Raw genomic sequence first — 71,405 nt, forward strand, 5'->3', positions numbered from 1 at the left:
ACTGTGAGTCTGCTCTGTAATGCACAAAATGTATTGATTTTCATTTGTTTTCTTCTTAGTTAAAACCCAAATATAGCATTCAGTATAAATTTAAGTACTTTACATATGAAACTGATTTACATAATATTTGAAACTTTACAAAATAGTACTAAAGTTAGTCAATAAAAAGATCAGGTTTAAAACATTTACATTTTATACATCATTTCCCCCTACTTACAATTATTAAATAATCTTCTGTGGTTTCCTTAATTTTAGGGAAAAGCTTTTAATAACTACAAACTAATTCATTACTTTCAAATGGCTTTTTACTTAAACAGAACTTTAGCAAAATCGCATTTCCAATGTGAAACATTATCCCGATGTTTTCAGTAGCAGTTATCTCTCTCTCTCTCTCTCTCTCTCCCTCCCTCCCCCCCCATGTTTCATAGCTGTTTTATAATGCAATCCTGTTTTCTATAATAAACAGTGGAGATCTAAATAAGAAAATGGCACATTATGGATGGAAACATTATATTCCCAGCTCTTACATGCCTTTATATCATTTGGCTTCTAGAATATCCAGTTTCTTGATAATTTATGTTATTCTTCCAGTACTTTCAAGGAATCACAGATTCAATACTTATTTAGATTTTTGTGTCATCATCTTTTGAAAAGTTATTTCCTGAAGATACTTCACAGAGACTATCACCATCCATGCTGAAATCATCATCTTCATCATCATCAGAATCAGCCAACACTTTACTTGGTGACTTCTTCAGTCTACTAAAACAAAAATACACGTCTTTGCTATTAAAACTGCACATGCAGAACAGTTAGGCAAAGCTTAAAACACTGACAGATAGGATTTACATTTTTAAAGGATGTCAAAGAAACTTGTGCTCCAACAGGGGTAGTTTATCGTAGACTACATCTTACATGAAAGAAACATGCGAGAGAATGAAGACCAATCAATCATATTTTCAAGCAACTCTAACTAAAGTCAGAGAGAGGGGAAACTGTATTTGCACACTGAGATGTTCAAAGACGGCTGAGGAAAACTAACACAGAATAGCTGTACCTCTCGGTCATTAGCAGGAAATTTTTATTACTAGAAATGATAAGAGTGTTGAGCCCCACCAACTTTTTCCGTTTTTTATTCCCTGCCTCAATGACTTTATTCAGCAGGCAGATATTGGAAAGAAGGTTTGGCCACCTAGAGCACCCTGGAAAGAGCTGGAGAACATTTGTAGAGAAAGGAAATGCAGAAGAGTTGCACAGGTCTGTCTCTTAAACTCTGTCTGCTTATGACAAACTTGAAGTTTGTTAGAGGAAGCCCTCAGTTTATGGACTAAAGGGGCAAGAGATCGATCTTGTGAGTGGTGGTGTGATATGTAATTGTAAGGTCTGACAAATCATCCTACCTTAATTCCTTCTTTGCAGCGTTAAGCTGTGTTTGCAATTGTTCATTCACGTCTAGTTGTTCTTCCAGTTCTCTCTGGAGTTTCTTTTTAGAACTTTCCAGTCTGTCTATTTCTTCTTCAGCTTCTTCAACTTGACGTTTCATTGCTTTTAAACGCAAACTCAACTGAAATATTTACATGTCAGCTGATTAGAAGACTATTTTAATAAAGGAATTTTATTCTTCCAGCATCTATGAGAGGGAGAATAAAGACACAACTTTGCCAGTGTAGTGACACTGTAATCCTATGGTTTAGAAATATTCGAAAGTCAGCATTAGACTTTGAGAAAAGTGATGGGATACAATTTTTTAAGAAGAAACAGCAACAAGCAAACATAGCTTTGGGAGAGTAACACAGTATGATGTGATAGCAAGAGCTGGTTATCAGTAAGGGAAGAAGAGCTATTAGCGTGTCTAAGCTGGGCAACTTTACCACACAGATACTATAAAATATGTTTTAAAACCCCAGAGGATTTTAAAAGATTGTTCCCTTAACAGACACCTGCAATTTGAAAGATACTGTTCATTCTCTAGGCAGAATATTAACTATTTGACTCACGTACTGAAACAAACCATGTTTTAAGCAAGGAGTCAACAAAGACCACAGGAATGGTAGAGCACATTGCTATTAGAATATCAACATATGCTTAATACTTACAGCCTATATTTAACAATAAATAGCTGCTTTCTTTAAACAAAATTTTATGGTGGCAAAATAGAATATATTATTTGTTGGTGTATGTATTTATAGGATCATATGTTGGTGTATATATTTATAGGATCATATATTGTCTGTTATTGGCTTTATTTCTTAAAATAATTATAGCATTGCTTCTCTAAGTGCTTCCTTTTCATAATTTTAGAAATTAATAACAATTTAGTACTAGACAAAAGAACGTGATGACAATGGGAACTGTGAATCTCACTAAATAGGAGTTCATTAACAAGAGGGTAATCAGTATCTACCTATATTCTTCTCCTATCTTTTATATATGATGATTTATGCTAGTAGGAATAATATCAGATATTTGCATATTAATCTTTCCCTCTACCTGGTCCTTTTGATCAGTCAATGAGAGATGTTCATCATCTACTTGCAACATTAACTCCTTCACTTTTCTCTCAAGTCTGCGGTTACTTAGTTGGAAATTCGCTCTATCCCTAGAAAAAACAAAACAAACAAAAGACAGACTTGTAAAAAAAGGAACTGAAATACTTCCAAACCCGCTGAGATAATTCCTTAGCAATCTTCTAAGAATTAAATAAATACTAACAGCCCCTGCTTTCATTTACTGATTCCATACAACATATTAAGAAATTTGTTCAAAAGCACGAACCACTCACTAAGGGGAATTTCTTCTGTCTCCACAGCAACATTAAAAAAAACCCAAAACATTCCTCCAAGATTAAACATGAAGTGAACATGAAAATGGAAGTGTTAAACTACAGTTAATATTTCTAAGCCAGTTACTGATATTAGACATTAATAAAATAACGAGGTATGGAACCATGTTAGCACTGTGCCCAGGTTTAAATTTATAAGGCAACTTCTAGTGTGCTTTCAGTCAAAAAGAAAATTTGCAATACTTGTATAAAACAGTAACCATTTTAATTTGGTACTTGTGAGGAAAAAAAAAAAATCAAGTTAATTGTATTAAGGACTTAACATTAGCAAGAGGCCATATTAACAAACATAAACATGCACGTTTTCATCTTAACATAACTAGTTTCACCTCTCTTCATTTTCAAGTCGTTCTTCTAGCTCTGTGATCCTCGCTTCCATTTGAGCAACAAGTCCCTCTTTACTGGATCGGTAAGAACCCTCCAGGTGAAGGATTCGGCTCTTCAAGTCTTTGTTCTATAGTTGGAACATACTCATATTAACAAATATCACCTTAACACAAAACAAATTTCTCCAGGCAAACATAAGGTCATCAGTATATTTTTAATTTAGCAAATATGGAAAAAGTGAGTCAGTGAGATTTTACTGTTTACTACAAACAAATCTTCTATTATTGTGCTTTATTAAAAAGAATTGTGTTAAGCTTGAGTTAAAGTTTTAGGCTTAAATGGACCCTTGAACTTCAGATGGTTGCAAGCCCCTTCCAGCAGCATTTTTTAATATGCCAAAATTTTTCAAATAGCATTGGATCTGTCTTAGTCTCCACACAATTCTTTTGTCAAATTCTGTATTCTTCCCCTGTAACTCACTGATGCACAGCTAAAACAAGTAGGCAAAGAAATTACTTGCATCCAATATTGCTTTGTCAAAGCTGTTACTGTGGGATTTTTTCCTCCCTTTCTTAACTATCCAATGCCACTCCTACTACATAAATAGTTTGAAAAATTTTCCAAGCTGCATGATTTGTAAAAGCAGACTTTTTGCTCAGATTTACACTTTAATTTTTATGAGGCTAGGTAATCTAGATTTTCAGTGGGGACCTAATGATAAAGTTGCCAGGAAAAAAAGAATTACATGAGGAACAGAAAATAAAGCTCTTTGTTACAGAACTTCAAACCATGATCTCAGATCTCAAACACTAAAAAAGCTATGATAGAAAATTCGGAACTGAAGTATAAGGATGTACATAGGATATACCAGTAGGTGGACTTCTTTTTCCTCAAACAATTAAGATGGGATTAACGTCACATAATTTAAGGCACTAAATTAGGTGTCCGGTATAAACATGTTCTGTAAATTCCCATTACAATCTGGTTTATGTTCTTGAGACTGTCAATAATACTATGACTTGCTAAGATAGCTTTCCTCTGGATCTCAGCTAGGGAATATGATAGTAATCTTGTTTTCAAAGACCACTGAGCTGCAGAATAAAATGTTGCAAAAAGCTAGAAAGTATTTTTAATGTACTTTCCATCACAGATATTGAAACATGAGTCATATTCCTTTCTAGACAACAGAGAGTAGCAGTTCTTTATTAAATCTGTATCTTTTCTTTCAGACATGTCATTTTTTCACTTGTTTGCTCCTACAGAAGAAAATACTCAACTAAAATCACAATTGCTTGAAATGATGATCTACCTTCAACAATGTTCCTGAAGTACTGTTAAGACTTCGAAGAACAGCTCCTCCAAAAGTGGTTAAAGGATTTACAGCTAAACTGGATAACAGCGTCTTTGATATTCTATAGTCTTTTCTGTATATGTCCTTTTTAAAAATTTCTATATCGGTATCTCAGTTTCATTCTAAAACAAGTGTACCACATCAACTGTCACTTTTCTTTTTTTAAATGTCTTTGATCCTCAAATGTATAGACAGAATTTGTGTGGTAGAGAGATGCCTGCACTCACTACAACAAAAATGTCTTATTGTATTATATAAACAGATGTATGCATAGTATGAGTGTTTAGTATATGAAAGATATGAACTGTGACAAACCTCAAGCTAAAACAGGGGTACAAAAAGAAAAAAATACTAAGAGAAGCCTTAATTCAAGATTATAATATTTCCTTTTGAGTATCAGTATTAAGAAACTCATGGGTTTTAATCTATTCTTACTAGCACGTACTTCCAGCAGCACACTATGGTGGGATAGTGCCAGCTACCAAATACTGTATTCCTTAAACGCTTATTTGAATTTCCTTATGAAGGCAGATACCCAGCCTGTTATCTTGCTAGTGTGATGATATGCCAGCCATAATTACCTGTCTTTCCAATGAAATTTTGTCACACTCCAAATCTTGCTTTATAGCTCTTTCCTGAAGTAGCTCTGTCCTCATTTGTTCAATCTATTATAGAAAGAAAAGACAGAAATTTTAATAAAATATTTAATTTACATTTATCTATATCATACTGTGTGTATGTATACACACACACATACATAAAGTACATATACCTACGCAGTGAGAAAAAAATTGCTTTCTTAGAACTCAAGACATATGCGTGCTTTTTTCAGATGAAGTTTACAATTACAATCTTGAATAAAATTTTCTGCTTCAGGAAGCTCATGTTATTCCCAGTCCTTATTAGATGCATTTGTCAGCCACATTGGCTATTGTTGATGTTCAGCATATATATTCTGTAGCAGGGAACTGAACTCTAAAATGTTGTGTGACAGACCTATTCTGGAACATCACATCAGTCTTCAAACACCTTCTACAGTTGTTTTCTTCATACTTAAGTCTGAAGCTCTGAAATTGCTCCTTACCCTTAAGCTGCTGACTAGTCTACTTTAAAGTTTCACTTTATTAAACACAAACTGGTAACTGCAGAGAAGCGCCTAGAACTCAGCGAGACACTCTACAGACAATTACAGTTTTCTATGTCCGTGAGAATAGTAAAAGCTCTTTTTCAACAGACTCTGATGCATACTAGATATGAACATTGCTCCCCTCCTCCAGTCAATTTTATGTCTGTCATACCAGGAGAGCACCAACTTCTGGATTTAGGGAGGGGCTGTTTTTTTGTTTGTTAAAACACAACTTTTGCTACAGTTTCTGTAAATATTTCAGTTGTATATTCAATAACCAAAAGGAAAGTATATTCTCCATATGTAAGATGTTAAAAACCTACCTGATCAATACAGAATCAAGACAAGAATACAGGATTAGTTTGTTTTATCTTACTATTGGACTTGACTGGAAAAAGAAAAAAATTCTGAGGATCAAAGAGAAACTCTAAACTGCCTAACACCTGCTACTGAAACTTTGGAGCTAGCGGAAAAAGTTTGCAGTGCCCAAATACTTTCCTTGCCTCTCATTCTTGCTGAGACTGCCCTCAAGTCTTTACAAACGCCTTTGCAGGCACAGCTAATGTTACCACAGCATTTGTGCCATTGCCTGCACAACGTTTACTATGGTGAATATCACCTGGGGAACATAGCGAACATCTATGCCAATTCCTGTACCTTGCAAAAAGACTGACAAAGGTTTCAGTGGCCACAGCAATTCCTCCCTGCTTTACAACAGCTACATATGAACTTGCATAAACACACCATCACAGTTAAGCAGCTGAGTTACAGATTTATCTCACTAAAGGTCTTTCAAAAGCCATTGGGAACTCTTGCATAAAAAAATCCAAAAGCAATGCTAGGAATGTGAAGGTTAAACAAGTACGCACATGAAATTTCACCTCAGGCCTTTTTTTTTTTTAACCACATGATAATATTAAAATATATATTTTTAGTTAATCATATGTTTAAAAGAAGTCATTTACACTGTTTCTGTAGCTTTGAAACGAATATATGAATACAAACAATGGTAGCAACGTATGCCGTTGCATATGTTATGTCACAGTATGGTATCAGAACAGTAGAAGGCATTCCTGAAAATGAAGGTCGTAACAGTTATTGGACTACAAATGTTAGCACATGGCTGTGTTCTCAACAGCTGGGTAATTTCCTAAAAGCTCTCACTGTTGCACAGAAGCCTAATAATAATATTTTGTACATTATATAGTAAAATATTATTTTATATATTAAAATATTACTTTGTGTACAAAAATTAGAATCACTCATGTATATAAGAGCTGCATTCATTCATGAAATACATAAAGAAAGTTATAGTGTGATGGATTACACAGAATTTATTCCGCTGTAATTGCTTTAGCTATGAAGACAGACACAGAAAAAATAAAGCAAAATTTGTAGTAAGATGAATGACTAATTAAAAACACAACTGTTAACTGAAGAAAGGGTTTTTGTTTTATGTAGGAACTTTCTTAATAGACCACTCTCAAGCTCTACTGTGCTCTTACTGTGCTCAAAGGCTGTGACAAATTTGTGCAACCTTCCCAAGATCTCAAATTAAGGAACTATTTACAGGACAATTACTGTATTTCCAAGATGACTGCCACTGTTGTTGGACACCTCATGGTAAAAGCAACCTCATAGAAAAACAGTGGGAGAGAGAAAAAGTACTACATCTGATTAGGATCAGAAAGCTACGTGCAAATATATACAAGTGCTTGTAAAAAGAGAAGGGCAGCAGGACGCAATTCTTGCTGGGGGAGGTGGAAACTGTTTTCACTTATCTCCTTGCACTTTTCATTAGTAAACACATAATTAACATGCACAGAGGAAAAAAGCAGTTGTCTGCCAAAATGTGCTCAAACTTTTCACTTATTTCTCAGCAGCTAAGGTTCTGGGTATGTATCATGCAGAGCTTTGTGCTTCACATTCTACCTTTCCTGTATCTAATACATTCTAATTATGTTACAAGAATAAACTATTTCTGCAGCTTAAGGCAACAGTTATCACAGCTGGATCTGAAGAATGCTAACAACAAAGAATTGAGAAAAGCAATAGTATCAGATTTTACAAAGCTTTATTAGACATAAAAGCATTTTGTGCCAGCTTTAGTATTAGAAGCAGCTGTTGAGTTCATTATTAGTGAAAGCAATTTGATTTCTAATAATATTTTAGATGCTATCACCATTGTTTACCATCTCGCACTAGGTTCACAGCCTATCTTTCTTGTTAATACCTCAGTAGGGAAAAGTAATATATATATGTGTGTGTGCGCGTGCACACCTATATATATTGACCTACATATGCAATTCTCAAGTATGTGATCAAAAAACCAATGTTTAACAAACAAACAAGTTAAAGTCAAACAAACCCCTTTGATCCTTCATAATTGAAAAGCAACCTTCAAGTCCACATTTTCATTTGTTTGCTTCCCACACCTGGGGCCAGCTAAAGAGCAGGTATACAGCTATCCACTGGGAACGCTTTACCAAAGGGAAGTGAATGATGCAGTCAATGCAATTTTATCCTTCTGTATTTATTCTAAAATTGTCACGGAAACTAACTAGTCCATTTTTCACACTTACTGGAAACAACTCTGAAGTCAACAGACTCATGTTTGCATTTTCACAGAATACAAGAATTGATGAGGGTATCTTAAGTATTTTTCAACGATGTTTGCAAAACCAAAATGGCAAGAGGTATTTCATTTCACTTGTTTGTAGGAAAACAATCATGTACTAAAATGTTCCCTGTCCCTCCTCACTTTAGACTCAAAGGGCAGCTGAACACTCTTGCTTTCTATGTGTGCGTGTTTGCTGACCATTTCCAGAGTTGCTAATACCTTATAATTTAAAAGCTAATAGGATATGATCCACCTTTCCCCCAACTTTTTTATTGTTTCCACTTTGTTGTGGCACCTCTCAAGAACAAAGTAGGGAAGATGACAACAGTGTCTCATGCAGCCATTCCCAGATTCAAAAGGTGTTTAAATTAAAAAAGGGTAACATTTCATGGTAAATGAAATACGAACTATCAGCTTTGCCAATGTTTATTCAAACATTTAGCTTTATGCAAAATTGAACCAGTTGTTTCAATTTGTTTTTACTAGAAATTTGAGTATTATAGTTCATTATCAGTATATTGAAATAACACATTTGTAATAAAAAAATCTTACAGAAATACAGATATTACCAAAACAAATCCATTATAATTTCTCATGTCATTATAAATGCTTAGCAGACCCTGAAATACTCTTTAGTAATTTGACTACTTAGTCATTCTGGCATAAAATCAAAACAAAGCAACCTTTGTAACTCATGTGTGAAATGAGAAACTCCAGACCTCAAAATAAACACGTCTTTTACCCATTATGTAACATTTTGGTTAGCTATCTGTACTTTAGGTTTCCATTCAGTTAGCAAATTAACTTACTATAGTACCCACTAGTGCAGCTATGACTAAGGTTCTTTTGTCCCAGACCTAAAAGACAGGCATAGACTCTAGTATTAAAGGCTTCCTAATTTAACAATAGCATGACCCCACATTATTATGGGTCCTTTACATTCTAGTTCACCCACTGACTCAGAGTCTGTACAATATCAATGGAATAACAGCAAAAAGACTATATTGCAATCAAATAGCATCTCAGTAACCTGAGTCCCAACAAAGTAGTAATGGTGCCTTGGTGTTTCAAGGATGCATGAAAGAAAGCTGAGCTCTAACTCACTTTAGCACTCTCCAGCTGTCTCAGTGGAATATACAATTTCATTGAAAAGACATAGAAACTAAGATTTTGCTTCCTGTTCTCCCTCTGAAATTAAAGCTATCCAAAAGAATGTCAGCAATTCTTTTTTTCTAGAGAAAGAAAGAGAAATGAAAACAGAACAGACTATTGTGGGTGGTACCTCAATGCAAATTGTCTCCTAGACTTCTAGGAAATTACTAAGGAGGTATAGTACTTAATGTAAAGCTACAGTCGTAGAGATGCTGTAATGAGTTATGCATCAATTTCACATCTTTCAGAATGTAAAACTAAGGCAAAGAACATTGTCTAGGCCGTGATATTCCAAGACAGCCACATCACCATATTCCTTTCTGTGGACTAATCGAAAACTTGCATAATACTGACTACTCGACCATGGATGCTCTGGTTACTTTTTCAGTCATCAGGCCATATTCTCTGCTTTTCCGGTTTATTATAAATCTTTGTTACAGGACCTATAATTTCATATGTCAGTTCTTTCAGACATCTTGAATAATATTATTAAGGCCTCTTTCTTCAGAACAATGAAATCCTAATTCTCTTAGACTTGGTGATTTCCAGCTCAGTGGTCTCATTTCCATGAGCCCACTCCACTTCCCCCCACCTGCACATTCACTGGCCTTACTGAAGACAGAGGCAAAATACTCATTGATTTGAGGAGGTATACTTTTTATCTTGATCGATACCTCATCCGACAGTTTCCACAACTTCTTTCTTCTACTTATACAGTCAAGAATCTTTTTGTTACTTGTTTGAATGACTATGATAGGTCTCACTTAGCTTGGCAAATCTCACTTTATCTTTACATTTTCTGCCCCATGAGACACAACCTTGTTAATAAATCCTTCTTCCCCTCTTTCTGGGCTATCTACTCATATAACACTTCTGGAACTAATGACTGATGTTTTTATGTGGAAAACGCTTTCCAACTGCCTTATCTTTGATACACTTTCATCAGTTTTTACACTTGTAATGAAAATAAAGCTTCCTTTCTGTTGAAACTGGCCAGCATCTTCAGTTCCGCTGACTTCACTAATTAATTCCACAATTTCCTAAGCTCCTCCTTCTTTGAAATCAAGAGTCCATTATGCTGGCCTGCTTTTCAGTAAGGTTAAAAAATTGTGATCTTTCAATCTAAGATATGTTCTACAACCAGGCCTTCTCTGATAGCCTCACCACCTACAACTAAGCCTAAGACAGCATCATCTATGCATGCATCACTGACTACTTGATGAAGCTCGCTGCATCAAGAATATCAGAGGATGATGCTGGTCTTCAGTCTTTATATGCAATCTGTGTCAGTTTTCCAGTTAGGAAAACAGGAAAAAATTGGTCTGTGATGACATGGAGGAGCATATTTAATCATGTTTGTGAACCTTGTTTTTTTGGATTTACATACTCTGCTTTAGTGTATAAACCCTACTGCTAATCATTATTTAGTTAATCAGTACTGTTTGTGATCCTAATAGCACTTTTTCCTCATCATTATACAACAGTTGGAAAAGTTGTTCAAGTACCTGTTCTCTGCATCTACTGATCCTCTCAGACAACAAATCCGAATTAGTCTTTTCTTCATCAAGCTCCAGTTCCAGGTGAGATAACTTGTCCTAAGTGGAACAAAGAAAAGTAATTTCAACATACTTTCCCATCCTCTTCAGATTACTACCAGGGCATTCTTCCTTAAACTTCAAGGACTCAAACTGTCTGAAAGACTAGGCTTGAAAAGCGAAATGCCTCTGAAAACACGTACAGAATCTAGAAAAAGATGGCAGGTACATAAACCTTTAAAGTGAATTTGTTTGTCTGACAGAAGTAAAATAGAAGTTTCATTTCCTTTTTTAATCACTCCCACCAATTTCAAGAAAATAAGAGAAATTCTGTAATGTTTCTAGAGACTGTTTTTAGAATGTCTAAGTTACATTATACATTTGGAAGACAAATTTCTTTTTGTATGAGTACAATGGTATAAAAGCGTTTGTTTATGGAAGTCAAATGACAGCTTGGTTGAACTGAACAGTTATGAAGCTAAGCCTGTAACAACATAGTCAGAATAACAATGTTATTTAGGCTCCTGAAATGAACTGATATTAGATGCTAAATAGACCTTACACTTCTAAATACTTTTGAAGTTCTGAGTGATGGGTCTACGAATGAAAATAAAACAATTTTGCCTGATAAACTCTAGAGAAATTAATTAAAAAGAAAGTTAATTAAAATGGTGAAAGAACAATTGCAATTTAGAACACATCATGCTACAATAGATATGCTAACAGATCACCTTTAGAATATACCAGAATAATTACTGCAGTAGTACTACATGGATTTTCAACAACATCAAGTTATTTTGTTTCTTCCCAGGCAGAATCCATGTGAAATGCTAAAATTATTTTAATCAGTTCTAATAAGACACCAACCCTTAAAAATGTCTTTTACCTCCATTAGTTTGATTTGTCTTGCCCGATCGTCTTTTAAGTGGTTTTTGGCTTCCAGTTCATACTCCAAGCCTTTCACAGTCTGTTCTAACAGCTGAGTTTTTGTTATTGCCTCATCCTGAGCTCTTTGGTGGTCCCTCAAGTTTTCTTCCATAAGACGCATCTGAAACAGTAAGATTATGGTAATACACTTTATACTGTACTTTCTACAAATAAGTGATGTCAGTAAAGGGGACTGACTACAAACATGACAGACCCGGAAGCGTGACAGGGATTGCATTGTGTTATATGCTTTTCACAGTAATTATTGTTTTATCCACAAGATGGCACCAAGAAAATAAACTTGGATTAAATATCAGGTCTAAAGAGATGCTTCACACTACAGGTTTTACATTGACAATTATACTTAGTGGGTTTTTTTACATTTATTTCTTTTTACCCAGTTACAGCAAGCCAAAATTTTTACAATTTTCTAAATGTTTATGTCTTTGGAACTTTTGCAATATTATTCCTTTCCTTTTCAGACTACCAATACTTTAGCTTTTAAATAATTATGTAGTTTATACGTCTGAGGCACATCGATGACAGCATTTTACCAATGACATAATTGCTAACATATATATATATATATATATGTATGTATATGTATTAGTATAACTTTTAGATATAGTAGGATTATCTGCTGAGGACAAAAGTTTCCTATTCTAACAACAGCGTGTACTCAATAAAATAATCTAAAACCTTCACAGTACTTTAAAATAAGTAGTGAGAGGGGTTTTAGGTGAGACTGTGGTCATTCCTTATACTTGTAACTTAACTTGTGACATGTATATAATACATGATGAGAGGTTTTCTTCCTTCACCATACAGTCTTCCATATTCTTCCTGTTTAGTCAAGTGCTTATTTTAGTGATGAAGCTAAAATAATGTATTAGTGGCTGTTTACAGAATTTGCTACCTATTGCTAAGTCCTGACAACAAAACATCGGACATCTGCACGACTTGGTGAACAGCTAGCTAAGTGCAGAGATTTGTGTATTAATAGCATTTCATATGCATTTAACGTTTCAGAATGACATTGGATTGACGGCTTTCGAGATTGGTATCTTTTATGTATCCACAAAGAACTTAACAAGAGACACAGCAATGAAGAACTACCACACTGCCTTGCAAGACTGTTTCATAATTTTTCTGGTAGAACAAGGAGATGATACTCGTGTTGCCATGATCATTACAATCCTTGGCTTTTGATGAGATTCTCAAAAAGAATATTTTGTGCACTATGACACCTACCCAGGAGGATTTTCACAGACAACACTCTTTCACGCTGAATGGAAGGACTATCTATTTGTACTTCTTGTTAGACACAAAGGTGGAGCAGATAATAGACTTTGAATTGTCCTGAATATTTAGCCTCTCTAGAAAGTCTGCTGATTAACCTGCCTATCCTATATTTTCAGATTTTGTTTCCTGTTTTGCAGCTAGTTGCCACACTACATTTTTAAAGCCCTGGGATTTTAAATATTGCCTCATGGAGATGCAGAATTCCAAAACCAGTAATATTTTGTCCTTTATATAGTGTTTGGATTATCTTTTTATCAAATAATGAAGGTTTCTTTTGTCCTGAAATTTTTCTTTGTATTTGTTTTGTAGTAATAGATAACACTAGAAGTATTTTTCATAACTATAAACACAGTGTGTATACATATTTACATACCACACACATATACATATCTTTATTTAAGTTGTCTATTCTCATTTATTCAACTTAAGAGCCACGTTCTCAATATCCCAGTTTTATCTTTCACATTTCATTACGAGTCTTCATCCCTTTACAAAGGCTCTCCATTCCTGAATGGAATAAACATAGAAGGAAGACAGAATAATATATAGGAACTATACTTTCTTCTATTGCTGTTCTTTTAAATTGAATTTAAAACGAGTTTGTTAAGGGGAGAGGGCAACATAAGAGAAGTTCTGAACTGGAAAAATCAAACTATTAAAATATTCTACATACAGAAAACATCTGTGACCGGTGTATTCTCATAACTCTTCCAATTACAGAACAAGAATATGCAGATCTTTAAAAGACTGGATTGCCTTTATAGCAAAATTTATATGCTAAGAGGCAGACACTTCAAGATTGTGGTTGATTCTTGGTTGCACAGACACCTTTGTCATTTAAATCTACAACTTGACTCATAAGAAGGAAGAGGAGAATGTATATCAACTCCTTTAGAGACAGAATTTGGTTTTGTGTTTGGTTTTGGTTTTGTTTTTTTTTTTCTAAATAACTGCTGTTTTGCTTTTTTTTCCCTAATTCAAGAATATTTCCATATTCTCAGTTCCTTCAGTAGCAGGCATTAAAAGAGCAGCAGATCATCAATGTAATCCTTGTCATATCACTTAAGATACATTCATTCATCAAACACCACATTTATCTGTCATAAACAGGAAACCCTATTTCCCTGGCAGAAGTAACATGCTGATCATCACCACGAAGAATGAAACTCAAAAGCACGCTGATTGAGATCAGTCTCTCATGATGAAGTACATAAAAGCGTGATAGCAAACATTCATTGTCTTGAAAACTATCTGAGCTGAATTCTAGGTCAAAGGTTAGAATTTGTCACTGAACTTATAAGTCATTACCTCATCTTGCATTCTCATGGTTGTCAGGCGTGATTTTTCTACCTCCAGGTTTTTCTCTTTTAATTGTCTCTGCACATCTGCAAGTTCCCTGCGATTTTTCTCCTTGTATTCATCAAGCTGGTTCTGCAGCTCCAGAGTTGATGTTCTTGAGACCTCCACCATTTCAGACATCTGGGAAAAAAGTACATATAATTTTTTTCCTAAAGTAGTGCTACAAAAGGTTTTATCACGCTTAATATACCAAAAGGCTTTTTTCCTCCAGCTTCAATATTCAGCTCAGTATTTTCAGATGGAAAATGTATCAAACATGTTCCCAAACAAATGTATTTCTATGCAGAAGTATGAAAACACAAAACAGTAAGGTTATTTTCTAATAGTACGTGTGGCAATTCTCTTTTTGTCTGTCAGCAGTTCTCCAGCTGACTGACGTAATGAGCTGCACAGTCACACTTCAGTATATCAATTAAGTTGTATGGTTTACACAGTGATGGCAAAGTAATTCTAATGGAGTAGCGTTTTGAGAATCAGCTGTAAAACACTGAAATATTGCTGTAGCATTCATTACAACTGAACACAAATCTGGGATCTTGTTTAAACAAAACAGAACTGTTTTACAACAGTATTTTGAGATAGCAGTGTTCCAACCACTGTTCCAGGCCTGAAAGCTTTTATTGATACCCTCTAGGTTAAAGAGACTAACAGTAAAGTTTGCATTTCACTTTCTTTTACACATTTAAAAAAAAAATTCTTTACAATTTGGCAGCTCATTTGCTTCTGTCTGTTAGATATTCAGATTCCTGCAGCCTCTTTGGAGTGAACTCATACCTCCTCCTGTAACTTTTCAACAGTCTTGTTCAGTTGCCATCGTTCATTCTCCATTTCATTCTTTATCTGCTTTAACTGTTCCTTCTGGTGAGTTTCATCTTTTAACTGCTGAGTTAACTGTTGCCGTTCCTGCGAAATACAACGGATGTTCTCCTGTAGTAGATGAAAAAATATATATAATGAAATGTAGACCCTCTTTTCTAATGCCTTAAAGGAATGTTATGTAACACTCTCCGTGCAGCAATAATACCACCAGCTGTTGTAACATTAAGATAGACTTAAATAAATAAAAAAAAAAAGTTTATGGAGTTAGCCAGTATAGGACAAACATTATTTTAGCAATGCAGCGCTTTGTCCTTCCTATAAATTCCTAAAACACTTGCACCATTTGTAGGACCAAATGTAGGCCCTTTTCATGATTCTGTTATGTGCAAAGCATACATTCCTCTGCAGTTGCACACGTCAGCAAATCCTACCTCCTCCACAAGGTTCAATATCCACTTCAGGATTCACATTTTCCTATACGCTCCCTTTAATGCTCCCTTAACAGTTTTCTCAACAACAACCTTTTTTCCTAGGTAAAAAAAAATAAAATAAAATACAAATCTGTTGCTACGATGAGTGAGAAATAACTAGCTGTGACTTTTTTTCCCCTGTTGGTATGCTTCTATAGCATGATGTCTCATTGTGACAGATGCTGTGCAAACAGAACTTTGCAGCTCCTAGCACAGAAATCTCCTTCCTGAAAGAACTTTTTCCATTCATGTTCAAACCAGCCCTTCATTATTTGAATTAAATTTGGAATGAACTGCAGATCTATGCTGTATGCTCATCTACCAGGAGCTCCAAATGTGTCTGCTATTACATTCAGGAAGTTTAAGAACTTACCACCCTCCAACTTCTAAATAGTGTCCATCAGCAGAATAACTGACTGTCCCTAGTCCATTCCAATACAAGAAAAGCAGGTTATCTTCCATCTGCATGTTGGGACTTTCACCTCTTTCTTCTCCCTCCATAATAAAATACCTTAATGGCCCTACTCTAAATAAACACTACAAGACTAGAAAAAGCGTTTGTTTTTAGGAAGTCTGAGAGGCATCAAGAAATTGATTAAAACCAGATTACGGACAGTTTAAATTGTTCCAACCGAAAAATGTAAATAATTAAAATCACCACAAATTGTAGAAAGCATTCCAAAACATTGTTTTACATTTTAATATTGGAAATATAAAGTTTTGTTGAGTATCTAATACCTATGATGCTTACTTCATTACACTTCAAAAAACTTTAAATGTGAAAACACAGTAGTATTTCTGTAGGCAATATAGATCAAAATATCAAGAAGTAATTGTTCTGTTATAAAAGAAAATAAAGAATATAATCAAATGTTAGAAGTTAGAGATTTCTTTAGATTCATTGTCTGTCTTATGTTCCTGTATAACCTGTCAACAAAAGACATCTCTGATACTAACAGGAGTTATGGTGGATGCCTAAGAAGTGTATACATAACCCTAAAACATGCTGGGGGCTAATAGAAGTTGCTGCTGAAGTCTTGGGACCCTGCTAATGTGCCATATTTGAACAGGTTATAAAAACCTCATGTGCGCCCCCCTCCTCCATCAGCCTTTCACAGATCATTTAACTTTACTGTTTGTTTACACATTCTTGAGAAATAAACTGGCAGACAGGGATCAGTGAAATACATTGTAGCAGATTAAGGGTACCAGCAGGATGCTGTTCTGCATTTCCAGTGTGCTGAAAAGGGAAGTAAACATCAGAGCAAATCTGGTCACTCTCTTTACTTCAGAGTTATCATCAACAACAACAAAAAACAACCAACCAAACAAAAAAAGCAATCACTAATACCAGAAGAAATTTCAGCTACTAACTAGGGCAATTGCCAAAATAGTAATAGGTATCAATAATTACAGTATTTAAGGAAAATAATACATAGGGGGCTTGATGCAAGCAGTGGATCACCTCAGCTTTCATCAGGTCATGCTAACTTTTGCCTGATTTTCAGATATGTAGCAGACTGAGACACCCAAGATTGAAATGTAGCTTTTCTTCCTTTGAGTTATATTCCGGCATCCTGAAAAGAAAAACCTATACTTTCCTGCATTGCATCTCCCCATTTTCATCAAGCTATTTTCACTCTTTATTATTAAGAAGGATGATAAAACAAATACTAAGTACATTACTAAAAATTAGAAAGTGTTGTGAAGTTGTAATAATTATTTCAATAGAAAATGCAATCTTAGATAACTGACCTGTTCCAAGGACAAATTTCGGTTTTGCTGAGTTTGTTTTTAGTTTGTTCAATAATAAACTGACAGGGGCAATGCTGCTTCAGGGTATCATGGGAACTGAAGTTCAGGTGCATCATGCTCTCATTCCCCCACATCTATTAACATCTCTCCTGCCCGTGTCCCTCTTGTGATGCATCAGTATCTGTTGAGCCATCTGATGTGCCATAAGAATCACAGGACTAAGCATTTCCTGGACCCAGTAAAGATCCTATCACTTTCCAGCCTCCCTTCCTGGTATATCACACTTATTAGTGGCGGGAGAAAGCAAAGGCTTCTCTGCGTACATATGAAGGACAAGACTGAAAAAAAATTTACACCAGTATTGTTTCTTACCAAATCAACAAGTTTTTAATGCACGATCAAATGGTTCACATGCACAACCATTCTCTTTGGAAAAGTGTATAAGAGCTGATTGTTCTTTGGGCTTGATGAATTCTACTTGGCTGGAAATTTCCTTACAACACTGTTTTGCATAATTTTCTTTTCAAAAATCTATTTAACAGGTGTCCATATTATGATCTATATTATTCAGCTAGTAACTATGCCATAGAATAATTTATTCTTCAAACAGTGAAATTACCACTAAAGCATAGTAAGGTCTGTTTTGTTTTGCTAAAATGTAGCCAGCAGAAAACTTGATAACATAGGTATAGGGTAACAATATTCCTCATGAAAACTGAGCATTGCAACAGAAGTGATCCTTGTTTTACAAAAAATCCTGCATTACAACATATACTACTTCATTCTTTCAATGTTATTCAGGGGAAATAACATGTCATATATAGTCTCCCATCAACATTCATTTTCCTTGGGCAACACAAATTAGGATATGGTATTTCCCTTTTCCAGATTAGCTGATAAAAGAGAAAACTACTGATAAAAATTAGCATGCCTAGCTTAACATTCATATTTGAGATTCATTTATATCGCTTTGCTTAACTCAAGTTTTAAAAAACATGATGCATTCAATACATTGCAACTGACTATCCAAATGCTGCAGTTTCCTCAGCGTCTAGCCTTTCAATGCACTATACTGCATTTCAATATTTGAAATTTGGAATGCCTACAGGACAGCTCAATAGTCAACTCAAGTATAACCTCTAGTTTGAGTCCCCTTTACATACAAAAATCCTGGAGTACTTTCCACTGGAATTGGCTGGCCTGTCAGTCACAGTGTAAACACAAGTCAAGTAAACAGTTTGTCAGTTGCCATTTCAAAGCCAATCTGCAGTGGCAATTAATTACTTTGTGAAGAAGCTTAAGTGTTATTTCAGCACAAGTAAGGCTAACTCTGCAGCAGAATTTCTCAATTTCAGGTTGGTGGACAGACTGTGGTCCAGAAGACAGGGAGCCATAAAATAACAATAGAACACACTCACATTTCCACATACCCAGAGAAGGAAAGAAAACAAAATGGGGGAAAACAAAAGTAGTAATTTGTTTTCATAGTAACCTATAGATTATTGTGATACTTCCTCATTTTTCCAAACAACATTAGTTGAATCATCTCTTTACAAAATTAATAATTTCTTTCAACTGATAACTGAAAATTAAGAACGTATTTCAACTTACAGTGCTCTGCAACACTAATTCTAAGTGCCTACCATTATTTACCACAATGAAAACTTCTGTTTCATATTCTTCCACCCATGGAAAGGATCCTGTATTCTGATTGTTTAATTTAACAAGCACAGAATACTTGGCACTGCCATTCATAATGTTGGTATAATTGATATTTTTTAATATATTGCAGTACCACATATGCTATGGTTAAGGTGCATAATAGTTATACTAAATTATTTCCTTTCCCAAGAGAGTTCTCAAGAAACTTCCAAAAGTCTTATCGATGTTGCAAAAATGTTAATATATATTTCATTTCTTGAAACAGTAGACTACATAGAGGAGGCTACCCTAAAACAGAGGTTATAACACATCATGAGACACTACAAAAAAATACTGCTTGCCTGACTAGCAAGAAAATTTCAATATATACTGAGGTTGATTTTAGACAAAAGCATTAAAACAAATTGTCTATAATAATTAAGTGTATTCCAGCTTTAACTTTTTCGAGTATAAATTTGGGATGGAGGAGGAATAGATTTGGCTATGTTTACAGTAACTGTTATAATTCTCTTCATATTGTCATTGTCTTTCTTACGCTAGTCCACCATTAAAAGTAATTCATGTTATGTAAAAAGCAAGATGGGGCAGTCAGGAATTAAGTTTCCACTGTGATAAGCATTATTACTGTGCCAAAGTTTGTAGCCTAAATTATCAAAGGTGACGGAAGGCCAAATCAGCCTACTGAACATCATGGTTCATTAAAACAAACAAAAATCTAAAGACAGGAATGTTGAATTGTTCTAAACAGAAGAGACCGCTGATTACATCCTGAAGTCCGTTAGTGCTCATATCTGGTGGAAAAGAAGTGTGTAGAATCAGAAAGAGGTTTAAACTTGGTGTGCCAGAAATCAGACATAAGTTGTGAATAAAATGACAAGACCGACTCTTCTATCTGTCACCTTTCCTAGACGAATTTGGAGACCCAGCCTGGAGGCAGCATTACTTGGCATGATGCCCTAAAGGATGTGTAAACAGAAAAGAAAGAACACACTTTGCAGGCATCTTGACCCAAAGCTAATCAAGATGTAGGAGATGCATATGGTGCATTGATTCATGTTGTGCAGAAAGGTCAAGCCAGACTGTGATAGAAGGGAGTTCTTAGAGAACAGTACTAAATGCAAGCCAACGATGAGCAACAGGCCATCTATTGTGACTGTGCAGATTACCAGCAATACATACAAGCAAATATGGAGAATCAGTGAGGTACAACAGATAAACAGATTTAAAAAGAAAAAAAAAACAACTGACCAAAAACATCAGATGAAACACTTATTGATGTAGTTACAAGGAACATCAGGTTAAAAACATCATTTTGTAGAAACAAAACTTCTTTATCCGTACTGTTAAAACCTTATATTCTTGAAGCACATTCCATTTTAAAGACACAGTAGTATTTTCTTGTTTTTGTTATTTTCTTCTTTTTACTGTAACTAACTGAACCATGAGAACATGCTGGTTAATGCAATCTTTCCTTGGTTTATAATCCATTTATAGACAAGTTTCATTTTCAGATTTTCAGAACAGTAATGTAAAATTTGTCTTGAAGACAACAAGGGGAAACATCTGTTCAGTTAAAAAAGGATCGCTAGCAACGTACATGTACCTCACTTTTGAGTCTGACTTGGTCAATAGAATCACTTAAAAGCTTTGCTTCTATAAGCAAAACTAAGAATTCTAAACTATGATACTGTAGAAATAAATGCTTCTTTGGTACATATAAAAGGTGAATCACAAACAGGAAAGATTAGGTTTACAACTTTTTCAGATACAGAATATGATGTCAATAAGAAGAGTTTTAAAATTTATACACATTCATCTCCTTACTAAACAGATCTGAATTTTCATTCCATCTGAATCATTCCATCTTTACTCATACACAATATTGCCAACATCCCTCTCCACTGCTCTGAAGCAGACGCATTCTCCACACGATTAATTTCTGGGCTAATCTGGGAGAAAGCATATCGTTTCCTGGATACTGAGTAGAGTAAGGAGCAAGGTGGAAAAAGGACTTCGTACAGAGTTTAAGAGGCTGCAGGTCCTAGTGATATGTGTTAAATTTCTCTGGTTTTGTGATTAAATATACCAGTCCCATGCAACATTTGCAAATAAGACAGGTTCATAAAAAATAAAAAGAGAAGCCAATCTCCTGACATTTGTCTACTACCAATATTTTTACTTATATCCAAGTACAGCTTTTTATTCTTTTACGTGTAAATACCTACACACAACCAGAGCTGAATGATCATTCAAAATAATAAAACAGATTTATAAAACCTTAGGCAGTTTATTTTGCAATTCATCTCCCTGAAATAAAGACTTTAGCAAGAAAACAATTTTAATTAGATGATGCTATGCTTTCAGGAAACATTTGAACATTGCAGTGAGGTCTGGACTTCAAAACAAAGTCTACTTCAAAAAGAATGAGATGTTACTCTGCAGAAAGCAATGGTGACTCAGGTAAACAAACAGGAAATTTAAAATTTAATTATTCCAAATTGCTCTTGTTCTTACCTGCATATCTTCCAGTTGCCTTTCCAAAGACCTTTTTAACACCATCAATTCTTTTGACTCTTCTTCAGCATGTTTCAAAGCTTCTTCTAATTGTTGCTTCTCTTCCTGCAATGATATGATTTGATACATTTAGAAATAGGGGCAAGGCCTTTAATCTGACAAGTAAACTGAGCTATAAAGTATGTTCACTCTGGCCTATCACTGATCTCCCCAGTTCCAAGCTGTGACTTGCTTTTACACTGGTTTTCACTGGGGAAATCTTTCCTATACAGGTTAGCAAACTGCATCCTGCTTCTCGAAAACCTGCTGGTTTTGTTTAGCCTTCCCAATGACATTGCCCATCCTCCTCTTTGTCAGTTTTTGTTCTGTAATGTATCCTTTGCAAACAGGAAGGAGACTACTTAAGGGGCTTGTTTTCTTAACTTACCTCATAACTCTTTATTTTTTTCTTCACTGAATCTTCTTCTCCTTTCATATTATCAATTTGTTTGTGCAACTCTTCAATTATACTCTCTAGTTCACCAACTGTTCTCTTCAACTGTTCATTTTCCTCACTCAGCTCTTTGACTTGATTTTCTATACTATTTCGCACCTCTTGTGCAGCATTTCTTTCACTGGCAAGGACAGCAGCACTCTAGTGAAAACAAATTATATCATGTTTAAAAAAAAAAAAAAAAAAAGATGCTGTTTTCTGACAGAAGTTTCATATAGCACCACAGCAAACATAGCTAGGATATAACATTAAAATGTCAACAAAATATTTAACTTAAAGTCTCTATGCCTTACAAACATGTATTTTTATTATTTGTATTACTGTGGGAGAACACAAAAAAAGCATTTTTTTTCTCAGGCATACCTACATGCTAAAGTAACATAAAACACTTGAGCAGTCTCATGCCTGCCATGACTTATTTTCACCTTAATATTTTCTTTTTTATTACCCTAAAATATTTTCATTACCAAATCCCATTGTTAGGTAATTCCAAGTAATCTAAAAAACTTAACAGACATCAAGTGTCATACGGACCTTTAAGAAAGAACATATTGATGAAGAGTGTCTTCCACAAGAACACAAAATTTAGGCAGTCTCGCCCCACTGCTTATTCCAAGCACTAACAAACAACACTCTACATCCATGCAACTACTTGTGGGACTGCAAAGTAAATCAATTTAGGGAACAGGATCAACTGTAATATATACACACACACATAATATAAAGAGATCTTGACACCAAAAAAAGGGGGGGGGGGGGGGGGGAGAAGAAGGTGTTACCAGAAAAAAAAGCCCCAATCCATTTCAAAACATGGTCCCACAAAGTGCTGTGTCAGCACAAAAGAGCAGACAGTGAGCAGGCATGAACAAGCAAGACTGAAAGTACCTTACAGTGGTATACTGTATACACTTCGTATTTTTTCAGAAACTCAAATCAATATACAGCACAATGACAAACTACAATAAACTATTCATCACAATTTATCACATGGTCATAGATTTTTTTTTTTTTTTTTTTTGGCAGGGTAACTGGCTGCAGCATGTAACTTTTCAGAGCTAATCATCACCTTAGTCTCACCACTTGCCCTCTCTAAAACACCCTACCATTTATTGTGGAAACTATGAGTGGAAGTATGTGTCTATATTGTTATACTATCTATACTGTTATACTATTAGACAGACCAGGTATGTACTTGTAAACATTTAATTCTGTGGAGTAAGGAGCTGGAAGGATTTAATCTTTGCTCTTCATTGACTTGTCAGTCAGAATCCCCTCCAGAGAACATAATCCGAGATATAATTTGTGGTTCTTGCTCTTGGGCATTCAGGGTCTGATACAAAGCAATACTCTGTACAAAGATCTGGTTCTCATGTATAGGCTCACTGCCTTCTACATCAAGACCTTAAACAACACTACGAACACCCAAACATACGTGAGTCAACCCAGACCAGTATTCTCTCCAGTGGCCATAGCTGATGTTTATAGACAAAAAGAGGAAGAACAACTACGGGGCGAGCCTTTCCCCATTACACACTCCCAGCTCTCACTGTTTTTCCTCCATGAATATATCATCCATTAATTTCTCTAATCCTTTTTGAATCCATTTATACCTTTGGCCTCTACATTATCTGGTGACAATAGGTAATTACACATTAATTACTGAAGCATAATGTTTTTGCATGTGAGATTGTGTTTATCTGGCTGAAAACAAAAGAAATCCTACAGAGTAGTTTGGTAAGAAACTATTTCGTGAAATATTTAATGAAAGCATGAAAATCGCTTTTCAGTTATGCTGTTTTTGATTGTAGCTCCTGATTTTCCCCTTCCCACCCCCAAAAGGAATATGCAAAGTTATATAAAAGGGTGTTTACAAAGTGCGCCCTCACTAGATTGTTTTCTAGCAAGCAACAGCTTTAAAATCATGCAAATTAGTTTGATAAAGCGGTAACTCAGAAAACACTCAGACTGTCTACAAGGTCAATGAACTTATTATACAAAAACTGGCAGCATAAGTAGGCTGACAAGTTTTGGTCTTTTGAAAATACTGAAACAACTTGTTCTTCTAAGTACATGACTAGTTAAAAGCTCTGAAATAAATCTCTGTTGATGCTTTACGTTCTCACACACTGAAATTTCAACAGCATTTATATATTCCTTTAATTTTTGCTTTTAGCATAGAGCAAAGTTTTACTAATTAACAGGCACTCCACCAGTGGCTCCTTTTTGTCTCATTTCCCCTTTCTGGAGCTGAGTGAAAGCAGCTGAGGCATGCTGGGGAGTTCAGGGAAAGGAATGTTGATTTGTCTGTTCTTTTTCATCCAACCGCCTACACAGGGCTGCACAGTAAGAGAGGACTGCAGCAGACCCACACTGTACCTGAAGATCCAACTACCTCATCTACCGTGGTTTGCTCTACTTTCCCCACACAGGAAGCATTATTTACTTAGAAGTACACGCACACACACACACAAGCATACAACCAAACAAAACCTCCAGATCTACATAGATAAATATACACATAAATACACATAAATACACACACACAGAGATATATATATATATATATGTATTTAACCTAACAGATAAAAAAATTAAGTTCAACCTACACTGATGCAGTCGTATCTACAGATCTGCTCCAGCCCACCTTTTGCTGTATGTATCTTAGGATACTGTTCCAGCCACTAAAATTAAATTAAACTGGTATTCTCTCTCCTTTTTCACTGTGTATTTCAGTAAGTTAGCAAGATGCTAGGTGAATATATATAAAAGGTAGAGAAGTATAAAGGGCAAGTTGCAAGTATTATCTTTATTAACCTAATTTAAAATCTTGGAAATAAATTGCATATAAGTAAAACCTGCCTAAAGTTCCAGCTGCCTGAACGACCAGCACTTAACCAGCAGATTGCCACAGGTCTCTAATGACCTTGGCATCATTACAAGGGTTACACCTTCACATGAACGAACTGTTCCCAAAAAAATTCTCTAACACGTTAAGTACAAAATTCCTTTATTTCACCTGGAAGAGGTATGTCTTAAAAAATACCAACAATAAATATATACACTCACACACACACTTTTTCAAGATGGTAGGAAAACTCTCTTAGTATATATGGGGAGCTTTACTGTATTGGAGAGTATCGGAGAGTGGGCATTTTTCTTACATATCTTCTGGGGAGAGGAGGAGAAATTTTCTTCACATTGCACCTTTCACTGTATACTATTGTTTCAAAGTCTTTTTAACTTCTTTCAGATAAGACTGAAAAGAAACACAGATGTATCTATCCCATCAGTTTACCTTACACAACTGTACTATACACATAAGGCATGGAAGATCACCTTCAGGATATCATTCAGGATGATATTAGAAAAAATAATACCCAAGTATCTTCAATTTGATAGTGAAATTTAAACAAAGTCAAGCCACACAAATGAAATTTAGATGTTCTTTGAGTAGAAAATGCACACATAGTATCACTTCTCCAAAAGAGTCAAATCACACAGCTGGGTTTAGATAGGAAAAAGCCTATATTCATTTATCCCCAGTGTAATGAGAATTGCATGCAGAGCTCTTCACTGGCATAACTGAAGCTTCTGCTGTATAACAGCTTTTGGCAATACATGCCATATCTTGTAGCATATTGCCAGAGAAAGTTAAGGTATCAAAAAACTCTACACCTCTTCCCTTCTCCTATTCTCCACTGTTATTCTTATCTGGCACCCCACATCATCTTCTGCCTCCCCTCCAGGTCTTCTCTTGGGAAGACAGATGAACATGATAGAAAAAAGCCTAGGTGTCATTAGAAAGGGTATGCAAAGGAAACAAGCACTGAAAGGTAGTTCTGACAGACGTTGTAGCAACAGCATTAGGAGACAACCCGGTGGAGAGAGATCCCTATCCGTATGTTGAACAGTTACATAAGGTTCAGGCCAGCAGCTATCAAATCATACATGGACACTGCTGAAGCAGAAATAGATTGTTACATCCTTTGACTATGGAACCCTACCACATAGGCAGTGTACTCAACCAGCCCCAGGCAACTAGGAGAAAGTATTACTCATGTAGAGATCATATGTTAAATTCACCACTCTGTTATTAGACATGGCCCACTATATTCTGCATAAAATTCCCCTAATAAAACATGCCAATAGAAGATATGAAAACCACTGCACTGAAATTACAGAGAAATTACTATGTACATTGATAAATTCTGAATGCCAATTATTGCACTTCATAGGCTAAAACTGAAAGAGGCAACAGCATAGACAGTTTAAACTGTACAGCAGATGGTATTTGCTAACAGCCAGCGGTATAATCCTATTCTGTTTGGTTCTGTCTACATGAGCAAGAAGGCACAGCTTTCATTTAAAATTTAGTGACTGGCTCACACATTCAAAAAAGGAGTTGAAAGCTGTTGGCAAAAGCATTGAATTAGAGCAGGTTAGAGTAATGAGGATGAAAGCAGAAGGATAACTGAACACTACAGAGCTAGTAAGTACAAATGAGGAAAAAAGCAACACAGGGAGAACTCACAAGTACAGATTGTGCTGTGGATCCATATCCTTCAGTCCACACATGATTTATTTGTAATGGTGCTGTACATAAACAGTGTGAGTTAACAAAGGGTCCTTAAGGCTTAATGACACATCGATTAATGACTCCTGTTCGTACCCATTCATAAATCCTTTACATTGCTACAATTAATATTTGGGGATGTCGGTAAAGTTTTGGCAATCATTTTAACTAAGTTTATAAAAATTTAACCCATGGTAACAGAACTGGGTAAAGGTCACAAAGTAATGATTTAAGCTGAATATGAAACATTAACAAAGATGTTGTTAACATAACAACACAGAATCGTGGATCAGCCTCTTCAGAGAGTTGAAATGAGATTATGTATGTAAACACATACAGAGCACATAACACATAAAACTGGTTAAACAAGATTCTTGAAGAAAAAAGCTGGAATGAAATACTGTATATTCAGACATATTTACCATAAGAAAAAAAAAAACAACCAACCAAAACTAAATCTACCCAAACCAACCCAACCAACCAACAAAAAACCCCAAAGCCCCCAAAATGAGGGCAAAAATATTCTATCAAGCATTGAAGTGGGCTCTTTGGATCTTAAAATTAACATATCTCAATTCCAAGACTGCAGTTTCTTCCCTATGATATATAAAACATGCTTATTTCTTTTTACTCCCAGTTGCTAGTTGTGGCAGTATGTTTTAGTAAACCAACTTTTTACTATATTATATTATGGAATTATATTTATGTAAGGTAAAAACCGTATAGCATTTTCCTTGTTGTGCTTGTTTGCCTGCATTTGCTTTGTCTTTCCTTCTAATCTGTCTGTCTTCACTCTGTTTTCCAGGGCATTCAGTGCCTTCTATTCCCTATGGTTAGCCTGTTGCACATTCAGATTTCCATTTCTTCAATCTCTGAAAAAATAATACCTTCCTCTTAATACCCACATCCTTGCAGACTTCTTAAACACACTCTTACCTTCTCCTCATTTATTATTTTTTAATACATTAAATATTTTACTATGCTTTCTCAAATTTTATCATGTTTAAACTCATGATTTAAGACTGAGCAAGCCTTATCAGCGTACTTAAGCTACAGAGATTAGGTAAAAGAAGCTGGAAATGGGTTGCAAATTTCTGGAAAAAGCTGAAAAAAGAAAAAGAAGCCTGTCTAAAAGAAAGAAAACATAGCCGTAATGATTAGGTCCCACAATGCAAAGTCCTCTGTGACTGCTTGAAGATAAGCTTCTGCATTCTGACATTGTCATTGTGCCATACTGCACATGCAGTAGCTTTACTTATTAGCCCAGCAGTGGACTCAAACCACCATGAATAAAACGAGTTATCAAATCCTAAAAGAAAGGTCCACTGCAAAAAATCAGTTTCTGACCACAAAAAAAGATCATACATGGAGGAAAATAATCTATGGCAGTCAATAACCACTGAAATCTTTTAATAGTTCTCATACATTTTAATTCTGAAGCTTAAAGGAGTAGTCAATCAGCTTGAGAACAAGTCAAGAGTTTACAGTGAAAGAGGCTGTTGCTGCAGAAGCAAGGAGTGCTGCAGAAACGAGTGAGGCAGTAAGAGAAAGGACAGTTTTACAGCTAAGGTACCCAAATACAGCCCTAGAGAATCTGGACTCTATTCTTGTCTCTGCCAAAGAGCTCCTGAGGCAAGTCACTCAAACAAAACTTTCCAGAGGGGATCAATAACTGCATGCTCCTTAATTTCCTTGGTGCCTGATTTGAGACACTAGGGTTTGGTTTCCAAAGTCCTGAGTGCACAGTTGCAACTGAAGTCAGAAAAATTGTACTCTGAATATATCAAGGACTATAAAATGGTTAACATGTTAATCTAGGCACCTCAATTTGAACATGCACAACTAATGGATCCTTTTGACAGTAACCTCTCTAGCTCTTACTTTCCTATACTTAAAACGGGCAACAACGTTACTCATGAGCTTGCAGCTCTGCTGAGAAAAGGAATTAAAGTTTGTGAAATAATCAATACAATTCTTTCTTCAAAAGAAGTTTTTAATAGTGTGTACTGAGTGCAGAAACAGACCAAAATCTGACAAACATTGATAACTGAAATACTCTAACATTGTGTTTAAGTGAGTACAAAGCTACTTTGAACTCATAACAGATGGATAAGAAGTGAGAATGCATCCACATATATATGTGTACTATTTGATTTGGTATGTACATCTGATCGATCAAGTTTTACCTAGCACAGGTCTGCTTATCTGAGCCCACGTAGTCAGAGCTTCTGGAGTTCATATGCATGGGGCATTTAGTTTTCAGCTTTGGGCCTAAGGAAGTTACTCTCCATAAGGGAACTTCAGCAGTGAAATTCAATTCCCTCACTTGTCATTCTGCTCTTTTCAGGTGTTTTGCCTAATAAGAAATGAATCTAATAAAGTTTGGGTTTGTGTCCAGAAATATTTTAAAATATATTAAAATTAGTCAAGACCAAGTTTCAATAAAACAATAAATATTGTTCTGACTCCTTTGTTGCAGAAATCTTGGTAAAGCAAATATATTTATACACCATTCTACTCTCAATTTTGGTGCAAGCAGTGAACAGATTTAAAGAATCAGAGATGAAGCTCAGTTAGTACAAAAGGCATTAAAATCCTTCCCACCACCCATTATTTTGTAAACCCAAAGAAACTAGACAGAACACAGAAACAGGGTCCTCAAGATGCAAATGAAATATTCTATTTCAACCTGAATACAGCAAAAAACCTCTTGGATAGGAATGCAGAAAATGTTCTGTGGATCCACACCTTTTTTTGCCACACCCTCAACACTGGCAAAGACATGAGAGTGGTTGTGTAACTGATCATTAAAAAATGGTTTGGGCTGACTTCAGTGTTTCAGCTGGTGAAATTCCCCTTTGGCAGTGACCGCACAGTACAGGACCTTGAGAGTCCTTTTACAAAATACAGGAAGAGCTAAAGTGAGGGGAAGCCAAGTATCTCATTCACAGCTTATTAGAATTGTTAAATTTTGGCTAAATTCAATGTTTATTAGGCACAACTCAGCCAATTTTTCTAAAAACCTTTACATTTCCTTTCAGGATCAAGTTCAACTGAGTAAAACTGAATTCAACCAATTAACTGTTTGTTCTTTAATTGCCACACTTGAAGTACAAATCTAAAGAATAAATCTCCATTCAAAATGAGCTAGAGCACAAACAGAAGTTTTTTTAATGGAAGTAACAGACTTTCAAATATTCTTTCCATATTCATACTTGTGGAATCAAAGCAAATGACACAATAATCTTCCAAAACATTCTGAAAAAAAGGGAACAGTGTGGCTGCTCACTTCATTCTGTTCCTGGTGTGGAAAACTTAAGGTATCAAGGAAGATATTGTCTGCTGAAACCAACTCTAAAGTCTCATGGGCCACCTTTTTAGGTTGATGCTGGGCTAGTTGTTTAACATCTTGAACTACATGTAAAAAGTTTGACGTGGCTTCAGGGATTCAGATCTACCCAGCTCCCTCAGATGATCCTGAGGAGGTAGCAGCAATGGAGATATCAAATCCCTTTCTATTGTCTTTTCCTCTCCTTTTTGTATATAAACAAATCAACCTTAAATAAAACAACTAGGCACTGATTTCCGTAGGTAACATGCAGGTGATTTCCTAAGAAAGAAAAAAACAAAACCAACCTACACCCAAAGAATGACACCCAATGAAAAAAGGCAAACATACTAAGTCTCAATATAGGGACAGCCCTTTAATTGTAATCATTATTGGCTCTTCAGTAAAGAGAGCTTCTGAAATCAGTATTATTCAGGTATAGTCATCTAGGTTTTAAAGCTCATGAATGCAAATAACAGGTTTTTATTTCTGTTTGCAGCTCTGGTTGTAGTTCCGGTATTTTTCCCCACTGTGTACCTTTAGGCAATTCTTCTAACCTCAGAACTATTTCTTAAAGCAGCTGGAAGCCCTGGGATGAATGACACAGTAACATTGGATAGCATGAATAATAAAATCTCATACCTCTAAAAAAGGAACGTGAAAGCTCCTTAAAAGCAAAATGGAGCGTTAAGCTGCGACACCCTCCCCATTCTTACCCCCCCCCCCCCCCCCCCAAAAAAAAACCAAAAACAAAACAAACAAAAAGCCCCAAGCTTCTGGAAAAGAGACTAAATGGCCTAAATGGCTTTACTTACTGCTTTTCTACCTTACATTGATTATATTAATTCTTCCCATCATCTCAAAATTAGGCCTAGCCTACTTTAACACATGGCTATGCCTTTGGAAATTAACTATCATGAGTTACCTATTAAAAGGGTCAGTGTGTTTTCATCTGTTAGTGAGGTACGCTGCAACCAACCTGAATCCTCAGCTGTACTTCAAGAGATTATTCAGTAAGCAAGGGCACAAATTTACAAGTAAGTCAGACTGTCTTTCCTTCCATTTCGGCTAGAGCCATTCTATTAACTGGTTAAAAATTGTTCACTTGTGACAGTTTAGAGACAAGGCTTGTTTTCTTGCAAGGCCATTTTCACTGATCTAAATGGTATCATATCCTGAATATTATTTCCAAAACTACTTAGGTTTTCATTTATAAGATGTAATGAAAGATTTAAATGCCCACATTTTAAAAATTGAGAACGCACCCCCTTTTTTTTTTTTTTTTTACACAGAGCATATTAATCAAAATTTCCCAATATAGGCATGACCTAACATTTACACAGTTATAAAATCCAGCGCCAGGAAAGAATTAACCTCTCAACCAGAAGCTATATCAATGTCACATTATGCTCCTAGCTATGTATCATGACATACTCAGACTAGCTTATACTAACAATTTTTTCAAGGTCAGAAGTTGTTGCAAAGACTAGAGTAAAATATTAACTAGTTCTGTGTTCACATTGTACCCTACTGAACGGACTTACACAGTCAAACACTTCACATACATATGCAAACAAACATACACTTTCACAGGACAAACCACCTGAACATACATATACTGTGTCTTCTGCTCATAAGGGTTAAAGATCCTCCTGATGGTATTAAAGAAGTGTCTGACTACACAGGCTCTTGCCAACTTTCAGAAACAAAAAAAACCCACAAACAAACAATCTCCCTTCCCAACCCAGACTAACTGAAATAGTCCTGGCTGTATAAGGTTCACAATGGTGAAATGACTATTACAGATAAAACAGATTTTTTTTTTTATTTTGATGTGGTCCAATCCAACTCAAATAAAACTTTGCAGGACAGTTTTGCTCAGAGGCTTTCTTGACTCTATATACAGTTTAAAAATCACTCAGCTGTAGTTTCATGGTACTGTCTGCATCCAAACACATGTTCCCACTAAATAAATGGCAGAGTAAATTGCATGGAGATGAAAGACCAGAGGAGCTGGAACTTAAAAAGCTTGCTTTAGCACCAAAGACAAAGTCACCAAGTTACATCTTCAGTGCGCTTTAGAGGCACATTTATTATTCTTGTTGACAACACAGCTAATATTCCATAACTTGTTTGGTATTTCATTTAATGGGTGCCTAAAAACATACATGATGCTATTAGCAAACAACTTCCTTTCCATGCACAGAACAGACACTACAGCAAAAAAAATCAAATCTGTCTCCCAGATTTTCCATATACAGTTCTAAAATATGTGTTTCCAATAACGATGCCTATTTTAAGGAAAGCCTGCAGTCTTCCTTCCACCATCAAGCTTCTGTCTGTGCACCCTTCCTCTCTTTCCCCCACTCCATCTGTGTTTGTAGGACCACAATGGAAATCAATCAAAAACATACCAAGCTTTTAGAAGGCTGGTAAAGGAGGGCAGAAAATGAAATGGGGCAGGGGGGATGGGACATGAAAGAGGAAACATTGCCTTGGACCAGTCACCCCACTATTCTTCGACTCTGTATACAGTTTAGATCAGATACCAATCAGCTTCTACCATCGAAACAAAAAAAAAAGTGTTATTTCAACATGGCAAAGGTTGCCTCAGGCAAGCAGAGGAAAGAAAAAACCCACCAGTGACATTTGAAATCCTGGTTCATCATCTCTAAATCTTTTCCAATTATTGTGTATCTCTTTTGAGGTGAACACACTAGATTCAGACACAGCATTCACAATTCAGATGAGTTATGGATGTATGTATAACAAGGGCATAATGATGTTCTTAAGCACAAATAACTCATCATATAATTTGTTTCTTTCACTGCTATCAAGATTATGTTTATATAGAGCTATTTATTATAACCCCAAGATTTCACCTTAGAGTGGCTCAAGTTAGTTGGGATCCTATTGTTTTTTTCTGTATATATAATTTTACAGTTATATAAATTAAATTTGTCTATCGCTTTATGTACCAAAGTGTCTCTGCAATACTCCACAATCAGTTCCGTCTTCACTTTACTCTGAGTAACTCTGGTAACCACTGCTTGGTGTTTGTACAGCATTATTCCAAAATAGGTTCTCAGAGTATACTAAATTTAGTTACGTTTCATTTTACATTTAAACTATATATGCCAAGCCATTTCTACAAGAAAGGCATACACAATATATATCAGCATCATTTACAATGCTTAAGCTAGTTTTTGTTAAGCTTCTGCTCTATGTGGGAGATTTTTATTAGCTTTGAAGAAGAAACATCATATTATCAGATTAGGTAGAAAAAGATACAATGTTCACTTTCATTTCAAAGTTCTTTACAGCTCTGTGCTAGATTCGCCTATAAATTCACAATCACTTCATACAGCTGGGGAAAAACCAAAAACAAAACCAAAGCTTCTTCTCATCTACAACACTCAAAATTTTATATTATTTTCTTACGTTAAAGGAGTATACTTTTAGTTCGTAACATGTGCAGAAGGTAAGCACTGTCTTTTGCTGTTCCTACCACTTGATCTGGTAAAATTCCTTCTTCTCTTTAATCATATCACATGTCTTAACACATACATGTCAGTTAAAGCTCAAATGACCACAAGCTTCATTGCATTCTTAAACGTGCTGATAAATGAATTAGCTTCTAAACTCTGAGTGTCTGTTTTATCATTTTGAGGACAAGGTCAGAAGTAGGATGAACCCTGAATAAATTGGTCTAAGTCAGGCTTAGCAAAGTCTCTTCCTAATGTGGTGATTACAGCTTTTTCTGAACAACATCATTTGTGCAGACTGCTTCTCAAAAGACGTAAATTTGACATTGCTGGGCAGTTTGCAACTGCTGAGCTGATACAATTTCAGTGGAATTTGAACAGTACTAGTTGCAATTTGCTACAACCTTTTACCTATAGTATTACATTCCAAAAGCTATTTCCAAATTTTACTGAAACAGTGGCACTTCATCTACAGTGACAGAGCACTCATGGTTAAGTAGCACAATTCTGGCCTGCTGTGTTGTAGGGTCAGATTAAATAATATAAATTTTTTGTACATTAAAACCAGGAGGGGATTCATATTAATTTCTGCTCTAGCACTTGCAGTCATGTAGTAATCCATTTTTAATTAAAGACATTAATTTTTTAATTTATTATTAAATTAAAGGTAATTATTACCCCACAGGGGTATATTATGGAAGAGTAAAACTTTTACTATTGTTAAACGGAAATAGTCTGGTCTCAGTCTTAATGAACAAGCAATGAAGTTAACAATCACAGCCATCTCAAGACCACCACAAGCAAAAGACATAACACAAAAATGAGTTAAAAAGATAAACTGTAGCAAAAAAAGTTAATATCTTAATATCTGTGACTTTATATAACAACCTCTATTAAAAAAAAAAACAAAACCAAAACCAAAAAAACCCCAACCTACCACCACATCAGTGAGCATGAGAACAGAATTGCACATGACAAATAACCCCGCTCTGTTCTCCTATCAGATAACCTTGAGTATGTTTCTAACATGATTTCAAAACAGATCTATGTGGCATTCTAATCACACAGACTAAATGCACTGTACATTACTTGCCAACCTATCTGATGTCTCCAGCAGCTGAAAAATTCTGTTGATTTAACACTGGCACAAAAATTACTTCCTTTCTCCCTGCAAAAACTTCCTTTTTGGCCTAATACGTATCACAAAACACCTTTATTCAGTGTACCAATCCTGATGATATAGAAGCAACATAAGAACTAACAACCTTGTACGTACAAACTCCGATATACCCTGATCTATCAAACATCAGTATCCATATTTTCTGTATGATAAACCACTCTTACAGCATTTACACACCGGTTTTCCTCATTAAATACAACACAATGGCCCTTTCCACTAATCTTTGACGTAAATTTCTTGTATCCCACCATCCAACATAAATGTTTCCAGCCTGCAACAATGTAAATAAATAATTTAACAGGTCGAGCAGCTTCAATTGTATAAAACATGATTCTCACACATACTGTTGGGTATTCCAGATTAATTGTAAGACCAATAATTAACATCATATGTAAGATCACAGCAGATCACTCATCTAACTCCCTGCAGAGACTGGTTATACTTTCCTGATAGATGATATATCAAACTCAACAACTAATCTCAGCCAGCAGTCATAGAGATAATGCTGGGCTTCCAAAAAATCATTAAGGGTACTAATACTAGTGAGATTTAAAAAAACCAACCAAACAAACAAACAAAAAAACCAACCAAAACCAACAACAAAAAAACCACCTTCCAATTAAGCATGATAAAAGTTTTACTTAAAATAGAAAAAACAAAAATCACTTGAAGGAAAATTGGAAGAGCAGAACTGGTGCTTAGAGCAACATTAATTAATTAAATTTCACTTTTGAACATCTTATTAAATTTAGTATTAGATAGACTGTGTCATGCAAGTAAATAAATGCTATTTATAACTATCTCTAAGCTACAGCAACCCAGTCACAGAGCCATTTCCCAGACTGTGTTATTGTTATGCCAAACAGACTACTCTTTCATTTCTTGTCAGTCGTAATTACAGTTCCATAATTGAAATACAGTAAATTACCATGCAATAACTTTGAAAGATGGTTCACTGAGGTTAAGCTGTCACTACAATTACTGTATAATAAAAAAAAGACAATTTAAATGTTCTACTTCTCTCAGAGAAAAAAAACTAATTCAGTTCAAGCAGCTCAGATGAGTCAAATATCTTCATGATGATGTAAACATTTAAAAACAATCCTGTAAAAGAATACTCTATCAGAATTCAGTTGTACAATATCTATCCAGCATCTTCCATATGTGTTCCTATTTTGCTCATAAAGCATATAAAGCTTTGGAAACATCTTTCAAGTTTCAAGCTTAATTTTAATTCAGTTCTACATCATGTTTTCAGCCACGACTAGTAGGACAACTGCAACTCACCTAAAATGAATGTGGTGTGGGTAAAAGATATAAATTAGCACGGACGTGTCTAAGCATAAAACTGGGCCTACAATTTTGACTTACATTGGTCAAGCACAGTTTCCGTTTAGAAATTTTCTCAAATATTTGACAGAAATAAAATGAGGGAAGGGCATATGGAAAAGACACAAATAACTGTCATTGTAAAAATAACGCTCAAAATTTTATGAGAGCTGTTGCCTTACAAAAAAAAAAAATCTTTCAATAGATTCCTAGCTGCTGTCTCTACAAAGATAACTTCACAAAGGACATCTTTCAGAAAACAGTAACAGATATGCACATATGAAAACTGTTCCTATTCTCCCCCTCACAATGACTTCCTGCTGATGCTGGAAGAGGCAATTCCTTCAGTTCTGTTTTCCTCCTGTCTGCTTCCAGACACCCACTCCCTGCTGTTTCCCTTGTGCTGGTGCTCATTTGACCATTCAGTAAACAAGATAAGCTCAATAAATGAAAAGGACACAAAATACAACAAAAAAAACCCCTAGTAGTAAGTAGTTCAAGGCATAAGATGGGACAATGTAACCAGGGAACAGGACATGACACAAGGAGCTGAAGGTAGGAACAGTGGGCTGCAAAGAACTGCTAGAAGCTCCAGAACTGTAATTTCAACAGCATCATTGGCAAAGCACACTGGCACCCTTCAGGGCATCCTAAAGGTTTCAGTGATTCCATTTAACCCCAGACAAACAAATGGTCCTCTGTACTATAGTCCCATCTATTCCCTCTCAAAGTTTACAAGGAAGCAAACATAGTAAATAACTGCTTGAAGAAAGGGCCACAACTTCAGCTGTGAAAAACAATCAAAACATTATATAAATGTATGAAGTAAAACTTATTATCAGCAGCTAAGAATCTCCTAGCCCAAATCTTTATCTATTTATTTTGCTAAGAAAAAAATTAGTATCTGAAAGCATCTAGTATGGGACACCTGTGAGAGGTATGATTTTTCCCTGCAGAGATTAATTGTAATCACTTATTTCACCTCTGTTGCTTTCTCCAGGCTCTGTTGTAGATTGAGCAATTCTTTATCGTGTTGCTCTTTAAGTTTATCCATTTCCATATCATGGCTAGATACTTCTTCTTTCAGTGCTCCTTTTAAAGCTGTAAGCTCTCTCTCTCTCTTTCTCAAAATCTCTTCTTGTTGATCTTTTGCTATTAATACATCTTGCAGATCCTGCTTCATTTGCATCAGCTCCTAAAGAACAAAATTAAACACAACTGCATGACAAATAGCTCCAATGGTTGTTCTGTTTGTGTTTCAGAGAAGGAAAGCATCTAAGTATAAGCTCCCCAAGGCCAACTTTGTTTCGTATGACTGATGTATTTTTTTGCGGCTCGTATAGTAAGCTAAAAATTTACTAAACCCTAAGATTATTAGAAGTATAACACATAGTTGATGTTTTATATAATGGTCAACATATCTGATGCTGCAAAACTATGGAAAGATTTTGATGGTGTATGTTATGCTGTCTGTAAATAAAGCACGAGTCAAACTAAGGTTGCAATTTAACAGCTTCCTCAGTCCTACCTTCTGTAGCAAAGAGGTAGATAAGAACAAAGAAAAATCTCTGTTTCCCACACTGCAAGAGAAGTGAACCCAATGATAATTCCTTGTTGTCTTTTCTGCTGGAAAGAATAAAGAAAGTTGCTTCTGCAAGTGCTGAAGACAAAACAAGTGCTTCCCAACTGAGTTCGTGCCTTTACACCCTTCCTCCTCCCACCATGTTCCCCCTAGAAGGCATTTCCCCTCTCCAAATTGCTGGGAAGGAAGTGGGTAGCCAGTGAATCTGAAGAATAAATATGCGCATTCATGTATACAAACATAGAATAAAATAACAGCAACAATCAAAAATGCACAGCTTCAAGAATTATCTAATTCGGTATTTCTCAAGCTGTAAATAATTGCACTTTGAAAAAGAATGTAAACTTCCTCTCCACTGAAGCAGGATCAGTACATCTAAACCATTCCTGACACACATCATCTATTCTGTCCTTAAAAGCCTACAACGAAAGGGATTCTACTACCATCCCAGATAGCTATGTTCCACTGTTTAATTATCTATATTGATAGAAAATGCTTTTCTATACTTACTTACGTTAACTCTCTGCAGCTAAGTCTCTTATTTCTTACTCTATCCCCACACAACATAGAAAAATTGATTGCTATCTCCTTTACAGCAACATTACATAAGACATGCTTTTGACTCTTTCCTCACTCCTCCATTCAGATTGAAGTCCTTCTTCACAGGTGATGTTTTTTAGTACTATCACCATCATTCCAGATACTCCCCTACTTACTTACAACTTTCAATGGCAATGCCTGAGATTTAAGAGAGTAATTTAAGGGAGTAATCAAATCTCACCTACACAAAACAAAGTAGTTATTCTACTCAGCATGTCTTGCATACAAAGATCTTTAATACTCCTGAGATCTACTGTCTTTGTGTTTGGTCCCTATTTTGCATTTTAACATTTAGCTTCCACTTCTTAAGCTAGTTCTTTGCACTGGTATTAAGAGAAGTTAATTATTTTGGTACTACAAAGTATTAAGATAATTCTGAACTCTAACCTTCCTCTTGAACCATTATGCACTGACACTCTTACACACCCTTATCAACAAATTTAATAAGCAGTGTTCTCTATTTCATCATCAGCATATTACTATAGCCAGGGCTACAGCCAATTCCTCTTTCTTCCCAGGGTAACAGAATACCCATAACTCTTTTGTTCCACTTCAGACTCTATCCCTTCTCTTCTCTCCCTGGTCCCATCAATAGGGACTCAACAATTTAGAGACTGCTTTGGAGAGTTCTTTTAATTTTCTTAGTTGAATCTCATCTGGCCTTGCTAGTATGTACACCTTCTTTAAACTGATCTTCCCTGTTCTGACCCAAAATCCTATCTAATTGTTAAAACTGGCTGAGATGATTATCTGGTAATAGTAGATAACTCAGCTGTCTCTCAACCATTATGCTATTTGTTCTCCTATCCTATAAAACAATGGTACTTATACTTTGTATTCCTTTTAGTGTTAATGTAGTTATTACAACATGCTTTCTTAGGTTACCTAATAATGGCATATTGTTTTGGATTGATAGAATGGGAAAAGCTAAGGCATCTATATTTCTTCTACCTGCATCTTGGTTCCCACTTTTTATGCAATTATTTTGATTTTTTCATCTTTCTTCTGGTACTTTATAACTAACCTCAATCAGAACCTCTTTCTCCCCTTCATCAGTATGTTTTGCATTATCCAGTTCATCATGCATCTCAGAGAGCTGGTCTTGAAGATCTCTGATCTCAGTCTGGTGTTGCTCCTGCTCCATCTTCACTTGAAAAAGCCTCATCAGGAAAAATCAGACAGGATTTTTTAATTTGTAGAAATACTAATTTGTTCTTTCAAGTCTTAAAAAGATACAACTATCTATTCCCATGTTCCCCACAAGGGAATGGGATATAATGAGGCAGAAAAATGAAATGTCAGAGGGGTAAAAATGAGAACTCTTAAGTAGATATTTAAGTGGAAAGTTGTATTTTATTTTAAACCTGGTACTATATTCTTGACTAAAGCACTGAAATGTTTCCATATTTTAAAGACTTGAACTATATATTACGACCATGAAATATTAAAAGCAATTCACACTAAGAGGAAGACTGTAAATTAAGCAATCTTTCTTTTCATTCCAGATGTTCTAAAAACATGCCATTTTTAAGCAGTAGAAACATTTCCTACAAAAACAAACATCACTCTGTCTGATGCCATTAACATATTCTGAAGACACAGGTACTTTTAGTCTAAAAGGTCTAAGAAAAGGTACAAATTATGAATATGAATGATGAATAACTTTTCTAGAATTAACTCACTCCTCTAGGTTTTGCCTGAGTTCCTTCTCACTTTCTTCCAGCTGCTTTTTTAAGGCTTCTTTTTCACGTATACTTTCATCAAGTTGCAATTGAAGATCTTTCAGGCTTGCTCGTGTAGCATCTCTCTCTTCTTTCGAATTTTGCTGATTCTGAATTTTGTACACCAAAGGTTAAGCAAGATAATAAACTAAGCATAAATAAATTAAAGGCTCTTTTTAATTATATGAAAGAAGCTATTTCAAGATTTGATATTTTTCACTTGCAGAAGTGCTTATTAATTTATGTATATTAAAAGCTTGGTATGTTTATTAAAACACACAAAGCACTGCTTTTTGATTTTTATTAGAAATGTGAGAAGTGAAGTCTCCTCAGTACTATCTAATCAGTTTCAAGTATATTGATTCTTATCACAGACTCAAAATGCAAACCGAAAGAAGCCAAGCTGTCCTTCTCATGTCTTCAGAGCATGACTGTACTTAATTACTTTGAATTCAGCAGTGCAAAAATAATACTGTAATTAATAAACAGCAGCTAATGAGTAATAGTTTGTCTCTCACTCCACGTCTGTCTCACTGCAGTCAACAGATTAACATCTACCTTTGCAGATACCTAAGAAATTTTATGTGTATGTGCCTAACATTTTTCTTCACCGCTCCAAACTCCTGCTCAAATACTAAGAAGAAAAAGATTTCTTAAAAAGGGTAACTATGCTATGAGCAACTACACTTAAAATAAAAAGTCTTCTTTAAAAGCACAGGTATATCTGGATTAAAAAGAATATGAAGCAAAAAAAGATTCAGCTGGCTGACAGTTGTCACTTACTAAGAAAAGCATCTTTGAAATAGTCAAATGCTTTATAACAACAAAGTGCCATACCCTAATTTCTAGATCCAGTTTTTTCTCTAATTCTTCCACTTTCTTTTCAAGGTCTGCTTTTTGTTCCACCAATGCTTTTACTTCAGCTGAAGAATCCGAAACCTACAATTAAATAGAGATGTTTACTCCCACAAAGCCAAGATGTTCTTTGACAATTGTTTTTTAAAATCTAAAGTAAAGCTACAAGCAAGGCTAATAACGTGTAGCATCAACTGCCTGAGCTTACCAGGGACTTCTCATATGGGTCAAGCCAAGCTAATATTTTCAAAGGAACCATGATTTGATTTTCATAAAACCTCTTGGTAACTGCTCAAGGCATGTTGCCAACAATACAGAAAATACACAAACCTAAAGAAAAACTCAAATTGGGCAACATATGAATTAAATCACGAGTAACTGGAGCCAAATTTGACTGAGAGATCACCAATTACACAAAATGGACATCAAAGGGTTTCATGCTCATATGTCAAGACAGATTTTCAAACATTGGTTTTTGGTAATTTCTTAAGATGTGTTTTATATTTTCATTTTGCCTAATTATAGCCCAGGATAAAATAATCATCAGAAGTAAGCATTTAATCCTTCTTATGCCATCACTGCAACAACTGGGCATTTCTTCACTTTGCTTTAGTGAACAACAAAAACTTTTCTGTAGGCTGACTGACAAATGCTATTATTGTAATATGGCTTTTAAACAATATCCCAGATTACTGTTTTTTAAATTACAAATTAAAATACTCTCTTCACTTATGTATCTATTTATGCCACTATAGTGAGTGAGAATGCTTTTTCTTCAATCCAACAGCCTTTTGATGTTCACGTTCAGTTTGCATCCCTCTCCTCCTTAAACATAGCAGCAAAATAGAAGCTCTCATGGTAGACTCCTTTACATTCTTTTTTAATTGTTAACAAAAAGATTTCCCCTAAGTCACCTCAGTGCATGATTATAGCAGTAGCTATACTACTGAGGGACTACAAGAATAGTCTAATTTAAGTCAATGAGGGGACTGAAATTTTAAAGCTCTGTTTGAACACTGTATCACTACGCAAACAAGGCAAAGCAACTTAAAAAATTGTTTACCTGTGTCTTCCCAGCAGCTCTTGACTTTAAAGTCTGAATTTTCTCAAAAACTAAGTTGACTTTCCTCTTTGTTGCATCGTCATTATCAGCACTTCTAAAACACAGATAGTAAAATTAAGCAACGATATGATCAAAGGTACTATTTGTTAACATCAAAACAAATTCAGTGTCCAAACTATTGAAAATCACCACCATAAAAAAAAAAAAAAAATCTAATACGAACCAGTCAGAAATTATCTTAACTACGATTTCATTAAACCCTTTAAAGAGAGGTTGTTAAAAATTTATATTCCAAATGTTTTCTTAAATAAATAAATGAATAAATGAATAAATAAATAAATAAAATAACTGAACTCTTTAATTGCAACTCTCTTCCATAAGACTATACCTGTGGAAAGACAGGTATTCAGCACGTATGTTATTCAAATATACTGAAATTAGAAGTAATTACTATTAGGTTTTTCAAGTCCTGACTACTGCACCATAAAATAACACTTCAACAGATCCCGGAAGCTGCTACATCAGGAATGCAAAGAAATTTAAGTGCATCATGTGTATTTTAATTCATTTCTCCTTCCTTCAATGTGTTATCATTAGAAAATACCAAGTAAAAGAATTACAGGTGGACAACGGACTAAATACACAGCAAAAAGAGAGCTTCTGTCAAACTGTAAGAGGTAACACTTTTTTGTTGTTGTTTAAAAAACCCACAAGCCTAAACTCCCATGAGGTATGATTTGAATTCTTCATGAACCTCCACATCACATGACGTTTAACTCCAGAAGTATTTAAAGGATAAAACATATTCTGATTCACAAATGTCAAGTACATTTCATCAAATCCTGTACAGTACTTTATGTAAGTCCTGATTGCCTGGGTATTTTGGGATCCTATAATGCCTTAAAGGACACAGCTGAGATACAGAATTATGAAACAGATATTTCATTTAGTTATAGCTTTGATTTTACAGTTTCACATTTTAAACAGAATAGAAAATAAACACTGAGAAAATACAATCTCCTCTCCAAAAGTTAACTATGTTTACTAACCCTTCCTTAAGGTAATTGTAAAGTATCTGTTTAGCAGTCTCTTCATTCGTTTGCTGTGCAAGATCTTGCTGCCCTTTTAAGAGATCAGGAGTTGCCTAAAAGGACAAGATAAAGTGTCAAAAAATATAATCCTATGAGGGCTGTAAATACAACCTGTACAATTGAAGTTCTCCATTCTGTTCTATTATGAAAACATTTATGTACTGTGGACCTTAAGTTCACAAAGATCCACTGGAGTTTTGGCTTAGTGCAAGAAGAAAGCATACTCCACACCAAAAGAAAGAAAACATAATTTTCAGTTACATATATTTCAGCATTCTACTTTTGTGCATTTATGCTTAAGGATCATCATCATAACATCATTTACAATAATCTTCTTTGACCCCACCATCTTCCTTCACCCATACTAGAATAAGCTGTTTTACAAACTATGTTTTCAATACCTTCAACTACAGGAGTAATTTTTATATTTACATTTCGCCAGAACAACTCTGCCATCCCATTTGGAAGTACTGTGCAATGGGAGTTTGTTCTAATGAAGAGCAGAAAAATATGCATTATAACAATATGACAGTTTTAGTATGCTACAGTGCAAAACAGAACTTAAAGAGTAAATTCAAAATTACCTGTATATTAGGGATGGATGAAAATGTTTTTGCAGAAATCTTCTTGGCTCCCGAATCAGGTGGAATTGTGATTCGGTTTGGCAACAACAAAGTAGAAGTTACTGTTCTAACTTCCTCTCTCTTATTCTGTCCTGGCAGCGTAGATGACCTAAACATCAAGCTCTCGGTATCAGCTCCATTTTGTTTATGGTATTGCAAAGAATTGAAATTGCTGTTCTGAGTGTCTTTATCAGGCGTCTGCAGTTTTCCAATACTTCGAGCAGAAATCTTTATCTCTTTGGAAGGTGACTTTTGATCTCTGAATAACTGCTTGTGAAGGCAAACTTTAGATGGTCTCAGCAAGTGCTCAGTTGACTTACCCAAGCTTTTACTGAATTCACCTAAATAATCTGAATTTACATCAAGCCCTAATGACAAGGCACTATCAACACTTCTTGATCTTTTACGATCATCTGGATGAATTCTATTCCTTTTTCCTGACCTACCTCTTCTGGGATGATCAACTTTCTTATCAAACTTTTCAATTAGCTGATCTACTCCTGGAAGTGAACCAGTGTCAATATCACGGCCAGTTCCAGGCAAAAATGGGATATATCTTCTGTTTTCATGCCGATTAACATTGTCTGCATAGATGGCATACTCTTGGTCATCAAGTAAAAATCTGTATAAGGAATTTGCAGAAGTGGGAGTAGCTGATGAGGACGATGATCTTCGTGAGTCATCCAATACTGGCCCAGCTGAATCTTGTCTGCGGAAGGGAAGAACATCTGGTCTAGGTTTTCTTGTCTCCGGATAAGCAGTGGGACTAACACATGGGGATCCTACTGCAGATGAAAATGATTCTGAAACACACACTTCATTGGGGCTGATTGTGCTACTGGGACAATCCAACAGCTGCTTATTTTGGTCTTCTACTGATCTGTTCAAATGTATCTTTTTTGAATTTGCTTTGGTTGGCTCTGCAAGATATGTATTTGTTTTCTGTAGGGACACTACTTTAGATGAGGAAATTCGAGGCTTTGCTTCAGTTTTATCTTCATCTGCAAAAGATTTAGATTTACTGCACACAGAAGATTGGTAATTATCCAAGTTCAAGTTATTTTTTTCAGGATCATAAGGCTGTAGAAGTTCAGGATGTCTTTGAAAGTTCAACAAATTGGAGGATTTCATTGTTCCATCTTTAAAATCTGATATTCCATTTTCCTTTTCATCCAGATTGGCTATCTTTAGGCTTTTAAGCACAGAAGGTTGCATGTGTTGTGTTCCAGGAAACTCTGTGTGTTCACTGTTTTTGTCCTCCAACTTAAAAGCAGTATTGGAGTCTGTGGCTGGCTTGCTTACAGTCTGAGAAATGACCTGCTGTTCTTTTCTAGAAGGAGCGGGATTTTCTGACAAACATCCTTCTGTATTATTTAGTACTATGTAAGGATGTCCATCGATTCCTTGGACTCTAATACTGACACCATAAGACCCCGTCCTAGAATTTTGTGCATTTCTAGTTTTTTGAGTCTCCTCACTTGCGAGTTCAAGAGTGACTTGATAGTCCTGTTGCACGTGCTTAAAACCAGCAAAATATGGCTCCATGATTGTCAGAGGATTATAGCTGAATAGAAGAAAAATTACAAAAATGACATTGTTTTAAATACTTTAGGTTATTTCATTGATTACTTTATTCCACCATTCAGTGCGACTATGAAGACTAACAGTAATATGCAGAGAAATCAATATACTAGCTATACAAAGTCCAAAGCGAGTGCATTGTGATACAAAGACAAATGTCTGACTGATTCTGGATCAATGTAACATTTACAGTCATAAAATAACATTAAGAAATAACAACGGTTAAGATTACCTACACAGAGTTGGTGCTTGACTTCAAATATAAGCAACTCTAGCACAATTTTTTGACTCAAAGCAGCTTTTATTTTGGCTATCTCCACTACATTTACTGCAGGACTGTACCCTTCTCAAATCAATGATCACTTTATAGCCAGAAGTTAGTACCAGACATATTAACGTGGAAACATAAGCCCAGGAGAACAAAACACAACCAGACAGTTTTAGGTAACTAAAGCACTGCAAGGAAGGTCAATATCCTCATGCCTTTGAGTTGCGCTTTTATGTACCTGGTTTTCAACATTTGTTTCTAAAGATACCTGAAAATAAACTTTTCATTCATTATCTCATTGTCATCCATAAGAATAAACTTTCCTACAGATTAATTTAACAATCCTCCAATTGTGGGCTTGTTTCAGAAAGCTCCAGTTGCTATTTTAAAACAGATACTTTGCTGAGCAACAGAAATGCAAAAATACTGGTAGTATTTCCAAGGCTGACAGTACCTTTTTCAGAAGCAGTAGGAATGCTAACTCCAGCCTATATGTGCCAAAACTGTTTCAGTTCCAGAAAACAATAAATTAAACCCTACCTACACTTTTAATGTTAAATGCCATTCTCTCCTTCTGTAAGAGCTGGTTTTGTGGGTAGTTTTACTTAGCTATCTGTTGCATAGTATGAGCCAACTGTCTAGTGGCAGAGGCAATGCAGTGACAGTAAGAGCCGTGTCTATAAAAGAATGGAACACAAGACTGTCAGACTGATGCAAAACCTGGAGGGAATAAACTGTTGAAGTGAGCTGGAGAGTTATCACTGAAGCCTGACAAAACCAAGATCACTGAATGATGGTGAATAATCAAGAGGAAACAGAAACAACAGGATGTCTCATGGAAAAACAAACCTCTGCAGCCAGTTTCACTCTCCTGTGTATCTCAGTATGAACCATCTTCCTCAGATATTCTAATCAGCAGCAGAATTATCATTTTTTCCTGACAGTGAATTAAAAAGCTTGGCTCAATATTCATAGTATGCTAGTTTCCACCCAATTCTGCCTTCTAGCAGGACAGGTCCCCTCAAAAACCTCTTCCGCTCCCTAAAAACCAACTCCAGCTCCTCAACAGTAGGCTTACTTCATCTGAAGGAATTGGCATATCTTTCTCTAAATACAATGCTAGATATCAAGTGATTATTTTAATGAAGGAAAAAAGCAGCCTCACTGTCAAAGTATTCCTTAGATATTAAAAGATTTGGTAAATTCGTTAAATTCACCAAAATTAATTCAGGGGTTAAATTCACTTAGTAAAGGGAAGCAAATAAATGCTATGAATTTGATCTCCATTTAAGACTTCCTAGAGTAGGAAGAGAAACAGAACAAGCGAAAAGCAAAAATGAGCCAGCGAAGGCTAAGGGAAGCAGAAAAATTAAGGAGCAAGAACAATGGAAGGAAACAGCAAGGACCAATACACTTTGTTATCTTGGGCCTCCATTCTATGTATTTCTCCATAATTTTTTACCTTCTTTTCTTAATACTCATAACATCTCACATTAATTACACTGTTTCAATGTATAAGCTGAGACAAAAATGACAAAGTAAAAATAGCAGCAGCTGATTCTAATCACCCAGTCAACAAAGAGATCTCCATTGATTCAGTGGGTTTTTGACCACGGCACTGAAATCACCTTCTGAGCTGCACTGATCATGGCTGAGAAAGCAATGGAGGAAAGAGAGAGTTGTAACTTAGAATATACACTGTAAAGGAACCAGACCACACTAACCTAATGAATGGTTGCTGGAGGTGGGAAAGAAACCAGGCTCTCCGCTCTGCCCTTTAAACTGTTGAGTGGGTCCAGCTACATTCATCAATGTCTCAAAATTGTTCTTTGTTTGCTCAAGGCAACAAAAAGGAAGTATTTTTAAAAGTTCAAAAGTTGTTTTCAAATAAAGTAAGCATTTTGAACCTTTTATGCTTTCCATTTTTATATTACTGTTGCATTACACAATGTTGATCTGAAGTTAGTACTATGGGTATGTAATGAAATAGTAATTTAAATCACTTCAAGTTTTAGCAAAATAAAAATTATGAAATAAAGTTTCTCAGACTCCTAAATCAAATCTGCATGATTGTCTAGGGAAAAAGTGTTAACAAGACATGATTTTGTAACTGAAAATTACTAACAAAGAGACTTCAAACAGCCCGTGAAAAAAGCAACATAATTCTGTATCTTCCGAAGAGCAAGTGTTTAAAATGTCTCAATTAATGTTTTCAGAAAACACAAATGATTCAGAACTCTAACTTTATAAAAAGAAATCTAGTTTGTAGAATACAGTGTGCTGTTACTACTCTGAGTACGTCAAAATCACTCATGGCATATTTGCATGTGACCATGTAAGTGAAAAAAACCCATGATTTATACATACTTGGTAGAATATATCTGCAGCAGATGAATACATGAACATCTTTAAAAAGGCTCTCCGCTTAGCAATTCTAGGAAGATTAGAAATGCTGCTGATAAATTTAGACAAATTACTTAGTATATGAAACTTTACACTACACTTTAAAGCTGTATGCATTAGCAGACCTATAAAAAGATTAAAGTTCATCTGAGTTTGCCAATAGTGGTAAAAATTAACAAACACAAGAAAAAGGGGTCAAAAAAAATAAACCTAAAACTTAAAAAAAAAGGATTCAAATCAACCAGCATAAAAAATAGATACGCAATAAATTACAATATGTCAAATTCAGTGTGACTGCAAAAGCTGCACTTTCAAACACATTGCAAAGTTGCTAAAAATAGTAAATAATAAATAATCTACCTTAAATTAACCATTAGTGTATTTGATTTGTCTCTAAAACTATAAAGAAATAAGCGTTTTGTCTCCTTCATGTGCATTATACTAATAAAACACTTGATTTTACTATACAGAAGGAAACAACCTTGTAGAAATTAAAGTGCTAAACCAACAATTTTTAAAATAAAACATTTTATCTTTCTGGAACTGTGAAAAAAATTATATATATATAAATCCCCATTACATCCACAAGAAAATAAGACAGCTGGCCCTACCATTCAAATAGTTGAAGGCTTAGAGTTTGTACTTTATAGGATGTCAAGCCACAATGGATAATACTCCCATGAACTACATAATATCAAAAAGTCATTTTACAATACATGAAAACACTGGTTTTGTAATATTGTAAACATTTTTAAATTAAAAAAAAGCATTGCTGGTTTTCCTCACACACAGCCTTTCTGATGAAAACCTAAAACCTCTAATGATGTTAACTGTTTAATTACAGTTACAGTCATATTTCTACAGACATATTGTACAGTCGGCATCTCAGGCTTTGGCAGGCTTACAGCAATAGATTAAGATGAGAGGACTGAAGCTGTTCCTCTCCCATCTGTCTGCCCCACTCCTCCGATGGATGTCATCATGACAAAAATGAAAACATTTGAACACTCTGATGGCTGAGTATACACCTCTGCCATGAAAATTTGCAGACTGGCATACTCAGGTAAATGCAATCAGCCTTGTGTTCCCTACTATTAACAACTGAACTTCTGACATCCGATACAGTGGAGGAGCTGACAGCTGGGGGCACTGACAACTGTCCAGTTTTAATCTTCTTTAAGTCTGCTGAAGCCCTCAAATGTTACAACAGAACAGTTTGTTTACTCTTAAGCTTACGAAAAGAGGTTACATATTTTAACAGTAATTAGGAAGAGATTCTCCTTGTTTCTGGGCCTGCTTGTTGTTTCCTTGTAGTTACTTATAAAAAAATTGAAGGTTGTTTTTTTTTTTTTTTAAATAGAGGGTGATATAAATCCTAATTCCAGGTTTTCTGCCAAACTAATACTTTTAAATAACCTAGTCTTGCTAGTAATTTTATTTGCTGTCTCAGAGGAGTTTAAAATACAGTTTTCAGAAAACAGAAGCAATGATTCTGCATAAATTCTTTATTAGGTAGAAGACTGTCATTCTATTATTTTATAAAATAATCAGTTCTTATCTCCTATTTGTGAAGCGAACATTATCCCAACAGCATATACAAATTAATCATGACATAAGAAATAACTACTTCAATGTTATTTTCTTTTGATAATATTCTACTTGCCAAAACAACAGATAATACAGCCAAGGACATAAAACTATCAATATCTTTCACAGATTAAAAGTTCAGCTGCTGTTCAGTTTAGAACAATGAAAGTATATTGACATCATCTGCTTGGTAATTTCATCTGCTGTTCATACCAAGCCAAATTTTATTGAGCAGCAAAGTTTCACCTGAAAACTTGTGAACAGTCCAGAAAAAAAAAATAGCCTGATTTTCTACAGTTACACCTTATAAACTTAAACAGCTGGACTTACTGATCAACAAGTTCAGTAAATCCAGTCATCATCTACAGCAAGTCCAAAAGAATACTGAATTAAAGATCCAGGAAACACAGGCAGGCACAAACATGGCAAAATCACTCCATTAAGTAACACTTTAAGTTTTACAGGTGTCATTGGAGTGTATGCACTGTATGCCCCAGATAAGTTACTTTACTTGAAATTGCAGCGGAAGAGTAATTTTCAATCAAATATCTCCTTGAAAACTGCCAAGAGCTGAAAGAAACTGACTTAATGACCTTACCATAGACACAGCCTGAGCCTGCAGGCCTAACCCTTGGCATCTACATAGGCCCTTCCTCACTCTGAAACCCCATGAAAACCATGTGTAGTCCCTGTGTGGTTACATCCAGTTTCATCAGGCTACAGGATCAAGTTCTTTAAAAATTTCCTATTTTGTTGGTTTGAAAGATGCCTACTTCACTTCAACGTTGTATGTTACCAACTGACTTAAAAAATGTAGGCCATAACACACTATCCCCAAAAGCAACAGTTCTAGCACCCCATTACCTCAGCTTGTACAATTCTCCCTGCTCGTTTTGTGAGCCAGCAACCGTGCAGCCACACAGCTTTACTGATGCAGCAAATGAGCAGTTTTCTATCAGATCAACAAGTAAGGCACCAGGGAATGATGGGATCACCTACTTTGGCAGCAACATGGCCTTGGACTGCTTGAGGCAATCACAAAATTCCAAACTGAATTTGTGTTTTAACTCCATTTTCAGGGACAGAAACCTTTAAAAACATTTGCGAACAAACAAACAAAATTGGCACAAAAAGCTGTTCAGGCCTTTCACTTTTGGGGTATCTTTTAAAAATAAGCCTTCATAAAGGTGTTTAAACACTCATTTTAGATACTGGCCTCCAGTGGGTATGAAAGTCCCATATTTTATCCTTACTCAGAAGTGGTTTCATTTTTCTGAACAACTTCTTTTTGCCAAAAATAGAAACTATAACATTTTTGTTTATAAAGAGAACTTGTCAGCAGAGGTTCTCACGTCTGAAAAATCCAATACTCTGCATGTTCTTCTGTAGTAGTTTCTTCTTCAGTGGTGATATGATACTTTACAAAGAACCACAGGAGAGGAATAATGAAGGTTTAACAGCTCAAAAACTTTTTTTTTTTAAAATGCCTCCAAAACATTTCCTTTCACAGCTATTTTAGAGCTAGCTACCAGGAGCTACTGGTGACCTGCCTTACAAAAAAAGAAAACCCCTGTGATTTGGAACCCCGAGACTGCTCTCCCTGCCAACATGAGCAGAAAAAGAGTGTGTTTGAGAAACATACTCCTGTGCCAGAGATGGCTGTTCCCTTCAGCGGCTCTGCAGCCTGCCTAACATTACAGCATCACAAAGGCATGGAATTGTGTCCACTCATCCATTTCAGTTCTTCTTTAGCCAAACCTACAAGAGAGATTTATAAAAAAAAAATGCCTTCCCAACCCTGCCTATGAAGCTTGCTCTTCTGTATCCTGCCCATACACCCTCATTACTAAGCATGCCTCTAACGCATCTGCAATAATGCACCTCACACTTTCTGCTTCCAGCACGTGAGCCAACTAGCTGCACTGGACAGACAGGGCTCCTGGGATATATAACACAGGCATGTGGGGGGGAACACACTATCCCACCCCCAGCAGATACACTCCCTGGCCTCCTCAAAGACCTACAGATCCTACACAGGTATTGCCTCACATTACATGTATGCTCCTTTTGCATACATCCAGTGAAGGTATATGGGAGAATATAAAGGATCTGACTTTTCCACTTTTCCTATAGCACTAGGACTCCTCTCTGGCTCTCTTGATAGAAAAATAGGAACTCCTGCATATCCAATGTCATAATCCTGAGACTCCTAAGACTAGATCAGCTGAAGATTTTTCATTAAAGGAAGGTTAGGGCATACCATACTACCTTCTCTTCAGAGGATTGAACTTCTAGAATTCTGAAAATTTCAAGCTATTAAAGGCTAACTTATGAAATTACATTTGGTTTCATGGAAGTTATTTCCAAATTTTCTTACCACAAGAAAAAAAAAAAAGTCACTGCCCATATTATTTAATCAGTGTCTTTTTTTTAAAAGAGGGGATGTAACAGTTTATGGATGTTTACTCCAGATTTTTCACACACACACACAGCAAAATGCCAGGAAGGAACTATGAAATTTGTCCTCCAGCTTTACATAACATTGAGTTTGCTCTCCAAGCTAAATAATGGATCCTCTGTGCAGCTGACTATTCAGAAAGTACCAGCAATATCACACAAAGACAAAGTGGGTGTTAGGTCAATAATAAATGACAGTGCTACAGAAAAAAGACAGGAAATAACTTTAGGAGAGAAGAGGAAGGAAAACTTACATACTGTGAGGGTAAAGAAAAGGAAGCAGACAGGATAATTCATGGCAAGTCCAAAACTGTAATGTTTTTACGCTCAGTGGAACACAATCTCACAAACATGCTTTGCAAGCACAAGGGGAAACTTCCATCACCCTCAATCCTACCTACAATCTGAGGCTTCTGCAAAGGAAAATGTGCCTGGGTCCCTTTTAGTCTATATGGAAGATAGCTCTGGGGTAGCTGAGTTTACTTGATCTACTGCTTACAAAAGAGCAGAAGGGAGAAAAGGGAAATGTTAAAGTTCTAGATATGGGACTGTAAAACGTGACAGTGAAACTCATTTAAGAGCAAACTGACAATATCCAGCAACAGAAAGACATCTGAAACAAGAAGTTTGCCATCTTTCTAGTAGATTCCTTATCCCCATTTAACATTTTTTTCGCACTTGAGGTATACTTTTTGTCTATATAAAATTATATTTGTATCATATCTGGCAGTCACTCCTCACAACTATTAGAAAGAAAATTATGATAGTTACAGAACACAATAAAACTTCCATAGCAATTTCTTCTTGTCCCTATACTGTCTATAAACTGTCACTCCCTGTCTAGTGGTCAAAATTCAAAACTTTCAAAAGGCCTATACAGAGGATTTTCTACAATATATCATGTCATAACTCAGTACATGCAGGCTCTCTGCAGGCAGCAGTGGGGAAAAAAAAAAATACCCTGAGAGAGATTCGTTTTATTATTGGTCAGCATTTCTGATGTCAGTATCAAAGACCTACCTAAAATTTCTATAAATGAAGAATTAGAAAACAGACCACTGAGTTTTAAAATATTCATTCACATGAAAAGCAGCCCAAAAGCTTCATGTCCCACCTCTTCTTCCTACCTGTCAGAATGAAAGAGACTGAAAAATTCTATGCTTGAAAAAAAATCACGAGTTGCTAGGAACCTAAGCCATGTGGCATGTATTATTCAGAACTTCATATACCAGTGTTACAGCACAAAGACTTATGCTTGGTATCACACAGACACAAGACCAAATCAAGGTATCTCTTCAGTCTCCAAGACAGGGCTGACCTATTATTATAGGCAGAATTAATCTTAAATATTTCATAAAAAGTAAGCTAGCAATTTATATTCTTCCAAGAACACTACATATAAATGAACCGCACAAGCTATTTCTAAACTTCATACTAGATCCCATCCACCACCTTAGATACAGTCCCTCCTCATACAGTCCCTGCATGCACCTATACTACTAACTGGTGCAGTGCAAAGAGAAAAAGAACAGGTTTTGACCTGCTGCATTCCATCGTGGTCCCAGGACTGCCTACCCAAAATTGCATTGTTACCTGCAATGAAATTCATACCCATGGCCAGTCCAAGGTGTGCATGGTGCCCATGTAGAGAAGTAAATGCTGGAGGACCACACACCCGCACTGCAAGTGGGTCACTCAAGCCTCCCTTTGAAAGCAATAATTCCAGCCTCCACACCAGAAGCCATATAGGTCTATGCCTTCCATAAATGCAACATGTTTTTTTTTTTCCCTTCAACCAAGCTGTGATTAAATATGGTAGTCATATGGCTTTGGGTGCATAATGAAAAAGGAAGTCCAGCCAGGAACACTGACACGCAGAGAAGTCTGCGAACAGAAGGAAGCATGCCATCACAGTAATACATTTTAGTAGTGAGTATTTCAACATTTCTGAATCAATTACTTTCATTTCTATTCTGTGAAAAATAGCACTCTGTTCTGATTTCAGATGGCAGCCTAGGGATTCCAAGTTAGAATTTCCTGCAGGATGAACATTCCAAAGAACACTTTTCTTCCATAGCTGTTAGTGGAAGCAAACAGCCGTGCTTAGGTTAGCATGGATTACACGTATTATTTTATCAATTTCTCCTGAAACACAGCATAGCAAAGTGGATGAGTCTTGGATCTGCTGCCTCAGACATGAGGATTTCAGTTTCAGTTCTGCCCAAATATTAAACAACCTTATTCAGATGCTCAGCCAATAAAACAGAATACAAATAGCCACCCTTTCAAGGACAGGAAGAGAACCGTATTTAATAAAGACTGTCAGTAGAAAGAACTATTAACAGCAGTTAGAGCAAAAGATACTGTTTGCTTGCTTACAGCTTGGTTCATACTCCCTCTGGCTGAAAAACATTGTGTGTGAGGAAGTCTCAATGTCTCAGATGTAAACATCTTGTTAGTCCTATGAAAGTACGTGACAGATTAGCCAAATGCTTGAGCTGTGTGACAACTAGCAGGTTTTGTTAGTTTATTTTGGGGGGGGGGGGGGTTTGTTGATTTTTTTTTAAAGAAGAATCTGCTTCAATGGCTGTAAGTCAACAACAAGCCATTTTGGCAGATCCTCAGGTTCATAAATTGTCAAAGCTTGACTGAAGACAAGGACATAATATATATCCCATTTTCTTAACCTGCTATGTATGAAGTCATCTAGTCATAATTTTACAGGATTTATTCCCAGAGGAAATACGGCATGACCTATTAACCTTGCTTACTGAGTGGAAATTAAAGCCTTAATTTTTGTTAATGATAAAAATATTAAGAAAACCCCAAATTTCTCATGTAATATTCTAAACTATTACCACTGCAATATATATTTTGTATCATTATTAAAAAGCGCTCTTTTTCTTTATTGAAGTAATTAGTTTCCAGATTCTCACAAATTATAAACAAAAGGAAATCAGTGACAAAAAGCACATTACAAGTATACTAAAACAGAAGTCAATCTGTATTTGAAATACCGTTCCAAGAAACTAATTCATGTCATCTGTCTTGACTAGTCCCAGGTGCTCTATACTGTGGTACTAGTTAAGTCACTGGAGGAAGATGGAGAGTTACATCTGTTTATTAATAGTTACGTTGGTACAAGCTCTATGTGGCTTCAAATACTTGCATAAGTGTACTTATACCACTGTACTGCTTCGTCTCCCGCACAGGCTCATATACACCTGTACAAGCTCTTTTTTGCAACTGACACAGCATCCAATCTACTGGGGTTATCTACTTACACTTTAAGTATCCTAGCACCATTGCAGCACAATTAATGTTTATAAACTTCAAATACAAAAAGTAAGCAAACAACAATGAAAGTTATAAATACTTATCTCCGAGTTAATTACAGACATGTGATACGACCACACTCAGTTCTTCCTCATTTTTATGACAAAATTGCAAAGGAGAAGGTTAAAAAAAAAAAAAAAAGGTAATAAAGTCACCAAGAGGAAATTTTATTTTATATACTCTATTCTAGTTTAGCAAATTCTAAATGTTCATATCTGTTGAAGTACTGACAGAAACAACAGCTGAGTGACACAAGGATACTTACGGATTCTAAAAGCAGTTTGTGATTTCAAATACAATAGCTGGTTTGTATCCAAACATCTGATATGATTACACTCACTCCACAAGAGATTCTATGTTGTTTCACTACATTTTCCTCCAATTGTCAGTGTTAGAAACTTTGTATTTTGTTCCAAAGGAAATTATCTTAATACATCCCAATGACATCATTGTTGTTTAAATAGAAGAGAGTATCCTGTTCATACTTTTAGAGGCTCAGGCAAAAATCTCAAGTTTGTTAAAATAAAAAGTATCTTAGAAAGCCCTTCTTCAAGAAATGGAAACAGAGTTAGGGCAACCTTTGTTAAAAAGTTTTGCCAGTGCTTCAAGAACCCAAAATTATTTATAATATTATTTAAAATAAATAAATTATAAAAAAAAGTTCCCCTACTCCAAAAATTATTCCTTGGCTTTAGATGTGACATATCACTGGACCTTCTTCTCAGTATTCCCACCCAAAAAAATATAATCTTGTCTAGAGAAATTACAGTTACAGCAACACAACAGATGCAACCAGCAAAACCTTGATTATACAAGTATAGCTTATTCCTAAATAAAATTAAGGATGAGCTGAGTACAACTGCATGCAGAGACCAAGGTCTCACCTATATGAAGACACACAGAAAAGGGTTAATCTCTATGCAGATGGAAGTATTTAAGCAGAAAAACTACATGTAAAATAGACTTTAGGAGTCATATTTACACCGCCAACATAAGGCCACAGCTTCACGTGTATTCAAGCTGGTTATAGCTCCCATTTTTTCTATTGTTAAACTTTGTCTTAATTGCATTGTATTCTTTAAACACTTGGCTTCACACCCATCTAGTTTCTTTCAACTAACTCAACCATGCATTTTGAAATTTAAATAAGCAGTCAGAACTGCGGGCCCTGAGCCCAGCCACCACAAGACAACAAGATGATATCATCACACTCAGTCTGAGAGACATAAGCTGAGTAGATAACTCCACAGAAGAAAGCAGCTTCACGGTGTGCTCGACTGCTCCACCAGGAGATACATCACTTAAAAGGGCCTACAAAGCCCATGCAGCCAAAGCTTCCTGGTGTGAACCCTGCTTGTACACTGAGCACAGGTTTAACCAGCTCCCACAAGCTGCCACTCTTCTTACCTTCACCCTGGAATAGCATAATTACTGGGGGGGAAATGAGGGAGGTAGGGCTGCTTCTTTATGAGGCATGAAGTATTTGTGGAATTGTAATCTAACATTACATGCCAATTGTTCTTGTAAATAAAGGCTGCTACTGCTGAACATTTGCTCCCTGCATATAACAGCTAATGATGTGCAAATGACTGTATGAAGGAATATCCCAACCCATTATCAGTTTCAACAAGGCCTAACAAAATATTCTGAGCTCGATTCACATAACTGAAAACATTCCCCCATCTCTATATAAAAACTCAAATCTTACCCACCACTTCTGTGTTATGCTGTATGTTGAAATAGATCACAAATCATTACCCACTTTTGAGTGTTTTTATATACGTAAAATACATCTTCCATTCTAATAACCTTCGGCTGGGGCTGCACGACTAGAAGGCGCGTCCCCTGGGTGGTGGATAGGGGATCCCTCTCTGGAGGGTGCACCGGATAAAATTGAAGAAGGTGCCACGAACCAATGCAGCCTAAGGGAAGGCCACCCTGACAGAAAAACCACTGGCCCTCCAAGTCATGGGGGTTGGGCAGGAGGCCAACTACCTCCTCCCGGGAAAAAAAAAAAAAAAAAAAAAAAAAGTTGCAGAAACGACAAGCATCAACTCGGAGATGGAGAAAATCAGTAATGAAGTGAGGAGGAGGAGATGGAACTGGATCGGTCATGTCTTGAGGAAAAAACCAACAGAAGACTGCGCTGTGGCCCTTGGGTGGACTCCAGAGCACGCAGCCGCAGACCGATCGAAGTGGAAGAACGATGTTCGCGCCTTGTGTGCCTCCTGGCACTGAGAGAATTCAGATTCAGATTCTAATAAACTTCAACAGCTCTTACAGATACCTTTCAACAAAATTTAAAATAGGGTTGAAACATTCCTAATGGCTGGTAATTACTTATAAGGCTTCTGCAAGTGTCTGTGAGAGTTTACATACAGAGAAATACAGAGAAATACACAGGCACATATGCATATGAATGTGTAAGCATGGGCAGCCTAGCCAATAAGTCTCCTTTTCATAGTGTATTTATATAGTTTCCCCATCAACATTTTAGCTACATTAAAATGGTGTATGTAACGTACATATAACTAAAGAATTGTGAACTTCTGCAAATGCCTGGAGTCAAACTCCTGTCATGGTCGGACTACTGAGAGTCATGCAGCTATTTGAATGGTAATGACTCTTAGCATGCCTGCGGATCCTCACAGAAAGGGGCAGTTGTGGTAATAATTGAGGCATCTTCCAGTCTTACCAATTTTCCTGATTTTTTTTTTAAGTCGAAGTGCTTTCCGAGACATTTCTCCAATCACCTTTATTCCTCATTGCTCTCTGTCTTTACCAAAATCAAGTAGAATGTGAAAAGGTTATTTATTATAGAATATTCATTTTAAATCTGATACTGTCAATCTGGTTAATGCATCTCAGAAATACAAAAAATTAATCAATTTAAAACAGAGTTTATTTGGCTAAAAATTTACAGGCATTGATAGAAAAACTATACTATGTACTTAAAATGTTTGGCTATGGATTTTGTCATCCACTCTATTTCACATAAAACAGAAGGTTATAAGCCTACATTTGGATAAACTCCTTCAAGGAGGCTGCCAGCTCTGTTGGCAGAGATGGTACAAGGTCACAGCAAATACACTGAGCTCTAATCCCAAACAGTGGTGACTCCATGACTACCACTCTACTAAAGCTTTAGCACATGCATTCCTAACCTGTTAATTTCTCAGGTTTAAACATTATATTTTCATACTTGGCTATACTGAAAAAATATTACCATTTAGATTTAACTCCACTCAGAAAGTCAAGGCCAAAGCAGTTTCTGAAATGTGTTAATGTTTCCAGATAAACACACCTGGAATAAACACTCCATGAACACAATAACCTGGGAACGTAGCATTCCCAGCGAGAGGATTCTCCATTCTTTTGCCAAGTAAGGACAGAAATGATAAAACCAACCTTCTGGGGGTTTTGCACATCCTACCAACACAGCATTCAAGACATATTAAAAACCCTGTAAACTGCCAAACCTAAGTTGAGGATGCATCAAGTCACCACCATCTTCCTCAGTATGAAGTTTGTTGAGACGTAGCAACAAAACTGGAGAAATTCTAACATCTTCACCTCATCCTGGCCATTCAAAACACAGCTGTTAATCTCTATATTGTAAAGATGTAGTTCTTTGTAAAGCCCAGCTCTGAATCATATCACTGAACTGATCAGGGAGAAGATAACCTCCTCCTACCCCTAAAAAGAAAGGAGAAGTGGACCAGACAGAAGAAAGAAGAAATACAAATTTCTTAAGCCTGCTTTATCTGAATACATGGGCAGTAGGTAGCTCCATCGTTTCTGCTGCTGTTCAGAGTTGCATAGAGACGGTGCAGAAGTGGGAGAAATGGCCCGTTATTTTAGTATTCCTTGCCATTTCTCAGAAATCTATTAACATCAGTGATCTTGACCAGATTCTTGCTAGTTCCCCTCTATCAACACAGGTAGACACTGCCGTAGGCTGAACGTTATTTTGCATAACCAGGCTCACGCGCTTGATATTAATACACACATTTTCAGGTTATCAACATAGTAGAAAGGCCAGATAATAATGACATCATCATCACTGTGACTATGACTTCAAAAAGCAGAAATGGTAAAACAGCAGGCTGCAGAATGAAACCGTGCTGGTCTACTTTTGTTTAATTTCTGACATCAGCAGAACTATTTGGCCTCAAAATACTTAAGTAGCTATTTTTAAATAATGACCTGGCCACCACGGTCCAGGCTGAACAAACTCCTTGCACATACATTCTTCTCTCATTGCTCCATGACAAAAGACTTAAAAATTCAAGTTTGAGGTCATGCCATTTCACCTACACATTTCAGATGACATTGCAGAGCCTAGACAAACCGGTTTCACCAATACTCCCAGAAAGATCAACTTCCTATTACACAAGATAAACCAGAAGAAGGAACTGTCACCAATTTTCTTTTTCAGCTTTGTCATCCTTTTACTGAGGTAATATTCCTTACACGGGATACACCACAGATCATTTTTGCAGTGAATTAAATTCCACATCTCCTATATACCCTGTCAGGGGAACCTAAGTGCATTCTCAGACATTTTACTAGTGACAGTGAGATCTAATAATGCAATTAACAGAAATTAAAATAAGCTGGTTTGCTTGGAGGCAATTCAGGCAGCCTAAGCAGTCTAATCATTTATTAGATGTAAAAGCAAAATACAACTAAGTCAGATACTGAGAATAAAAACAGTTGTGTGATACACCCACGGAGAAGACAAGCTCTTTGGAATATTGCTACAAATTGTGTAATCAAAGAAGTTAGCAATGGAACTGTAACCAAAGAAGTTAGCCCTCCCTTTTCATTACTGTCATAACATTACTGACATTTGCTAAAATAATCCTTTCTAATGTGTATTTGCACTGAAGTGGGATTTAGAAACAGTTAATGTCAGTCAAGGAGTATGTAAACCAACTAGGAATTTCTTTTCCAATGATTAATACATTTCAAAAATGCCTCTAAATTGCAAACACATACATGTAAAAATATCAGTCCCTTTATAAGATACTTCATTTGAAGCACTGCACTTTTTTGTTTAGCTCATATCAATTTTTTAAAAAATATATCTGAATATTGAACTGAAAAAATCTACTAATGACAATTACCTTCTCTTATGTGAAAGATTATCTTAATATCCTAAGAGAATTTTTAATAAAAACTAGAAATATTGCTTTCTAATTTCACAGTTTTCTGTTTAGAAAGTATAGCTGCCTATCTCAAAAAGAATATCATACAATAAAAAGCAGTACAATTGCCTTTCATAACATGACAGACTTCATCTCCTTCGTAAAACATGCTGCTTACTACACTACTAATGGTACATTCCAATATTGTATGAAACGTTTTCATTTCCATTTATAACCTTTTCCTAAAAGAAAAGACCTGACTTCAAACTAACACTCTAATTACTAAAAAAAAAAAACCAAACCCAACAACAACCAAACAAACAAACCCCAAAAAACTTTATAGCAACTTGGTATACTTTTATATTTATCAGCAGTAACCACATCTGGCTTAGTAGACACTGTGAGCATAAGCGAATGTATTCTGGGTCTAACATAAGAGAAAAATTAGACAATACGATGACAATGAGATTTCCAGAAAATATAATTGCTAGCCAAACAAGTTCTTACAAAGCACCTTAAAAAAGTAATCAGTGGTTTGGTTTTGCCATTTTAATGATATTTTTATAAAAGTTTTAAGGTTACGTTAAAACCAGCTCTATAAAGAGATGCCTAACTATGAGACACGTGACAGTTGTCAGAATAAGCGTCAGACACTGAATCTATCAAATTCACATGGGTATACCACAAATCATTATATCCTAGGGGGTTTCTGATTTATCTACAGGGTTCATTTTATATGAATGCACGTGAATTAAACACAGTGTAGATGTTCAGATAAATAAACCAACTTTCAAGGATAGGTTTCCACTATTTCTACTTTGATAATTATTCAAAGTACATTGCAGTGATTTTTTAAAAATACTTACATGCTAAAGAGAAAAACAGGAGAAAGACAAAAGCTGTAACAACTATTCTTCTGTCAACTGCAGACGCTAACCCAAACTCACCACAAAAAGTTTTATCGCAGCACTGATCTCCCCATAAAGTTGTCATCGTATGGGAGGGATATAAATTATATCAGATGCAAAGTTAAATGGGAAAAAGAATAAATGGCTGAACTGCCATTCTAAGCTTTTCCCATGAAAAAGAACACACACAATGCGGACACACCCTTTCGCAAAAATACGCTAATTCCTGGAATAAAAGGGAGATGAAGAAGTCAGAGTGCCCTCAGCTCAGGAATGCCAGGAATCCCCGCAGGAATGCGTGCGGGCAGGCGGCCGCGGCGCCCCCGACGCACGGCGGCCCCGGCGACCCGCGGGGGGCTGCCCGCCGGCCCGCCCAGGGCTCCGGGCCCGCAGCGGCCAACGGCCCCGCCCGGCCCGGCCCGGCCGCTGCGAGTTCACCTGAAACCAGAGGCCGGCAGCGGCACTGCAACCTCCGCGCCGGGGCAGCCGCGGCCGGGACGCGCACTCGGGAAGAGCCCCCGCTCTTTACAGCCGCGAGAGAAAACGAAGGAATATTCAGGTCTCATCGGAGTCTGTTTTCCCGGCAACTCCGCTCCGCGGCCCGGCGGCACCGCTCCCCTCCCCGCCTTTTAGCACGCCCGCCCCGGGGGCGGCAGAGCCCCCGCTCGCCAGCGCAGCCCCGAGGAGCGCTCGGGGGGAGGCCTGCCCCGGCACGGCCGGCGCTCCGCCAGCCTCCCCGCGCGTCACCCGCTGGTCGTGCAGGGAGAGCCGTGTTGTTCTCTCCTCACGGCCGGGAGGACTCGGCGTCCTTGGCCTTTGGAAAGGAGCGTGTTTAACGGAGCGAGATGGAGGAGGAAAGCCAGCGACCCAGGGCGCCTCAGCGCGGGGAGCCACCTCCACAGCCGCGGCGTCCCGCCGCGGGCGGCAGCCCCTGCGGCACCACACGGCGACGTCCCCTCTGCCCACCGCGCTCCGGTCAGGTCGCGCCACAGCCCTGCGCCCGCCCGGCCCCGGCCATCTCGGCAGCGAGCAGGGGGCGACGCGGTGCGCCCCTCGGCTCCCAGACCTCCCGCCGCAACCGGCCGCCGCCGCTCCCCTCACCCGTCCCGAGCCGCCTCGCCCTCTGAGGGGGATCCCCGTCACCTTCGTGCCGCTCTCGCCGCCGCCCCTCCAGCCGCGCTCGCCGCCGGAGCTGAGCGCGGACTGCCCGCCCCCTCCAGCGGGGGAGGGGGTGCCGGAGCCGCCGGGCCGGGGCCGCGCCCGGGCCTTGCCGGGGAGGAGCCAGGCGGGGGGCGCTCCCTCAGGTGAGCGAGGGGCTTCCTCGCGCGCGCGCGGCCGTTTCCCGCCCCTTGGGCTCCCTGAGGGGGAGCGGGGCGCGCGGGGTCTCCTCCGGCTGGAGCCCCCCGACAGACACCTATAAACCGCAAACAGAGGGGGAAAACACCCGACTCCTCCTGCGTTGGGGCTGCGGCAAGCGGTGGCTAGAACAGTCCTCTGAAGAAGAAACCCAGCCCCGGGCCCAGGTACTGTCAGGTCGAGGCCACTTGACAGTCGGGTTTGTTTTCCCTCCCGAGCGCGGCCCGTCGGCGTGCGGAGGCGGCTGGCGAGGCTCCCGCCGCGGCGGGGGAAGAGCTGAGGCAGCAGAAGGACGGGGCAGGGCAGGCGCGGTTTTGAACGTGTGGTAGAGGTAAGAGGGAAGGAGTGAGGAGTCGGGCCGCGGCACGCAGTCTGGAGCAAACAGGGCAGCGTGCCCGTACTGCTCAGAGAACGACGTTACGAGCACCTCTGAGCACACCTAGGCTGTCTTCAGCGTTTTGGATGATTTTCACAACGTCTCCAGCTAGACTGGAAATATCACAACAAGGTGTTTGCAGATTTCCAGAATATTCTACATATGTAGTGAGAACTGAAGTGCTGCCATACTGCAGCATGTCTCTCTCCCCTGGCCCATGTGTGAAGGAAAGCTAGGTGTTAAGGACTTATGGTTTACAAGTGTCATGCCAAAAAATACAGCAACTATACGCAGCTCACAAGAATTGGGCCTCAGTTAATTTCTTCCACCCTCAGAATTTTTTTCTCAAGATTTGAACCACCTAAATCAAGCAGCATTGTCAGAAAAAAGTTACAGTGAATATACAGGGAAAAGAACAAAAAAAATGATAGGTCCACGTCTAGAACAGAGAAATGCAGGGCAGTGAACGTGAGAAGGAAAAATTCGGTATATAAGCCAAGAAAGCCACTTCCAGAGTTGTTCTACGGGAGTATGGATAATGACTGACAACAATAGCTTGTGATAACATACCATACTGATAGTTAATCAGAAGAAAGAACTGTAAACTGTGGGAACTGGACAAATTATAAACAGTTCTAAACAACCAGCTAGTGAGGTGTTTGCAGATATCTAACAATGTTTTCCTTTGCTGAGAGGATGGAAGTATTGGGTGTAACAGGGGCTATAAAGACTTCTGTTGTGGAAAAATGCACCTCCACATAATGTACTGAATTCATTCTCCCTCAAAATGGTTGTTGAGAGGAAAGTCATAGATGTATGGATTTTTTCTGCCTTTAGTATTAAGTTGACTTGTCAGGAAAATGCTCATGGGACAGAACAGCCTGAACTTGTGTTGCCATCTTGATCTTTTACATATTTTGCCATGTAACATTTGCTTTTCATATACATTTTTTTCACATAACTAGAGGCCATGACTAATCTTGGAGCTGTTTAAGTAAAAGATTTATATAGTTTGCTTAGCTTCTTTCACTGTAGTTTTCAGAAAGCACATGAAGTTTACCCTCCACCCCCTCTAACTGGTAAAACTGAGAAACAAGGAATGGAAAAGAAACAAAGTAATTAAACTTTTTTTTTTTTTTTATCAGAGTTGCATGAGCTATGTGGCAAAGTTTTCAGTTGAATTCACAGACACATGTATATATGGTGGTATTTTATTACAATTAAAGTGTGAAGAAATATGCTGACAGTTTGTTCAGCCTCATATTGTAGTTTTTGTAACGTGTGAAGGAATTGAACTTAACAGAAAACAAAATGCTGCATTGAAGAGGTGTATGCACCTGTAATTTTCAGGTTACTGTTAGATGTTAATTAAAATAGCTGTTAATCAATGATGTTATACAATAATACATTTTCATTGCATTTAGAAGCAAACCAGAAAAAACCCTAAAAGATTCATTTCTTGCTAAAACAACCAGGCTATGATAACTACTATTCATTATTATATAGTCTATAATTATTTTTTTTCATGATGTATTATCTATCAGGTAACAGCTCAGGAGACAACTCAATTGCTATCTAGCATGCTCAGCATTAAACTGCTTAGAAAACTGTTCTCTTGTTCTGTATCAAGGTTCAGAAAAATTGTTTCATATGATAATTAGGCCAAGGCATTTTTCTTTCTTTTTTTTTCTTTCTTTTATTTATTGTATTAAGGGGGGGGGGGAGAAGAGAGAAAAAGGTGGGACCAGCACAATTGCTAAAACTTTTATATTGACTGTGAGCATCCCAGACTGTAAAGCAGAGCTTTGACTGGATTTTGACTCAAAGCTCTATCCTGCATTTTATGAGCCTTTGAGGAAAGTTTCATTCGAACTTTTAAATTTTCACGAAAACTGTAGTTTAAATCAAATGTTTTGTCAAACAGTTTCTTACAGATCTTTGGCATATTCTGAACATGACTTTTAGAAGTACTTGGTATAATAATGCTACAAACATTAAGACTTTGTTCACTAAGAGCCATTGTCCAGCTGGAATACTGCAATAAGGTAAGAATTTTTTGAAGGATTGTATACAAACACGGCAATAAGGTAAAATTGCACTGAAGAGAGAGTTAGGTCACACACAGAGTATCATCTCAGTGCAGGCTACCATTTCCTTTCCCACCCCTCATCCACCTACTTTTCTCTTCCTCTCCTTTAAATGAAGGCTTTGGTCCTTGTTTACAAAACTGGCTCGACACTATGATTAATGTCTCTCTGTCCAGGCAGCGTATTATCAGGCAGTTGTGAAATACAATACAAAATGGAGTATGCAGCTAAAGCAAAAACAAACAGTAATGCCCTAGCAGCTTGTGCTGTAGATTAATTCCAGCTGCTAGCTGCTCCAGCACACCTCGGGTACTGAATAGCATTCCCTAAATTCAGCTTGGTTTATTAGTGCTGTGCTTGGCTCCTAGCAAGATGCATCTATCTCTTGCTGTTCAACTACACGTTGAACTGAATTTTGACACTTTATTATAGTCTCCCGATTTCCTTGCAGGAAAGGATCTGATCCAATAATCCCAGTGGAAAGGAAAAAAAAGTCTTTCTCACAGTGTATAATTACTTTGAAACACTGCTTCTGACTCATCTTTTACAATATATGTTGCAAATTTTCTCAAATTATTATAAAAGACTAGATGTCTGTTGCTTAAGAAATCATAAAATTATCCTTGTTATTACTGTATTCACTAAGGTATTGAATAGATGTTTTTATTTCTTATTTCAAGAAACACAGTCTTCAAAATTCAGGTCTTCTTTCTAGTCTTTACCATTATTTTCACTGACTTATTGTTTTCTCAAAACATTTTACCTTAAGCAGAATGTTTCCAGAGTTGATTCTAAAATTATATCTCTAAAATTGTATCTGTATCTCAACCATTTTAACAAACTTAACAGAGCACTTTTGAGTTATATGAGCATGAGAAAGTACCCTTTTATAAAAATCAGACCACTTTGCCTATCATAGAACACCAAGGAACAGTTCTATTTTAAATATTAAATTTACTGTGGTGTAAATTTACTTTCAGAGGAGGATTTGGGTTATTTGAAGAAATTTAATTTTACGCTCTTACTAGATGCTTTTTAATGTATGACCTCTGTTTTTTCCTCAAAAGACAACTAACCAGAAAGGGAGGCCCTTAATTTTCTACCTTTCTTATTTTTTTCCCCTCTTTTCACAGTGGCTTTTCTTTCTTTCTTTTTCCCTCTCTCTCTCTCTCCTTTTTCTTTTTCGGGGTAGCCCCTATCTTTTACATTTGTCATCTCTTGTTCTCCCATTTCTCTATTCTCCCATATACAGCTGTCAGACACACAGGGTACTGCTGATAAAACCCAGAGCACTGGGTTCCCTCTATCTCTAACCCAAGCACGCAATGTGGAGAGGTGTGTAACAATATTCTAAAAAAACCTGAATAATCCCAGGCATTAGGGCAGCTATTCAAGAACATATTTACATCGCAGGAGAATAAGATGTGGTAAATAAAATGTATAAAAAGACAGATGAAATTGTAGAACAAGAGATTAATATTTTCAGATTAAGGTCTTCAACAGGGGAAAATACCTGGTTTTACTTTATGTTAGCTAATCCATGGTAAGGAAAAAGTTAGGAGATGAAGATTTAAACTGTAACTTGTCTTCTATAGAATTTAATTTCATTTTAGTTAGCTCAAGTTTACCAATACTCTTCCTACTGAATATAAGACTGTACAATTATTAATCTCGCTTATGTACATAGAAATCAAGAGTAAGATACAATATTCAAAGGTGCAAGGTGAGATGAAGAGAAGAATCCACTGACTTTAAAAGCTGTCGAGGGGAAAATACAACACACATAATAGGATAGTTTCAATATTCATTTAAGAAATAATATATAGTCTAGTAATTAATTGAATAATTAGTACTGATACGAACTTTAGTTGAAGATTTTGGACACTGTTCTATATCTAGCCACCACGAGACTTTCTGACCTCCCATTCTTCTCCTTGGACAACTTTTGGCTATATCTGCATTTCTTCCTTCACCTTAATGACACAGTCTTGCTCCCACTAGCCTTATTCAAGTAATCCTAGCAATGACAAAATAAGTTTTTCCAAGAAGAGCATGCAGAAATCCGAGGTACTACCAAGTGCATCGACATTAAAGTTCCAGAAACCATTATAACTGTTATCTGTTCTGCTGTGGTCTGTGTAGCTGCTCTTGGTCAAGTCCAGCCTGCTAGGATTTGCCTGCGCCCATGCTGCAGGAACAAACTGGTTTTTTGGGAGTAGCGTGGGCTGAGTCTCTATTTTGCACAAATATGTGAAGTTAGTAATTTGTCGGCATTGTCAATGTATTTATTTGAAGAAAGCCTAAAGAGCGCATTGTTTCAGTCATTGCACATGTAACCATTGATTAATTTATTACAGAAATAGTAATGTAGTAAATTAAATGGCTCCTATGCTCTTTATGCATGTAGGTCTTGAGAACTATTGCTCTTATCTATTTTATAATAACGCCCTCAGTATTAGGACATCGTACTAGGCATTGTAGAGCTCCTTGCAGATATACATCCATACCAAAAAATGCTTTACAATCTAAGTAGACAAAAGATTTAATCACAAAAAAAGAATACAGAATGTGCTACGCTGAAACCAAAAACATTATCATGGCAAGACAATGCAGAGACTTTGAGTAAGTTAGGAATTCTGTCTGTCATCCTGAAATAACATGCATATGTGTAACGTTAAGCAAATGTAAGCATTTTTGATGTATTTAAAGTTTAACTTAACACATAAATATTTGCAAAATTAAGATCTAAATTCTTAAGATTGGCATTCTAAGATTACATCCTGGAGACAGAATATATTCTGTCTCTCTAAGAAATATTAATTTCAAATCTTGTTTTACCTTTATTTAAGGAGCTCTCTTTTGTTTACAATGTATATCAAAGATTATCTTGGTTTAGGGTGTGCAGGCAATTTAACACATATCTAGTGTATAAAGGAAGACAGCACATAAGAACAAAATCAATATTTTTGTGTTTTAAAATGTACTATTGATTAAAAATATAGCAGGACAAAGTTTTATTTAGTTTAATATATCTATTAATAAGTCCTTTTAGTCACATGAGGATTTGCAGGCATTGCATCTTATATTCAGTTTTCTTAAAAATGTGCGTGTGTCTTTGATGAGAACTAAGGCCAACACCCAGTAAAGAATTTAGGGTCCTAATTCCCACTGAAATAAAATTATTTTAGTAGAGAAGTGAAATGTTAAATATGTTAAATATGTTAAATATATTCTTGTGTTTAGACACAGGTAGCTTTTGGAACAGATAAAATCTTCACTATCCCATGTAAAAATTAACTTATTTTTCTTATAGGCATGCATGGATATCTTAATTATTGCCTTTTTTTTCTTTTCCTACTTTTGGACAAAGATACAGAAACATTTCCAAGCCTATGGGAGTCTAAAGCAGTATCTGATCCAAAACCTTTCTCGTAACTGAATTTTGGTTATGTTGGCTAGTGCACTTTTATGATGTTGTGCAATAGCACCACCCGGTGGCTGCAATCATTTTAACCGTTCTGATCCTTCGACAAGCATACATCTGAATAGCTTGAAAATAAAGACCAGGAAAAAAGAATTATCTTTAATATTCTTAAGATTGTTTTTATCTCTAGCCACTTTTCTTAATCAGATGAGGTAATATGATTTAAATAGTTTTGTGAAGCAAGATTTTGGAAGAGAGATAAACGTTTCAGTAGTGTCCCATACAAGAAATTTTAGGGATCGACTTACAAAGATATTGATCCTTCTGCTTTAAAGGTAAAGCATTACTCCTGATTCACCTGTAGTATCTTAGCTACTGATGCACTGAAGACTTAAGAAAATATCTATATCTTTGCAAATCTAGTCAAGACCCAGAAAGACAGGTTTTAAGAGGACTGGAATTTCAAACCTTTATGGGTTTGTTTTGCCAGGAGTGATGCATAAAAGTGCTTAAGCATGTGCTTAACTTAAAATGCCTTCATCGATCCTACTCATTTCAATATGACATAAACAGTTATTCAAAATTAAACATGGAAAAATATTTATATATTTATATATATTCTCTCCTTGGAGACCGAAGCAGGAAAAAGGGAGGGAAGATGAATGACTGATCTGGAAATCCTTTGCTTTTTCTTTTTCAAGGGGAAAAAAAAAAAAAAAGGTAGCCAACAGACAGGCAACTTTTTTTACTCATTTGGAAGGGTGGAAACCATAGCAGAATAAAGTCAACTCTCTCCTAACTGACCTTCGGCTGGGGCTACACGGCTAGAAGGGGTGTCCCCTGGGTGGTGGATAGGGGATCCCTCTCTGGAGGGTGCACCGGATAAAATTGAAGAAGGTGCCGCGAACCAACGCAGCCTGAGGGAAGGCCACCCTGACAGAAAAACCACTGGCCCTCCAAGTCATGGGGGTTGGGCAGGAGGCCAACTACCTCCTCCCGGGGGTGGGGGAAAAAAAAAAAAAAGGTTGCAGAAACAACGAGCATCAACTATCAAAAAAACCGAAATGGCGGAGATGGAGAAAATCAGTAATGAAGTGAGGAGGAGATGGAACTGGATCGGTCATGTCTTGAGGAAAAAACCAACAGAAGACTGCGCTGTGGCCCTTGGGTGGACTCCAGAGCACGCAGCCGCAGACCGATCGAAGTGGAAGAACGATGTTCGCGCCTTGTGTGCCTCCTGGCACTGAGAGAATTCAGATTCAGATTCTCCTAACTGAAAAAATATATCCAACATGTATTTAAAAAAATAAATGAGCAGCAGAAGATGACTTTTAACCTATATAAAAAAAAAAAAAAAAAAAGAGTTACATTGCAATAACAATAAACTATACTACCATAGCATCAGATTCACCATGTCAGGAGCCAGTAGAAGGGTCTCTATGAAATTGAGAGGCTGCTGAAAAGAAGTAGTATATGAAGATCTCAGAGGCACACTACCCTGTCTCTCCTCACTAAGAAGCTCCAGGAAGGAACTGTCGTGTGCTTTATGGGAACTGCTAACCAAAATCCCAAATCAAGAAAGACATAAGTGTTTGCACAGTAGAATGTGCATGCATATAATAAGCATTTAATGGAGAATTAATTTTTTATTTTATTTTTCAGTTCCACTTGTGAAATAAGTACTTGTTTTGCACAACTCTTACAAAAAATATTCTGAGAACTAAACCCAAGAACAAACAGACAAATGAAATGAACTCAGGGAAATTAGTTCATCCTGGCCTTTACCATGGTTTATTCCTTGCTTTCTTTTGAAAATAACAAACACTGTCTTGGCCTGGGTTTCCATTTCAGATCCACAACCATCCACTGTCTTAAGAGAAGAAGTGTACAGCCTAATTATGAGTGAGACCAGAATACTTAAGGTATTTTAAATCCTCAAGTATGGAGGCTTCAGTGATGAAACAGGTTCTGTCTTTGGCACTCATGCAAAGTCTGCTCATCTTTACTGGGGCTTAAAGCACTCACAAAGATATGTTCATACAGATCTGACACTATACTGGTACTCCAGTTTTCAGTTAATACTGTTTTCTTTAGGTAGAAGAGCTTTTCCTGGTTAGATAATGTTTTGTGACTGTAGAGGGTGCTCTTAAAGTACTGGTGATAGTAGTAATATACAGCGATCAGTTTCTCTTTCTGTAAAGCTTATCAATGTTAGGATGCTTATATTTAGCAAAGAAAGTTGTACAGCTAGTGTGTTTTATTTTGGATATGGGCAGGAGTCACTATCCACATTTGTATCCAAATACATCCCTGGAAACTTTTCTGGATTTAGTTTATGTTTGCAAGTATGTTTCTGCCAAACAGTGATGGTATCTTCTGAGAAAACTATTAATGCTGTCTAAAACAAGTTGAAAGAAATACTAAATAGAGCGTATTTTTAGCTACAAGGCCGTTCAGAGTTGGATAAGAGCTTATTGTTCCAAAGAAGTAATTTAAATGTTCACAAAAATTCTTTAGTTACATGAAGTTGATGCTCCCACATTGTGCTATCTGGAATTCTGTTGGGAAGGATTTAACTTTATTTTACTTTGGTTTGTCTGTAGTTTGGTCAATTGCTTTGCGATACTTCCAAGCTATCTGGTTTTTATACTTATCTGAGTTAGCATGGGGGGAAAAATCCTAGATACAATAGACTAAATCAAACTTTATCCCGCTATATTTTTCCCTTGACCATAAAATATATATATTTAATATAAAATTATGTGTTCCCCTCAGTACAGCCAAGAAA

General features: G+C 36.6%; 1 protein-coding gene across 2 annotated transcripts; it reads right to left on the reverse strand.

Moving 5' to 3' along the window:
* Positions 1–454: 454 nt before the first annotated feature.
* Positions 455–45,241, reverse strand: CGNL1 (cingulin like 1; the record flags this gene model as incomplete). Of its 2 annotated transcripts, XM_082322802.1 has the most annotated exons (18): positions 455–762; positions 1,401–1,564; positions 2,491–2,599; positions 3,172–3,296; positions 5,102–5,185; positions 10,924–11,013; positions 11,840–12,001; positions 14,491–14,661; positions 15,316–15,468; positions 21,762–21,866; positions 22,189–22,395; positions 37,132–37,344; positions 39,356–39,491; positions 40,014–40,162; positions 40,890–40,991; positions 41,971–42,064; positions 43,020–43,114; positions 43,646–45,241. In XM_082322802.1, 18 exons carry the CDS (start codon positions 45,227–45,229, stop codon positions 624–626), a joined length of 3,882 nt encoding a protein of 1,293 aa, XP_082178928.1. In that variant the 3' UTR covers positions 455–623. The 2 variants fall into 2 exon arrangements, with proteins under 2 accessions (XP_082178928.1, XP_082178927.1); XM_082322801.1 differs by lacking the exon at positions 455–762 and having other exon boundaries at positions 1,501–1,630; positions 43,646–45,229.
* Between the last annotated feature and the right edge of the window lie 26,164 nt (positions 45,242–71,405).

This window comes from Platalea leucorodia (assembly GCF_965183815.1).
Source record: "Platalea leucorodia genome assembly, chromosome: 9".
In the NCBI taxonomy this organism is placed as follows: Eukaryota; Metazoa; Chordata; class Aves; order Pelecaniformes; family Threskiornithidae; genus Platalea; species Platalea leucorodia.